This window comes from Numida meleagris, chromosome 5 (assembly GCF_002078875.1).
Source record: "Numida meleagris isolate 19003 breed g44 Domestic line chromosome 5, NumMel1.0, whole genome shotgun sequence".
Lineage (NCBI taxonomy): Eukaryota > Metazoa > Chordata > Aves > Galliformes > Numididae > Numida > Numida meleagris.
The window spans coordinates 16,996,820-17,065,067 of record NC_034413.1 but is presented as its reverse complement, the minus strand read 5'-3'; the positions used below and the strand labels follow the sequence as shown (position 1 = coordinate 17,065,067).

The 68,248-nt window shown below is 43.9% G+C and overlaps 3 protein-coding genes across 3 annotated transcripts in view; 1 reads left to right on the top strand and 2 right to left on the bottom strand.

The window, feature by feature from the left end:
• C5H10orf71 (chromosome 5 C10orf71 homolog) overlaps positions 1-16,456 on the top strand; it is a 17,363-nt gene extending 907 nt beyond the window's left edge. The window contains exons 2-3 of the mRNA XM_021400360.1: positions 8,940-9,105; positions 10,808-16,456. Coding sequence (XP_021256035.1) covers positions 10,984-15,567 — 4,584 coding nt within the window. The 5' untranslated portion in view covers positions 8,940-9,105; positions 10,808-10,983 and the 3' untranslated portion in view covers positions 15,568-16,456. The remainder of the gene's footprint in view (positions 1-8,939; positions 9,106-10,807) is intronic.
• DRGX (dorsal root ganglia homeobox) lies at positions 31,168-46,269 on the bottom strand. Its single transcript, XM_021397582.1, has 6 exons — positions 46,236-46,269; positions 44,268-44,365; positions 44,030-44,131; positions 41,725-41,897; positions 41,131-41,243; positions 31,168-31,430 (listed from the first exon to the last, which is right to left on the bottom strand). The coding sequence occupies exons 1-6, from the start codon at positions 46,267-46,269 to the stop codon at positions 31,168-31,170; spliced, it is 783 nt and encodes a 260-aa protein (XP_021253257.1).
• On the bottom strand, positions 59,203-67,185 carry LOC110400626 (bone morphogenetic protein 2-like). Its single transcript, XM_021400661.1, has 5 exons — positions 65,829-67,185; positions 65,613-65,752; positions 64,718-64,834; positions 63,326-63,527; positions 59,203-61,422 (listed from the first exon to the last, which is right to left on the bottom strand). The coding sequence occupies exons 1-5, from the start codon at positions 66,109-66,111 to the stop codon at positions 60,977-60,979; spliced, it is 1,188 nt and encodes a 395-aa protein (XP_021256336.1). The 5' UTR covers positions 66,112-67,185; the 3' UTR covers positions 59,203-60,976.

The window sequence follows — 68,248 nt, the reverse complement described above, 5'->3', positions numbered from 1 at the left end:
TTTTTTTTTTTTTTTTTTGGAACAAATAGGACAAGAACAATTTAAATATTTTATAGGCAGCAATTAGTACACTACAGAGCCTGAAAAAGTAAAATACTTCAAATACCTCAGCAGTGCTAAGAGGCCACTATAAATGACTGTGACTAGGACTTGTATCCACTTTTAATCACTGGAAAATTTCTTAAATGGCATAGGCTTTTCTGAGCCCAGTTGTTGCAGAACTTCTTCATCTGCCATCTGAAGGAACGACATGCTGCTAGCCTAGTGCAGAACTCAGAGCAAAATAAGAAAGGGAATAGCTGAAATGATGATTGGGAACCAAATCACTTGTGCTTTTTTAAATGCCCTGTAAATAGGCAATCCAGTTAGTTCTGAATAGGGAAAAGAATCCTTGTACCAGGCCACAGAGGCTGACTGAGGGTGACTTGATGTCAGCTCTCAGTTAGAGATCCCTTGCTGGTGTCCTGCCATTGCTGGTGGGGGAATGGGAGGGAAGGAGAAGTGAGAAGAGAAGAAATAAGGAGGAGTTCCTTTTCTGGACAGACTCAAAGCTTGTGGTTCTTTCCCTTCAGTTCTTCAGAGAACTGCCCATGTAAAGAGCAAAAACCCTCAGTTAATTGCTGGGAGGATAAGACTTGTGAAAAATACTAAGAAATTTCCAGCATACAGGGATTCCACGACACCCAAATTCCTCCGTCCTTACATGCTTCCAACTGGAACAATATTTGAATTACATGCATTTTTACAGCTTACTTAGCAAAACATTATTAACAAGTGTTCACCTATGAACTGGAAGGGCCCAGACAAGTGAGGGCATGCAGGTGTAACTGCATCCCTGCAGCACAAATCTGCATACAAGGATTTTACTCTGCAGCCTCTTACTCCTGTCTGCTCCTCGGAAATATTTGTCTTGATTGTGCTTGCATTACTTGAGCTGTGCAAAATACAGTATAAATTGCTCCAAGACCAGTAAAAAGCCAGCTGAACGTATGGCCCAACTTGGGAGAAAATACCACTGCACCAGTCTTTAATTTCTTTACTGGAGCTGAGTTTACTCACAGAGAAAGCTGCTGGCAGAGGGGAATTCTGCAAGAGATTGTTAGCAGTAGGCTTGGCTGTGCTGGCTTGTATGCAGCTGGGGGGGGGTGGGGGGAGGGGGGTGGTATGTATGTGGTCAGAGAGACTGCCACGGAGACCCTGTCTCCAGGCAGCTCCCAGGGGAACTGAGGCAGTACTGAAGCCATCAAAGTACAGCCCTTCCCTGGTCTCCCTGTTCCTGGCCAAATGATCCTCTTTAGACAGGCATGGAAAGTAGATATTTAATTACAGTCCTGGGTTTCTTTATTATTCATCTCCTGTGCTTGCAAATAATGATATACACGAAGGCATTAGATAGTAATGATTAATCTAAATCATCCAGTAACAGTCAGACCAACCTTCCTGTGAGCTAAGCAGGTCAAACAGTGATGTATCTTTATTTAGTCTCTCACCTAGCTGCATCACAACAGTTTCAGAGTTGCTTTCCCTGTTGCTTAGAAAATACATCTGAAGCTGATTTGGCAACAGAGCCCTGAAGGCCACCCAACTCATACCTTCCACTTGAAAAAGATAGATGAAAATCCCTGAAATTTGGGGGGAAAATCTCTAAAAGGGATACATGTGGTTAACATTTGGTTACACCTTTACATGCAGTCAGCAAACAGCAGTACCTGGCAGTTTACAGCCACTGCAGACCCTCAGTCTCAGGTATGCCTCTGCCAACGTACAGCTGGATCAGACATAAGCTATCATGCCTTCATGTCAGCTTGATTTGTCTGTCAGCTTCACTGCTGACACTGTTGTACAATTCTGCACACTTCTGATGACTTCTGCTCTGTTGAGGTGTATTTCAGGTGTGATGATAGCATTGCTGAAGTTGCTGAGTGATGCTACTGAGGGGCTACCCTGGGCTATTCTCGATCAAGCCAGTCGCTGGCCTCTCAGGGAACAAGGGTAGATTCTGCTTAAAACTCTTGATTTTTTTCTTGTTCTCTCTCTCTTTTTTTTCTTTAAATAACCTTTACAGGATAATCTCAAGAAATGTCTTAGCATATGCATTAACTGTAAAAGAATGAAGAAGGGCCTTAGAGAAACACCTTTAAATCATGGCAATGAATTAATGCCTGAATAGGAAAAAGGAGTCTTCGTCTCCCAGGAAAAAGAATGAACCCATTTCACACTGAAGTGGGAATTGGAAGGGCTTTCATTTTGTTCAGGAGGAGCCCACTAGCTGGCTTTTTCTCCTCTAAAGGAAAAAAATAGTGCAGCCTCCAGAGATTACAACCTCGAGCACAGATGGGTGGGCTTCCCTCACCCTCTCAAAGTCCTCCAGTGGGTGGGCAGCTGTCAGACTGACTTCCAGGTAGCAGGCAAGAGTTGTGTCTTTTGTCCTTCAGCTGGAATAGCTCTGCTATCATCACAAATGGTTGAGGTGCAGTTTGTCATTGCAGGAAAGATGTTAAGCAAGTGGATGGTTCTGTGCTCAAGTCATATGCTCTGGCATGTATAGAAGTGTTATTTCCCTGCCTGCCACACCGTTTGCTCAAGAACTAAACTCTCTTGACTGCGCATGAGTGCTGTAGCAAGGAGTGAGTAAGAAATGTCTCTATTTCTGCAGCCCAAACCAGAAAACCTTGAAGACCAAGGCCTTCACCTTTTCTTCTGCTCTGGTGCACATCCCTATCTCTTGGTCTGAACTGTTCACCATCTGAGCTCTTGGGGTCTGATTCTGACTGCAGGAGTGTTACTAGGGCAGAGCTCTCTTTCTCCAAATTTGTTCTGCACGATGCTGGATACTGTTAACAGATCGTACTAATGAGCCTTGGCCCTGCCTTAATTTTCTGTAAATCCAGCAGAGGTTGACTGGAGCTGATGAATTCATTCTGGTGCAAATCTGGAGTGAAGAAAATTAAACTGGGGCTTGATTTTAGTGTGGTTAGACAGTTCACAGGGTATGAACATCATCATTTGTTGCTCAGGTGTGTGAAGGTGAACTAAGACTGGGTACGTGAATTCCTGTCATCCATTAATGGACCGTTTCCTCACTGATTGCACCCTGGCATTCAGAGGGATTGCCTTAGCTGCAAGTCAAGGGAGACTGTCCATGGATAGCAAGGCTCAGAGTGCAACTGGCAAGCACTGTGCCTGTCACAGGTTGCCACATGCTGATATTCACCTCAATTCAGCTTTGTGTCCTCTCTGCTCTTCTGTTGTATGTTTGTGTGTCTTCCATGTGTTTCTCAGGGATACTACTAGTTGCACTGGATTCTGAGGACAATGTGTTGCATACAGTTTTGGGTTAACTCTCAAAATGCAATCTCGATGTCCATTTTGGATTAGAATTTTTGTTTTGTGAAAGTCTGTGAACATCTGTGTCTCACAAGGCCTTTGGGAAGTTCTGCGTGTTTCCAAAGTCAAGACTGATGTATTTGGAAGATTTCTTTAGTAGAGTAGTACAGATACTTCAAGTTACATGTCCTCTGGAATTCACTGTGTCATAAAACTACTTAGAACGTGAACCCTAGCACCTACAAATGCCTTGAATTATTTTATTTAATAGAAAATAAATAGATTATGCTAAATCCCTGTCCAAACCCTGGAAATATCCAGAAGATATAAAGGAAAGGAGCAGGTGAGACTACTTGTAAAAGAGCAATACTCGTTTTTTGCGAGCCTGTCATTTCCTGAGACTGTATCCTGTGTGTGTGGGTGTGGGTCAGACTCTCCTTGTCTAGAGGCTTAAATGGTCTAAGTGTAAACTTGACGGTGCAGTTGGTATGGGTGAGCTGGGGCTGAGGAGAGGGCCAGAGACAATGGGGTTTGGTTTCAGGTTCCCTAGCCTGGAGAGCATTCTGGATGCTAGCTGCACGTTTCCTTGTGTAGGTCACAGAGGAGAATACATCTGGTTTCCTCTTGTGTCTGGCATACTTGCAGCTGTAATTACAGTTTTCCCCTGACTAGTGTTGGGACTGTCCAGCACACTCCTTTACAAGGTAACCAGGTCATTAAATTTCTTCTCTTATCCATGTTTTTCCTCTTCCCTCATCTCTAGCCGTTGCAACGCTGCAGTACTCTACAACTTTGCTGTTGGAAAATCTCCTTTCCTACACTCAGAAAGCAACAACTCAGCTTTCACCCTCTAAGATTTACTTGAGACTAAATGAAAGGAGGTGAATAACTGTCTAATTAGCCAAAATCCTGTCAGTGCTCTGTGAAAGAGCTGTACCAATACAGTGTCAGTCATCACTTCGAACTGGTGAGGAGGGCTGGAGTTTTCACAATCTCAAAAAGAGATACGGGTGTCAGGAACCTGAGGAGGAGCTGGGGGCTTTGCAGTAAGACAGTCACCTGCAAATCTGCCTGATTTTCACTATATAATGTAATGCTAAACTACATCACCATACTGAGTTGAAGGGTTTTATAGCATAAAGCTTCTTCTTTGCTCTTGCAGCAGCTTGTGATAAACTACCATGCTTTAGGAAGAGCAGTAGGAAGATGCTGTTTTTGCCTTAACAGCCAAAGGTTAGGCTCCTCTTGTGGGATTCAGAAAATGCAGATTAGGTTCCTTGCCCTGGCACAGATGTTTTGATTGATCTTGGGAAAATTAGTTGGTTGAAGCTGAGTGTTTGCTACTGAAGTGTAAATGAGATAGAAATCCTTCTTGTAGCAGGAGAGTTTCTATGGATAACCATGAGGTGTACACATACCATATTACTGGGGAGCTGTATAAATATCTCAGAGTATAATGACTGACCTAGTTGCAGACAGTGTCCTTTTTCAGTCAGACATTTAATGCCAAGAAACTTACTGTTTGGGTTCAGTTGCTTAAATGTCACTTGTTTGTGCTGGAAGTCATGGAAGGAACATCATGCTTTTGCCTTGTGATTCTTACAGAGTGTACTGTTTGTCAAGTGCAGCACCTGCCCTTTGCCTATGTCAGTTATGTGCTTTGCACCTTTGCCTTCCTCCATCCGTTCTGTGTGTTACTGACTCTTCAAAGGCAGGGGACAGGGCTCAGGTAGTGGAATAAGTGAGCAGGAGTTGCAAAAAACCTCAGTTCAAATGCAACCCTGACTGAGACATCTCTTTCTTCCAGACTTGACAAGCCTGTTGACAGGATGGGGCATTTAGAGGACACTGGCAGCCGAGAGAGCAGCTGGAAATAACCATTGGGTCTTTGCCATGGAACCAAAAAGAGAAGGGTAGAGAGGTTTGCCATGATTCTCCATAGGTATTGCAAGGAGTCTCTGTTACTTCCATTTTTCTTCATGTCTTGGTGCTTGAGGATTTGCAGTCTGAACAGAAGAGATAAGCATTCCAGCTGAGGCCTGGAAGAGGTTCTCTCTGGGGGGAGAACACAGAGCAGGATACATAACACATGGTCATCAGCTATGTATATACCTTCCTTGCATTCATGCTTCTACTGGGTTGCAGCAATCTTCTTTGAACTGCAGGTCTGATGAGTCCCCAGTTCCAGATAACAGAAACACCAGTGTCAGTAGAACTCACAGAGACAAAAAGGCTTCAGCTGTATTTTCTTCAGAGAAAAAAAAAACAAAAAACAAAAAACTGTTTTGATTAAACAAAGGAAATAACAGTCATATTTATTTTAACATTATTTCCTCTAGAAAAATAGTCATAGTAGGTTTTTATGATCCTTTGGAATATTTACTTAGGGAAACTTCAAAACAAGATCACACTCCCTATTACGGCACCATCAGAGTATTGTTTGATGCAGGAAATAAAATGAACGTTTTTAATTCATGCAAACTTGCCCTCTCTGAGTTAAGGACAGTAATAATAGACAACTTTAACTATTCAGATATGTATTACGTGCTACTTCTCGTGGCCTGTAATGTCACAGGGTGGTAATTGCCAACTAACTCTGCTAACCCAGTCTGGGATTGCACCATGTCTACCACACCACTCTCAGATCTAGATACTATGGTTATAACTGCAGAAAATATCAAAATTACCACAAATAGGTTGCTATTGCCAGAATTGTCTAGAGGAGATGATCGGTAGCATAGCAATGCACTGTAAGTTCTAAATCCTATTCCTTCACATATTAGTCTGAATGCCGCATGGGGGTGACGTTTGGCTCTGGAGAGATGTTGGATTTCTCTTTACTATGGCTACAGTTACTTAGGTATCCTTCTAGATAATGCACCAGTGTCGGCTTAGGAAGTAGACATATTTTGGGTCACCTATTCTGTTCTCAGTTATTCTACTGACGTCAGTAACATGACTCTAGACTTGTATGAGTGTAACTGAGAACAGAAGTTGGCCCGAAGTCAAGAACAGTGTCTCCTCTTCTCTGGCCCAGGACAAGCTTTTTGAGACACAATTGCTAGGCTAAAGACTCAAGGGGAATGGACCCCAGTCTGCACTGATTGATCTTTGCAATGATCAGATGCTAGAATAGTTGAAGTCACCTTGTTCTATGCTATTAATTTCTGTCAAAGGGAGCACTTAGCTCTGATGCAGCCCAGGATGACCAACCCACGCACTCTTGGCAGCCCAAGTATCCAACAGTCATAGATCTATGGGCTTGGGGATGGACACCATACAGAAAACACTACATAAAGAAAACAGATCCCAAAGATTAAGAAAAGCAGTAAGCTTTCCCTTCCCATGCTCATGGGGATGCAGTGCTGCTGCCTTCAGGCTGCTATGTAACTCACAAGGGTGCTGCCAAAATGCCACTGAGATGGCAAAACATTTCAGCCAAATAGCAGCCCAGGGGGTGTGGAGGAACAAACCATGCCTTCATGTATTGCAGCAGCAGTGATGTCACACTCTACAGCCAAGTTTGCTGGTTCACCCAGCTCCTGCCTAGTGAAAACAGTTGACATTCAGTCTGTGCCAGGCCAGGAATAGTCTCTGTAACTTAATCTCCTCGTCACAACTTGCTAGGCACTTAAAAAGGAGGCTTTTTCAGTGGCTCTTTTAAAACGGAGGAGAGGTTAGTTTCTAATTAAGCTCCTTGAACTCTGTACGTTTGTGCAAGGTTTTTCAGTAGCTCACATCAGATGGTACCTACTGCAAACACCTGACATGTTCCTCAGCATTTCTCAAGCAGTTTCGAATGTTTAGCTTTGCTTTTCACTGTATGGAAAATAAATTGACTAAATTCACATATCTGAAATTTTAGAAGTGGGTAAATCCTGAGCTAAGCTCAAACGCTGCACCTTGCTTGCAGACTGCTATGTTTGTCCAATAAACTAGAGAAATATGATTTTACCAGTTACCAAACAAACTGTGAATAGCTTCTTTGCTCAGCACTTCAGAAACTGCCATCATACTTTTGCAAGTGATAGCCAGACCGGTACAATGCTGCTGGTTCAATCCAGTCCTTGTAGCGATCTGCATCTTGAATGCTTGATGTGGATATATTTCCCACTTTAAACACTACACTGCCCAAGTACTAATATTATGGCCAGCCAAGACAAGGATCTTCACAAAGGTTTCAGAGACAGGGACAGTCACTATTCTACTTTAATCAGTGGCACTGAGTTGTTTTTATAACAGTGACTCCATCTAGGAAAATAATTGCTGGGATTGCTTCATGATCCCTGTGTTTATTGTTACCCTACTCACTTTTCAGCAAATGTTCTCAGTTTACTAGGGACAAGACGTCTCTTCAGACCTCTGTCCATGAGATCTGAAAGCCAAGCTTCTTACTAGTTCAGGCATCACCAGCAATAAATAGTGATAAGCATTGTGCCATTGGACTATAGTCAACAGCTCTGTTGATGAGTGAGCCAGAATGTAATCATACGCTCCCACGGCTGTGTTGGCTTTGCACAGTTAAGAGTACCACAGAAGCAGTAAAATTATAATTTAACCTCAGAGCAAAGATATAACTGATCACATATCTCTGTGGTGAGGATGTTCCTCTACATCTGGCTGCAACCAAATGTGGCATTTTTCTGTTTATTTGCTTTTACATATATGTATTTTAATATGTATTTTAAGTCATGTATTTAGAAATCTTAAAAAAGACCATGAAAAGTTCTGATGGGTACAGGCTTGTCCTTAAGCTAACAATAACAACCATCCTTCCTCAGACAGGGTGTAGGTGACCATCGCAGTGAGCAAGCTCTTGCTCCTTTCTCCAGTTTGTTTTGACTGCTGCAGGTTTACACTGAAGTTTCCTTAGAGGGGGCTCTTATTTCAGGAAAATCTACTGTACCTACTCCTGTGTCCTATTTGCCTTACTTTAGTGCCAGGCAGTTCTCTCTGTGGGAAATAAATATTATCTAGCAAAGGTTAGACAAGCTAGCCTGAAATCCGTAGGGCTCTCCACAGCTAAAGGGAAGCAGCAGTGTGTGTCCACCATAGCTGAGCTTTTCCTCTGAATTGTGTGTGGAAGCACAAAGATTCTTTGTTTACTACCCCTCACCATCCCATCTCCCTACGTTTCCTCTCCTTTACAACAGAGGCAGAAAAAAAGGATGGGCTTTCAGGACTCAGCTTCTTTAGTTCCCAGTCCAGCAGATGGACATCTGTCTATCCTCATTGGCAGCAGAAAGTCAGATGCAGCTGGAGTGGAAATAGACATTTTCCTCTGTAGTCCCTCTTGAAGGGTTGCACAGCTGGGAAGCAGAAAGCAGCAGGGAAGGAGTCAGCTGGCACAACCCCTGTTGGTCTCTGCTGGGGCTACCAGGGTGTTGGAGGTTGTGCCAGTTGTTTGCTAGGAGCCTGATTGCACTCCACAAGCTACCAAACCCCCAGGCTATCAGTTTACTATCTCTGCGTCTCCTTTGGTAAAAAAAAATCTTCTAAGTCACTCCTGAAATGGTTGTAAAATGTGAATGAACAAATGAATGAATGAGTAAAGCATGTGAGAAAATCTTCATCCCATGCAAACAAATGTCTTCAATGTTTTCAAATTGCAGAATTCACTTAAGATCAAAAATGCTGGAGGTTGGAAACATCCCAGTAAACTACTTCTGTCGAATCTACATCATTGGATTATTTTTACCTCCTCACTAAAGATGGTCGGAGATGAAGCCAAATACAAGCATGAGAGGAAGTTCTAGAGATGAGAAGCAAAATTGGCGGGTATGCACCTGTATTTCCCTCTCACATAACAGTGAATCATCTCAACAAAGAGCAGGATGGCCTTTTTACTCTTTTTTTTCTTGCTGTGTTGTTCACAAAAATTATGTGGGGTAATGGAAGCAAAACTCAGTTTTGAAAAATCTTTGTACAAGGTAAAAGAGAAAAGCTCGTTTTATTTCTGGTTTAAATCTATTGTGGTCCTACCTAAGTCATTGAGATTTTATGATTGGGAGGATAGAATCAAGATTCGCTATGATAATTTGAGTTAATAAATAGGTTGGCTGAATTTTTTAAATAAGAAAGGAAGGTAAGGAGTGTTTTCATTTGAAGAACTGTGTCTGAGTAACTCAGCTGAATAACCCCAGTTCCTCTGATTTTTTACACTTGCTACCACTGAGTCATCATGGGGAAAGATGTGCCCTTTCCAAGAGTCTTACAGATCTGAGCCGAAGTGGAGTCATGGATCTGGACAGCTGGAGGGGCTGAATTCCATATTTCATTGCTCAGTTCTACGGTGGATCCAAGCTGTAGGTGGGGATAGCCTCCTCCTGTATAGAAGATTGATGCTACTCTAGATGGGATCTCTGGTGTTTCAGCTCATTACAAGTTAATGATGTGATTCCACTGGGAAATGGAAATACAGATCATACTTTCTTTAAGGAGTGGGTTTTAGCTGTCTCTTGAATATGCTTCTAAACTTATTCTCACTGCAGTTAGTCAATAGCCTGCTCAAGCCCTTGAGTGTGAGAATACTTATCTAAAGAGTTTAGAAAGTAAACTATGAAGGGTTTTAGGGTTTCAAGCATAGCTGAATGTCTTTTGCATACATTCGTTCCACCCAAGGAGTCCCCCACTCTGTCTGTAGACTGATGTAAAGGTGGACCTTGATGTGGGCACTGCCTTCACACTGTAGTCAGAGATTAATGGAAGACTGTGATATTTTATAATTGTATTGAATGGGTTACCATTTGTTGTCATCAAATCTGGAAGTGAAATCAAACGTTCCCTGCGCTCCTTTACTGGGACTGATAGAGTCCCCTAGGCACTCCTGCCTTCTGCTGGCTAAACTGATATTAGCAGCCTCTTCAGTTTCAATTTATCAACCCAACCATATCTAAATATGGGTGGCTACAGTGGATTCCCTCAGCAGTATTTTCTTGGAGCATGCTAATCCACAGCCAGCTATTTTTTATTATTTTTTCATGCTTTGCTTGCTGTGCCATTCTTTTTTCTCACTCTCAGGGTAATTGTCAAAGCAAAGCTCAACTGATACAGAGAGGTTCACCTCTGTAGACATAGTGTGCATTGATGTGCATTCACATTCTTTTTTGAAATAAGTTTTCTCACTTTTCAGTGCTAATTCTTCTTGGCCAAAAAACGGCCAACCTCCACAGCACTTGGAAGTGCTGGAGGTATACAAAGGGAAGTACTTGAAATTTGGCTTTTAAGTCTTTGTTTAAGAACTTAAGAGTAAGGAATCTGATGTAAAATCATTTTTAATGGCATTTTCTAGTACGGAAACTATCTGCTGTAAGCTACCCAAATTGACTGAAGAAATTTTGGGTTTTTGTACTGTGTTCCTAGCATTTTTTTTTTAATTACACGTAGCTGCAAATTAGTCAGTGACCGATATGTCTAGAAAATACTTTGTCTAAAATTGTTACTATATACAAATTATAATTCATAATTTTTGTTTTTGCAGAGGAGAAAACTTTCTTCACCTGTTCCATAAGAGGAATCAATATGCAGCAGCACTGACTGGAGGAATTGCTTCATGTTTGTAAATTGCAAACAGCTGGAACTATCCAACACAGTCATCTGCCTGTTTGACACCTGGCATTAATCCTTTGGATAATTCATTCATGACTCCCATGAACAATGCAGGGAAATAAGAAACATACAGAAGGACAGAGTGACTCCTCAAGTATTGGGAGTCTCCTGGATGACACAGACCGAGAGGTGAGCAGCCTTACAGACCGGGCTTTCAAAAGTCTGTGTGTGGCAGAGCTTGAAGACTCTTACAATGAACCAGATCTTGCCATTTCACCTGACTTCACCCGCCAGTTCTCTGCTAAATTTCATCCAGGGGCGTTAAACCATGCCATCAAGCTAACAGCAAGCTGTAACAAGCTAGCAGCAAGAAACAATGAACATGCAATTTGGGCTTCAACATTCCAGCAATTACCAAACTGTGCTCTAGAAGAGAAAAAGAGTGCTAAGAATAACACCCTTGGTGCAGAAAGGAAAAAGCTGAATTTGCCAGTCCCTGGTCCAAGGAACAATAGACATGTTTCAAAAGTGTCTTCACTGATTAAGACATTTGATAAGACTGCAAATCAAGGGTCAGGAGATTCCCTGATAGCTAGTAAGCAGCCCATTAAAAATAGCTTGCAAAGATGTAAATTAAATCATGGAAATGATATGGCTTGCTGGGATAACACAGCCATTTTAAACATCCACAAGGAACTGTCTGAATTTTCAGAGGATAGACAAGATAGCCGCCATGTCAGTGGCAAACACGAGCCACAGAGAAGACCTAATAAAATAGATCTCAGTTACTGTGGTTCTGATGGTTGTTATCCTGTGCTGATTGAGATGTCAAAAGTAGCCAAGTCAAATTTTTCCCGTTCATCTAAAAATGCTTTCAGAAACAGAAATTTGAAAGTTAATGAGCCAGCAAAAAAAGGCAATTTTCTTCACAGTGAGAATAGTGCTTTTGAATCGTGGAATGTCCATCATAAAAAATTGTCTGAAAAAGAGGAATTTGTTGATCCAGTAACAAAGAAGGAAAGTCTTACATACCTTGAAGAAGCACCATTTATTAAAGGATCCCATGCAAGTGAACTTAAATTGCCACCTGTCAAGGCCACTGTTACTAAGAAGCAGAAGAAAGATTTTCAAATGGAACCAACTCCACCAGAAACTGCTTTCAGCATCCCCCTCCCAACTGTATTTGTACCTCAGGGTCCCCTTCCTTCAGGAACTGATTTTCCTGCTGCTCTTCCTCCTGTACCCCCACCTAGGATCCATGTACAACAGGATCCTCCTCAGCCACCTCCAGTCCCTCAGCCACTTCCTCTCCCAGCTGCAACCCAGCAGGGCCATCCCCCAACACCCCCCATCCGTGAAGCCCCTCCTGTACCACCCCTGCCACTGCCAGCTCAACTTTCCCCTCCTGCCATGTCCCAGACCTCCATTTCACCCCAGTCTGTGTCCTACAGGATGGTTTCCCCCTCACCTCCATCCCAGGCACCTGTCCCACCTCCACGAGGGCTCCCAGCCACCTTAACCAAAGAGGAAGCCATCAGTCCACCCTGGAGGAGACTCAGGGCTACAAAAGGGACATTGGAGAGGAGGCAGACTTCAGAGGAGTTCCCAGCCAGCGATGAAACATGTTTATTGTCTGAAAAAGCATCTGGAGCTAAACCTGATCAGGATGTGACTCTGCTGACTAAACAGGCAAACTCCCCTGGATCAATCAGTCCCGTTTTTAACATCACCAAACTCTTAACGCCCGTTATACCACCAAAACAGGAGATGGACCCTCTGGAAAGCGAGCTGATCCCACTCACACCTCCTCCCACTGAGAGTGTGTCAGAGAGAGACGATGAGGGGAGTGTGTTTAGTGACTACAGGTCTCGGGACAGTTACAAATCAAAAGCATCAAGTCTGTTATTCAACTTGAAGGATGTGCGTAAACGTGTTAAAAGCATTTATGCCCCTTCTCCTCTGTTAAGAGTCTTGGAGAATAGAAATAAGACTAGGGAAAGTATACAGGAGAATTTGCAAGAAAAAAATAACATGAAAATGGCAGAGAAAGATGAATTGAGTGATATAACTTCTGTATTGTCTGAGAGTGTTCATGAGAAGGACAATAAAACTGATTTAGCTGGACACTTCACAGACAATTACCTGACTTTGAGTTCACCCCAGACAACAGCAGACTTTTTATTTCACCAGACTGGAGACAATTTGCAGCAAGATCATTCAATGCATGAAGATCTGATTAAAAATACAAGGAGTAATGAAAACCACCCCTTGCTAGGGCATCAGTGCGAAGAGCCCAACTTAAGAAAAAGTTTACCTTATCCACCAATGAAACTGTACAGTAGAGACAATGCAGATACAACAGCTGGGCAGCCCTTGCAAAATTCCACTTTCCAAGCTGAGGAAAAGGAGAGACATGCTGGTAAACAGAATGAAAGTGCTGCTTTCAAAACACTCCCAAGCCAACTCTCACCAGCAGAGGATGTATCTTACAGTGACATCCAGACCAACATGGTAGTCACTGGCCATGAAGCAGAAGGTAAAAGAAGCCCTAGTTCTTCTGAGCAATCTTTCATCTCTACAGTAGAGCAACCATTTCAGGAGCAGCCACTTCCATCAGAGCCCCTGATGCAGAAGGAAAGCCTTCAAGAAAGCCAGAGAACTAAGGCTGAAATGAGTGCAGAAAGTAAGAAAAGCCATGAGGAGAGAGGGGAAGCAGCTGGGGAAGATGAATTGCAATATTATGCTTGTGTCAGCTCTGGTACTGGTGCAGTAGAGAGAAGGGAGGGTACGATTACTGAGAATGAACAAAGAAGCATAATGAAAGAAAAGCTAAGGCAAGAGAAAAAGGAAGAGGCCAATGGCATGGATTCTGCTTCTGACAGCATAAAAGATGCATCCACTCCAAGGTCTGAAGAGCCACAAACTCGACCATCTTCAAGTTCAGCCAAACCCTGTCTGTTTATGATCAAAGATAACACGTTCAGGTCCCCTCAGGTAATAAAAGCTGTCAAGCTGCCTCTGTTCAGATCCTTTTCCCTAGATGATACAGTGAGCAGCAGTTATAAGGAAATGGAAGGTAGATTTGCACCCCCAGCAGCACACAGCAAGCAACCCCGGGATGCGCTGCATGCCCCAGAGCAAGGCTGGTTGGCATCGACACGCAGAGGGCATCAGGATGTGAGGGAAGAAGCAACTGACAGAGGGAGAGATGCCAGTGAGTCTGGACCTACTTCAGCAACACTGGACCCCAATCTTCTGGAAGGTACAGAGAGCTTTTTGTTAGGGAAGCTGATGGAAGAAGAAGAGACTTGCGCTTTGTTAAATGAAGTTGGGAAAATGAATGAAGAAAGTATGTGCAGAGATAAAGAGAAACCCCAGATTAGGAAGGCAAGACACAGCTTAACACAGCCAAATTTAGGTCTGGAAAATGACCAAGCACAAAATAGCCCCAGCTATCCCACAGAAAGAAAGGCAAATTACTTTAAGAACCATCATTTATTTAATCGCAGAGGTGGTTCTTGTGCAAAAAAAATAATAACTACAGAGACAATTTCCCCTGTGACTGAATCCATATCAGAGGACCATGCATATTCTTCTGTATCCCACGAAGCTTTAGAGGACATGCTAGATGTGGAAGGTACACAAGTTTTGTTAGACAGTCTTGAAAGCTCTGCTGTTACAAGCCCCAGGTCAGGAAGCACAATGCACTCTCTTGCTGTCAGTTTACCATCAGAGAAAACGACAGTTTCTAGCCTTGGAGAGACAGAGGGTGCTATAAACCCTGCCTTACTGAACATGGCATTGAAGAGTCGGGCTGATACATCTGCAGAAGAAATACTCAATTCAACACAGAGGCATCTTCTACTTGATTCTGCAGGGGAAACTGAGAGACTGGGACCTGGGGGGAGAGGAGCAGGCAAGCCTCCCGCTGTGCCACCAAAAACAGAAAAGGCTCTGCGACGGGCCAAAAAGCTGGCAAGCAGGAGAAAGAAAACAGAAGAGCAACAGAAAAAACATCAGACAGAGCATACAGATGCCGTAGCGAAAAAAGTTTCTCATTCTGGACACACACTAACATCTCCCTCACCACTGGGGTATCCTATCCATCCTGCTCCTCACTCAACTTTTACTCCTACAGAATCCAGTACAAGACGACTAAGTGGTGCATCTGCAATAAGCCCTTCACCTTTGACCCAGCGTAAACTTCTCCAAGACCCTGATTCTGGCCAATACTATGTAGTTGATTTACCAGCTGAAGTTAACTTAAAGACATTTTATGACCCAGAAACTGGCAAGTATGTTCAAGTCTCAGTCCCTTCCTCAGAAGGAAATGTATACCAGCCCTCATCTTCAGAAATTAGGAATTCTCCTTATGCCTCTTACCCTAGAGCACTGCCTTTACCAGCTTCATCTGTGGCAGTGCTGAGATCACCTTCTCAGCTCTCCGAATCTACCTGGTTAACGCCAGCCATACAAGGAGTGCCAGCGGAACTACCAAAAGATGGCCCACAGGACTACAGATATGCTGGAGCTGTGGATACCCAGCCCTATATTGAACCGGCCTCTTACTCCTGCAGCCAAGATACTGAAGAAACTCACGTTTGCTTAGGAAAGGACATAAGCCCAACCCCAAATACAGCCCCAGCGTCTCTCACTAATTTAGATGATTTTTCTGCTGAAGGAGTATCTTGAAAAATGAAGTAACAAAACGTGGATCTTAAAAACATCACCTGGCATTTGGACAGACACATGCACACACGAGCACACAGAGATTTGATGTTTGTACAACACTTTATGTCTGAATCTCATTGTGGTTTGGGTGGGAAGGAAAATGAAGGATGAACATGTTGAAAGATAAGAGGAGATGATCACTCTGAAGAAGTGTAAGATTGAGTAAGCCCCAAACCATCAGTGAGATAAAGGGGCAATGTCAGCTAAACAAATAAATTCAACAGTATGAAGCTGCTGCTTGTTGCTGCTGCTGCTTTGCCATTATGGTGGCTGGGATTGCCAAAGCAAGTGTCCTTTTGCCCAGATGCATTGCATGATACATGACAGAAAGTAAAACCTATGAGACCATCCTGTCCACCCTGAGACCTAAGAGAGATGGTGAATCTCTTGAACTTTCCTCACTCAGTGCCTTTGAACTGTATTGACAGGTGGAAAGCTACAAACACACCACAAACCTGAGATTCATTTTTTTGCGCACACTGATTAACCAGATGTTGTTGACAAGAAGATTGTATACTGGATGCATGATACAACAGCCGTACCAAAGAAACACTTAAATAACCAGAAAACAGTTGCAGCTGCTCTTGACTTCTTATATACTTTGCAGTGTCCACTAACATGCTGCTGAATTCTTTCTATTTGTTGATAATTTCCAAATATGCTCCTCTAGCATCAGGGGTTATTTATAATGCAACTTTAAATTTCTACTTATCTCAATATTTGGCCCAAAATGTTTTGGTAAGGAGCAAGGTTGAATGAAATCCTGTAACAGTATTTAATTTCTTGTTAGGATGAAAAGACCTCTGCTTGATATAATTGAAATGCTTTTTGTTTTGGTTTGGTGTTAGGCTCCCACTGAAATACAGTGCTAACTTTTAAAATCTGAAAAATGTTGTTCCTAATTTTGTTTTCATGCATTCTGTGATTTAAAAAAAAAAAATTACAACAAACATCCAAAGTATTAATTACTGAAAAAGTGCTTTTTGGATTATCACTATTCTTTGAAAGCTCTGTATCAAACTATAAGTCATTCTTGTTAAGCAAGATCTTTTTTTTATCATCACAGAGAATAAGAGAACCTTGGTGAAAAGATGGAAAAAACTGAATGTAATGTGTCTGCTTATAAAAATATATATATTTGGAGTATTGGTTTCCCTTTTTTTCCCTGTCTCATTTCATCTTTCCTTCATCAAAATTGAAGTACAGGGCATTTCATTGTCTTCAGACATGAAAATTTTTAAATGAACTTTGACCTGGAACTCAGAAAATCTATTCTCCCCTAGGACAGGGCTCAATTTGGAAGAAATAAAAAAAAAGAATTTGAAATTCAAGAGTATTTCAGGAACAAGAATCACTTACCAAGTTGTTGAATTAAGATAAATGGCTCCTGTTATATTTTTCCTTTATTTTGGTCATAAATATCTTACCAAACTGACACAGTGCCATTTACATTGTACTGCTCTGTTTCTCTGCTTTCACTGTATACAACATAATGCCTATCCACCATAGAGCAGGATGTCATCTACACATCAAAGTATCAATAAATAGACTTATTAACGTTTTCCAATGTACATTTAGAAAGAACCTATGTGATCTGAAAGCCTAGAAGAGTTTACAAACCTTTTGTTTTGCTGCTGGATCTCACAAATGTAAATACCCTTAAGAGCCAGAAGTCAAGAGGTGAGCTGGCTCTCAGAAAACAGGATAACAGCATGCTTTCCAAGGGGAGACTGTAGATATGAAAAATCTGTGCACATTTAAAAAATGGTAATTTGATTAGCAAAACGTAGAACTGCATTAAAACAAACAAACCCTTTGTTTAACTTTTGTTTGTTTTGTGGATGTGCACATTTTTCCTTCCACACTCCATCTTTTTTAGATTCTTCTCTCCCTATGGAGAATTGTATCCTCCAGTATACAACTACTAGGTACGTAAGGAAAGCAGGGTAAGTTTTTCAATTCCTGTGAAGGCAAAGTGAAGCCTGGCTGTCTGAAGAGGAGCCAGTACTAACTTGAATACCAAACACCTTCAGCAAATCCTTTCTATTAGCTAATGGGATCTATGCTCACAGCAGACTGAATCTCTAAACTTGGGCATGTGTAATGCTGTAATGCTATAATGCAATGGAAAGTACAGTGATAATAGCAGGGTGGCGCAATCTGAGGCTGCAGCAAATGAGAACGAGCCCAAACACAGCAGCCGTGGACACAGAAACAAAGCAAATTTACTTACCTTTGGAAGGTGTTAGGTAGGCAGGGATCTCCATCAAGATACTCTCACCTTCACTGCCAACCCTGAAATGTTGTCTGGGAAGGGGTGGATCCTGGATCCTGGCTCTACCCCTTCCGGTCACTCAGGTGCAATGCATGCACCTGAGCTCCACTGGGTTGGCCCTGCCTTCCCACCAGGTGCTCAATCACTGGTTCAAGCTGTGACTTAGCATTTCCGAAGTGAGAGAATTTTGGCCGAGAGAATTTGTAGCTAAGTGAAAGAAACTCAGAGCTGGAAGTCTTTGCAAGTAAGTCTGAAAATGATTATCATCAAGTATTCAGACCTGTCCCCAGAACGCACTGCCACAGGAAGTGAATGCTGTTATACAAGTGTTGCTTCAGGTCCCAGACAGAATATTTCTATATATGCATATAGAAAAAAATTCTACATTCTTGTTAAATGTACATGTATTTTATGTACCTATAAAATTGCTGTTTGCATGTCAGTATAAGACAGCAGTAAAGTCTATGATGGTGAACACAAAATGGTTGCATGTTAAAAGATGGCAAAACAACAACTTTTCAAATAACAAATATTTTCCTCTCCATGCACACTTCCATTCTGTTTGGTTTCTTTTTCCATTGCTGCAGTGGGAAATCTAGGTTTGCCGGACAAGATGACAGCTGTTAATTCACCTCTTTTGGAGAGGAAGCTATGGGAAATGTACAATAATAACTAAACCATTTATTAAAAAAGCACTGTTTTGTGATGCCAATGAACATGACGTTAAACAGTAAAGAGATGCGTATGCAAACAGAGCTGACTTTGGCCTTGCAGCAGCCAGAGAAGTACAGCAGGCTGAGGGGGGCTGGGCCATTGCTTTTACTGCTCCCTTCCCTTGCAGTTTCTCTTTCCCCACACTGCATTTCTGGGTACCCCAGGCTTGGTTGCAGTGATGGATCTTCCTTGATAAGTGCAACAGGGACAAACACAGGCCCAGAGAGGGGCCTAGGTGTCCCACAGCTATGCCTTGGCACCAGAACCTCCTCACTTTGAGCCTTTCTCCTTCTGGGACAGCCCCAACGCCTTTCATTGTCACTGTCACACAACAGATGGGGTCCGCCATCCTGCTGCCATGACTCAGTTCCAGGAACTCAGCTTTCCTCATGCAAAATGCTACATTTGTTTCAGAGAGTGCAGCTGAGTTGAAACATCCCCTCCTTGGGGGTTCAGGGCCTTCATAACCATCTCTCCAGGAACGTGTGTGTCATCAGCACACTCTGTATTTGCAAATAAGTAATTATTAATTAGCAAATAAAATAAATGGGACTTGTTTTACAATACTGGGATGACTTCTAGCCAGCTTTTTCATTACAGTTACATCTCACTGTAGCTTTATCTCCAGTTACGCCCACAAAACTGTTGATGCTAGCAAAGAATGTGTGGGGCACGAAGTCATAGGTCTGGGAGCTGCCTTGAGCAGGACACCCTCTTGCTTTCTACCCCTCCTACAGAGAGGAGAGCAGGCCAGGCAGGCACACCCCAACCCAGCACCTCAGCCATCTTCCCCCCACCCCGCCATGAGGGTTGCAGTCTGGACAGAGGCCCTGCAGGGGAGGTGAGGTACCAGCCACTAGTCCAGCAGTTTCTCCTTGGTTTCTCTCATTGTCTGTTACATTATAAAGTACAGTTGAGACTCTTCTGAAAGACATTTCAGCTCTGTTTTTGTACAGACCAGCATTTTCATTCACATTCTCCTGGCTTTGAACCCTGACTAGCCAAGCAGTCCTTGGTGACCATGAAAATGTTACTGCATTTTGAATAGGACAGAACACAAGCAGAAAAATTTTACTAGGTGTCATTTACCAGAAACGTTTTTGATAGATTTGCATCTCTGTATTTGGGGGATATACTCTGTTTTCTTCCAGTGAAAATTAAGACCTCTATGTCTGATCCTGTCTCACTCAAAAGCAGCATCAGGAGCTGGCGATACTGTACGTGATGGGTTACATTGGCTCTAGTGAATACACTCAAGTGCGTAATTTGGAGCAAATCATTTACATCAGTCATTTTTATTAAGAAAACTCTGTTTCAGAGCCTTATAGAAGATAGAAAGAACAAGGAACACTTGAGTAAATTGAACATTAATGTGATTTTTGTGTGTGTGAAAGCCCATTTTAACAATAGAGGTCAATGATTAATTCATTTTGTCTTTAGGATCATTATTTCAGTCTTACAATGATCTTACTTACACTGTCCCCTGATATTAAAGATAATAATGTAATTATAGGGTTTAAGTGGATAGGGAATGGCTGAAAATGACCTGTGGTCTTCCCTTGCTTCTTTTTTATATACTCAAAGTTTTCATGATGTTGATTTTTTACATTAGGTAGTCAGGTCTTCGGTACTCTATGTGCAATTAGAGACTTGTTTCTAATATGTTACTGAACATACTTAGAAAGCAACATTTCAATAGTGCAGAAGAGAAATCATTTATGTCCCAGTTGCTTAAAGCTCTGTGTTTTTATTAAAGCAGATTTAACTCAGTCCTTTGGGGAAGCAGTTTTCCACGCTCAAAACCCAGCACCTTCCCATGTTTAAGTCCACTAGCAAAGACGAATAAATTGACACCTGAGGTACTTTGAAAGGAGGTGGGGAAGATGCTGTAAGAAGTAGGGATGGTCTTTGAAATTTTTCTGGCAATGGAAAGAAGCTGAACCCCAGCAAAAAGTCATAAACATTTGACCCTAGGGAATGCTTTGAAAAGCCAGGGCTTGTCTAAGTCAGCCTTCCCCTGCACAGCCCTTACTCTCCCTTATGCTTACTTGGCCAACCTTTCTCTGGAGTTCTCAGTGCATGCCCACTCCCATCCATTCAGTGTCAGACCCTTATCTTGTCTCAGCTGCCCCTGCAGTTTCTTAAAACTGGCACAGGGAGTGGTAGCATTCAAAGCATGAAAAAAAAATGGGCACCCTGCTTTTTCACTATAGCAGTAACAGCCCCAAGAGTCACCAAGAACATGAAGCATTTCAGGTAAGCTCAGGTGACCTTCACCAGGGTCTTCTTTACATTGACAGGCCACAGATGGCACGGACAGACTAGGACAAACAGGTATCCTTCCTTTTATTCCAAGTGCTGATAAGCTGCAGAATGGATCTGGCCCAAGTGAAACCCTTTCTTTGACCACACTGAGATTTCTTTGACCATGCTGAAAGTCCATTGGCATAATCGGTTTCTGCTGGTGAGCACTGCCTGGATCAAGCCTCCTGGGACTGCATCCCTTCCCAAGCAAGGTGATGGAAACGTTTCAGAGGTATCCATTGCCAAAATTGGCTGTGGTTTTTTGTTTCTTTTTTTTTTTTCCAGTGAGAAGAGTCAGAAAGAAAATGCAATATAAGAATGTTAATTTTTATAATACATCAATACATGGATGTAGGCCTATATACCAGTGTATCTGGGTATGTCTACATGTCTATTTATATAGTTATAAATATGGTATTTATGTTATAATGAAATGTCTGGACATGACCTAAACAGTGCCCTTAAAGCGCCCTTTGCTTCTCCCCTCTGCTGGTCTGCATGTCCTATTACTTGCAGTGTCTGTCCCACAGGAGCTCTACTTTCCCCTGGGCTTCCCATGCATTCCAGGCACATTCTTCTGCCCAGGGAAGATATTTGCCTCTTCCTGTATTTTTGTCCAGGAGGGAGAGGTGTACCTGGGATGCCCCCATTCCTCCTTCTGTCTTCCCAGAAGAGTGAGCAGCTGGGCTTTCCGTTCATGAAATCCCTGCATTATCAGCCTGGGACAACATCCACTTCTGCTGGCAACAAGGTCAGCCATAGCACTGCTCCAACCAGCAGTAAACTTCTCCCTTTAGCAACCAGCTGAGCCTTCAAATACACCAAGCAAGGTCAAATACCAGCTGGAGTACTGGCACCAAGACCTACTGACACGCACTGGCTTCAACAGTTTCCTAAGAAACACATACCACCCTGTTTAACTAGTTACCTAGGTACCTGCCCTGCAGGCAGCGACACTCAGCCTCCTGCTCACGTTTGGGTTTTTCAGCTGCCTCCTTGTGAGACGAGACATTTCCTGAAAAATGTTTGAGTAGTTCTCACTTGGTGTTCACATGCAGACATGCGGCTGCCACCGCTGAGCTCCCTCTGGTGCTGAGCTGCCCGCACCTCTGCCTACAGCTGCCGTGAGACCAGCTCTGTGCAGGCAGTCTTGTTATCAGCGCTGGGGGCTGCTCCTGCTGCTAACCAAATGCATTTTCAAATGCGAGAGGAACCCGGTTGTGGTTTTATATCCTTCTGGGCATCCACGACATGCTTAATGGTGTGCAGTATCTGTATCCCCAGAGGATAGTAAGTGAGGTTATCTGATCATACTCAGCAGGACACTAATCATGTGGTTTAGACTTGTCAGGTTTTAAGCTTCTCATCTGAAAAGCCCAAACAACAGCCTGGTCTTTGAAAAGCTTCTGGCTGCATCCGCGCTGTAAGAGTAGCACTGATGTAAAGGTACATTCACACTGGGCTTGGAGCATGCCTTCAGGCAGCAGGACTTTGTCAGCAAAACTCAGTTTTGTGCCATGGCAGTAAGCCCGTCCTCTAAATAAATCTCACCCAAGTGAGAAAACAAACATTTTGTATGTGTGCCTGCATCCATACTGTGGGTACTGCTGGACCACATAGGGCAGGGCCAAGTAGCCCTGATGAGGAAGGAGGAAGCCTGTGATATTCAGAGACCACAGGCAGAGCTATGCTGATACTGGAGTGCATTTTTTATTCCAGCCAATCCTAAATCCAGCCCAAATCAAAGTAAACACTCACTCTTAATTCCACCCCCCTCACCCCCAGTCCCTCCCACTGATGGGAATGCAAGGAACTAATCTGGGGAAGAAATGGTCACAGACAGAGTGGAGGAAGGAAGGAGGCACAGGAGAGTGGTTAACAGATGTCTTCATTAAAAAAAAAAAAATCCAAACATCTGACACATGCAGCTCTCCTCTGTAGCAGGTTTCTCATGAGCTTTGAGAAGCCATAACCCAGATATACCCACCCTGATGTGCAAAGCCTATTTTGGCTGAGTATATACAAGTTTGAGAAACAGACTGTGAAGCCAAGGCCAAGTCACATGCCCACGCAGGGGGAACGGGAGCAAGGCAACTCCAGACCTTGGCTCCTCTTTCCTAGCTCATTAATGAGACTCTAAAATCTAATTAATACTGATGACTCCTGTTTGCTTATTCCTTTCCTGTTTTCAAAATTTCTAAAGTTTCTAGCTGTAAGGGGGGACCTTATCGCTCTCTCTAACTACCTGAAGGGAGGTTGTAGTGAGCTGGGGCTCAGCCTCTTCTCTCTTGTAACTAATGACAGGATGAGAGGGAAGGGCCTCAAGTTGCACCAGGGGAGATTTAGGCTGGACATTAGGAAACACTACTTTTCTGAAAGAGTGGTCAGGCGCTGGAATGGGCTGCCCAGGGGGGTGGTTGAGTCACCATCCCTGGAAGTGTTCAAGAAGCATTTAGATATAGCATTGAGAGACATGGTCTAGTGGGGTTATTGGTGGTAGGTGGATGGTTGGACTGGATGATCTTGTAGGTCTTTTCCAACCTACCTAATTCTATGATTCTATAATATGATGGAAAGTACAGCAATAAAAGAAGGGTGGCAAAGTCCACAGTTACAGCAAACAAGGATAAGCCCAAACACAGCAGCCATAGATGCAGAAACAAAAGAAGAAAATTTGCTTACCCTTGGAAGGCCTCAGGTATGCAGGGATCTCCAGTAAGATACCCTCACCTCCACTGCCAACCCTTAAATGAGGTCTGGGAAGGGGTGAATCCTGGCTCTACCCCTTCTGATCACTCAGGTGCATTGCGTGCACCTGAGCTCCCCTGGGTTGGCCCCTGCCTACCCTTTCTACCAGGTGCTCAATCGCTGGTTCAGGCCATGACTCATCATTTCTGCTACACTGGCAAACAATATACTGCAGGACAGAAAAGAACTGGTGTCACTAAAGGTATTTTAATATGAAGCCCTGATTCATAGTGCTAGTGCAAAAGCATGGCTCTTAACTCACTGGATTATTTTTCAGAAAGCTTGATTTGATCTGAGCTGAATAGAAATTGGAAGTTTTCCAGAGTTTCCCATAAACAAGAGGCTTCCCAGCCTCGGCAGCTCTCTAGACACTCAATATTTGTGCACAGAAGCAGAGCTGAAGCATTTTAACAAAACGTAATGAATCTGACCACCACTAACTCAAAAAATAAATAAATAAATAAATAAAAAATCCGCGCTGATCTCTCTCGTGTCTGTATAGCAAACATCTTCTGTATCTTCAGATGTGCTGCTCCTCTCTCCTGATGACAACACAGTGCAGCCAGGGTAGTATGGCATGGAGCAGCAAGTGGCTTGTGAGCCCTCGTGAGGGAGCGTCACAGGCAACGGAGTCTGGGACAGTTATTAAAGCAGACCCCGTAGCAGGAGGTGCTTCCAATTGGCTTGTCTGCACAGGAAAAAAAGGAATTACGTGCTGTGAAAGAACAGACCCTCCTTTCCTTCCTTGCAGCCTGGACCTAGGCCACGAGGTCTGGCCCACAGAGCAGAGTGGGGATAAACACTGTGCAGGGTGCATGGAGCTGGCGTGGAGCTGGCTCTCCCAAGTGCAGGTCCTGAGGTCTCTGGAGGGAAAACCCATCAAAAAGGATGAAGCTGGGTTTGCTAACACCCCCACACGTATGCATACACACTGAGGAATGCCTGGTTGTTTGTTCTCACTGGCATTTGTCCGAACAAACTGCAGCACAAATCTGGATGACTTCTGGGTTCAGCCCTGCAGAAGTACTTAGGTATTTGGCTCCCTCAGTGATATTTGGAAGCTTTCTTTCCTGATTCCCATTAAACTGTGACTGTGAAATCGTCCCTGGAGAACCCCTGTCTCAGATCCAATTAGATCTTGCTCTGATCGGGAGTAATATTTCAGAGGGGAGATAGGATCAACTTCATCCTCCTGTAGATCTTCCTTCCCTGCTGGCTGCCAGTTTCTTACACACTGCTACAGGAAAAAAAAAATCTAATAAAAACAAACAACTCCCAGGGATGCTCCTTTGCCTCAGTCTGCCAAGGACTGGTGATCACATCAGCATCTTGGTTCTCAGGCATCTGCCAAAACCCAATGGCTTCAGCCAGTACGGCGGAACAGGGGTGAGCCAGCTGTGATATAACGGGCAGAACTCTGGTTCCTGGGGAGTCTTCTCTGCAGAGATGGGCTTCTTCATTTAATGGGCCTTGGATCTTATTTAACACATCGGCTCATGTACCGTGCGGGTGTAAAGAAGCTGTGTGTATACAATAAAAAACCTCAGCCTATTCAATAGCTAAGGGAGGCCTAATAAATTTGCCACTACAGCAAGTGTTAGTCTCTAGGGCCAATACTGAATGCTGGAGTTTAATAAACAAAAATTCTGAAGCAGAAGAACTAAAAGGTAAACCAGTTCAGCTGACAAAGCAAAAGCAGTGTAATTAGAAACGAATGATTTCTTCTGGCCTTGACCAGTCCCCAGGACCAGCATCTCAGGCTGGCTGTGTCAAGGCTGCCTTTTGATGTCCCTCCTAAGGCTGCTCTCGGGACATACCTGGTGATCACACCATGGTCCCAGCCTGGGCCTAAGGGCATGGCCCGGAGCATGCAGGAGCTGGTGTAACTGAATAGACTTTGCCAGCTAATGAGCTGTTTTTGGCCAAGCCCAGGTGAAAGACCTTGTGCTTGGATTTGTTGAACTTCATGAGGTTGCCCTGTGCCCACTGCTCAAGCCTATCCAAGTCTCTCTGAATGACATCTCGTTCCCTCTGTGTTTCAGTTGTTGCAGTAATACTGCAAAATCACTGACTATGTAAGAAACCATCAGGGTTAAATACTGAAAAAGCTATGCAGAACAATATATTAAATTCTGATGAGCTGTAACTGTTTCTTGTTTACCAAAGGAGACCTGCCAAAAAATGGTGCCCAGATGTCTGAGGAAGTAGAGCAGCACCTGCTTCTCTCGTGGCAGAGAGCTCAAGGCAGCAACAAGGGCACTGTGGTTGGATCATTAAAACGTTGACGCATCACCCTCCATAAGGCTGGACATGCTATATGCCAAAGAAATTTTTGTTCTCACAGGCCAGATCTGTGTAAAACCTTCATTAGTGGGTATCAGAAAAATATGTTTTTTTTTTTTTTGTGGTAATATGGTCACCAAGTCAATATTTCACTGCAGTGAAAAGGAAGTTTTTAACTGGAAAGAGTAAAGCATTATTTACTCCACTCTGCGGAGGCTGCTCTTTTACTTATGGCAGGGGTGTCAGACTCCTCAGTGGACAGGGCTGAATTATGTGCTGAGAGCTCAGGTATACATTCAGGGCTTCTCACTTCCCCCTGTTCACACGCTGCTTCCACCACACAGACAACAACACAACAGGATCCTTATTGAACAGCAGCTCCTTGAGAGGCAGAGCGTGCCACAGAAGCACACCACAAGCATTTCATCTCCATCCTCTGCTCCCTCGTGGTCCAATCCACAGCAAATGACTTCCTCCCACACTGCCCTGCCTGGTTCTGCTGCAGGGAGGCTGGAGAAGGAGATGTGGTCTGAGGCTTTGATTTTCTCTCTGAAGTTTGGGAGAGCAGCTGCCCTGCCTACATGTGAGGGCCTGACAGCATTCAGCAACAGCTCTCCTGTCTTCAGATCCACATGAGCACTCTGTTGCAGAAGCATCTTGGGGTTTTTAGGGCTGTATGGAGGCTCCCCTTGGGTCTCGCAGGGAGGGGAGTTACATGCATGGCCCTGGTGAATGCCGCCTTTAATAAGCAAGTACAGACTTCCCAAATAAGTGGGTGAGGGAGACCCAGGAGCTGGGAGGAGGCCATCCCTGGCCTGCTGGGGGCAGAAGTCTGTGGGAACACAGAAGCGAGGGCACTGATGACAAGAGGAAAGAGTTTGATTGTCCTTTTCTGCATGCACGTGGCCTGCAGCATCATTGTAAATAATACTCTTAATAAAGAGCCAATTAGCCTAACAATCTCATTACTATCCAGCATGCAGCGAGGAAAGCACTAGCCGACGGCATAGCAGAGTGAAGGTGCATTCTCTGCTCCTCATTTCCTGCTATACTGTAGGTAGGCAGAAGGAGGCCTAAACAGAGCTGCAAGACAGAAAATACACAGAGGGCTGAGAGGAAGCCACGCAGACTTATAGGAGGTCCCATGGTGTGTGTTGCACTGAGCCCATTAACAAACCCCGAACGACATGCTGCAAGGACCTGGCAGCAAGCCGTGAGCTGTGTGCGGGACAGAGTGGGGACAGCTCAGGCAGAGGCAGCAGAGATGGCCCATGCAGAGGATGTCTGGGCATTGCAGATGTCTGTGACCATATGAAGAAAATGCCCAGGACTGGAGATGTTTTGCCAAAGTCATGCAAGTGACACTTGCATAGAGGCCATTCGCAGTATGCCTGGCTCATGATAGCCTGAAAATACACAGAGAATAACTGCATGGGATCTAGTGATAAATGCAGTGATCATCAAGCAAAAAAATCTTTGTCTTCCATCTGTCCCTCAAACCTTGGGCTTACATTTTCCATCACAGAGCTGAAAAAAGGCTGATGTTGGAATAGGCTGCATGTTAATCATCCCCCTGGGCTGGAGCCTTGCACACTGGGGTTCAGCCTGAGTGGCTTTTTATAGCTGAGTTATAAACTTTTAAATGCCAGACTTAATCAAAGCTACTGAGATGGCCATTTCAGAAGAGATAGCCCTGATATATGACAGCACAGGAGGAGGGCAGGTTGCTCCTTCACAGTGTGTCTGGAAGGGAGCAGGGTCTGGTGGCTGGAGGAGGGCATGACAGGGACACATCTCTTGGGTTTTCTCTTGCCCTAGTGCTACTGCCCTGGAACCTCCAGCAAGTTCCCTTGGGCTGCACTACGCTGTCTCAGACCAAAACTCAGGAGGAAAGTGTGGCTTAGCATCCCCTGGTTTCCCAAACATGCTAACAAGAATGCGTATATATATCTACATCCGCTAGGCAGGCTGCAAGGCAGGCAGGTGAACGGGCTGAGTGTTTAACACAGCGCTGTGCAGATTCAAAACGTACAGAATCCAAGTGCTTCATTTATGGCTGACAAAGCAACCACCCACAAAATCCTGCTGAACAATAATAGTAATAGCAATATCAGACCTTGCAGAATCTAAAAGTCTTTGAGCTCAGGCTTCTGGAGTGGCTAAAGCAGCTTTGCTGCTACCAAGAGGTTCTGCAAAACTTTGAGCCCCCGAATTTTGCAGGTTGCGAAACACTCAGGTTCCAGCTGCGAATCTGAGAGCTTCCCCACTCTGCAACATCGTTGTGGTCTAAGCAGAATGGGATAGCCACCACTGCAAAGATGGGATGGAGGAATTGATCTGAATGAAAACAGGACAGGAACTTTCCAGGGTGTTCTTTCTAATTTTATTCATGTATTAAACAAACAGAAACTACAGCATGCATCGGATACTTTTCTTTATTGTACAACAAAACTATGGACTTGTTTGTAATTGCAGCATTTCCAGCAACATCAGGCAGACTTGTCGATGTTATCCAGTTTTGCACAGTCACTAGAGTGTCGCATCATGAATTATTAAATCAGTGCTTCGTGGTAATACATAATTTCTTATCAATTATTCATGCTAATGTGCGTGTAGTTTACTTAATTGTGTTATTGACGATCAAAAGTAATTTCCTGAAAATCCTCAAGGACAGAAAATTTAATCAGCATAACTACTTTTCAGATGCAATACTGTTAAGTATTCTTAATTTGCTCAACAATTCACTTATTTATGTACCTTTCTGGAGGAAATACGAGTTTAATCAAACAATTAGATTGAAGAGTTAGTGTACAGAAGGGCTGAAGTTCAACTGAATGCAAGGTAATTATGTTGAGATGAAGTTGGGCCTGCCTCTTTGGAGTGGAAATAATTTTTTTTAATCTTTTTTTGGAGGCCATGGAAATCTCAAAAACAAATTATGATTGGGAAGATCACTAAGAAACCAGTGATTCTCTCTTCTCCAACTGCCCCCTACAACAAAGCACAATCGCGATCTACTTTATTTTGGTGGGAGAAGAAGGTTGTTGCTGTTGTTCAAACTAAGCCATAATTTGCAGTCAGGGAAATGCTCTCCTTTTACAGTTCAGCAGAGCAGCTCCTGAAGTTGGAGCGCACTGAAGGAGAACAGATTGCTGCATGTTCACCCCCACAATTAAGACAGTTCAGGACAGCCAGAAAAAAAGAAAAAAACAGTGTGGTAAATGTAAAGCAACACAACTCCATTGGAGGGATGTGGACCCTGTCAGGCATTTCTTTGTACTTAGGCCCAAGGACAGAGCTAGCATCTCCCTCCGTGATGGCTCATCAACAGAGGAAATGGATCCCACCCTGGAGATATTCCCAGCTCCCTGCGTTCCCAGCACAAAGAAGGTACTTGGTGCTGTCAATCCATCCACTAAACAGCAGGACTTCCTCCCTTTGTGTGGGTCCTGACACCAAACCCTGCCTTGGAGAAAGCATCACAGGAGGCTCCTGTGAGACCCAGAGAAATCCCAGGTTCTTTGACATTTGTGGGCTGAGATCACTTGTGTAGGGAGCAGAAATTTTTGCTGCCAACCTTACATGGGGCTGCCTTTCCAAGCATATCCTCAAGCCACAGGGTCAGCAATGAATGTAGCAGAAAACCTGGACAGCTAAATGGGAACCTGAGGGCTCTGCTAGGTGAAGTTCTGTGCCAAAATTAGCCCCTGTGTTAAACACCAGCACTCTGAGGGCTGTAATGGGCTCCTGTTAGCAGCAGGACAGACCTGAGCACCATTCTCATGAAGGACCTGCTCAGAAGACCTTTGGAGCTGACAGTAATCTTTCCACTGGCTTCCACATCACTTGATTCAGTCTTGGAGTAGTGTTTTCATTGAATTCACTGGGGGCATCTGTGGACGATTCTAAGGAATCTGCAAAAGACAACTGAGAAAAGCGAGTCCATATCATTAAGCTTAAACATGCTTCTGCATTGTCCATGAAAAAAATATGCTAGAGCATCTGGTCTTATTCTGCTTTGCTCTGCAGTGTTATGGGTCAGGGATAAGAGTGTCTTTACTGAGGCATCAATTTCTTCTCTGCACTGTGCCCACTGTGTAATAATTAAGACATTTTCATGTCCAGTTATTCCAACCAGCCTTCAGTGAACAGAAGAGTCTCATTTTGGACGGCATGAAGGAATATCCTTCCAAGTTTTATTTCCTATTTATTAAAAACTCATCATGCAGGGATATATTTGCAAGTGTTGCAATGCAGGATGATTTTGTTTTCCAGTCTTTCTTTCCAAGAGAATGATGCTAAAATCCCCCCTGCTTTCTGCATGTAGACATAACTGCACTCTCCATTAAAATACCAGCATTACCATTTGAAACAAAGAATGCTGCTCTGGTGTTGTGTGTCTTTTATGTCTAACCTTGGAAATGGCAAGACTAATGTTGACATAGAAGCCAGTGCAAGGATTTTATTTACGGATAAGCTGATCTCAGCAATTCCCCAGTAATCTACTCCATTGAAAATTTGGCTTTAGGGGAAAGGAAGGAAGAAGGAAAAATTACAGAGAGTTTTGTTGTATTTTTTTGCTTCTCTGACACCTGGCCTGCCTGGGATAGACTTTGTTAAGAAGTCAAATGCCATCAGAAAACATCAGGGCAGGCTGGTGTAAAACATGCACTTTCATGTGCCTGTGCACAATGTGGGGTAAATGAAGCCTGGAGGCCTCTCCTGGCCCAGACCCCATACCTGACAGCCATGCCTTGTTCATGCAGGATGAAGGACTGTTGGTGGTGGCGATCCCCAAGGAGTAGCCCTGCTCCCCGCGCTGTGACACTTGTTCTTGGGAAGGTCAGAACCAGGTGGAGGTGATTCAAGTCCCAGAGACAGCTGGGGTTGTCCTTGCTGCTGAGAAATGCAGCCTTGGGGAGCACAGCTGAGGTGTGCAAGAGCAAGCCAGTGTCCTGGGCATTTTGGCATCTCTGGGATGTGGAAGGGGAGCTAAAAACAGTTTCACAAATGTTTCCAAACACAGATAGTGCCAATAAATCAGGGGAATGAACCTACAGCGGTGCAAAAGAAGCAAGGGTGTGTGAAAGGCAGCTAGAGCGGCCGCTCAGACTTGCCGGGTCCCTGGTGGCCCTGTGATGTCCTGCTGGGGCACGGCCACTCTGCAGTTCCATCGTTGGCAAAGCCCCGGTGGCTGGTCCTGGCTCCAAGGCTGTGGGGCCAGCGATGATCTGGCCTCATACACTCTTCTCCCCTTCCATGTGCTCCTTGGCTGGAGAGGGCTGCTTGTCCTGGCTGCTCTCTGGGCTGGGTTTGGCAGGAGGAGTGGGGCTGCCAGCAGTGGGCAGGAGGTTGGCAGACTGCAGCACGGCCTCCGAGTGCTCCCTAGCCTTCATGCGCAGTGCAGCCACACTGGCAGTGCGGTTGCTTTGGCAGCCGTAGGTGGGCAGGAAGGAGAGGCCCATGGGGTCTGGAACGCAGCATGAGCACAGTGGGCTCCCTGGGAAAGAAGAAGATAAGGCAGCATCACTGCTGAGTAGGGGATACTCCCAGTGGCAGGACATCCTCATGGGGATGGTCCTCTGACTTGGTCAGCATGACCCACACCTGCAGGTGCCACACCATGCAGTATCTTTCCCTCAACAGTCAACCTGGAGAAGGCAGAGATGGGGGTGTGGTCTCAAGCGGCATAAGCCCCCTCTTCACTTGACCTTTAGTAGGTACATAGATGCTTTCAAGATGTAGATTATTTCTAGAAAAGCTAGATTCTGCTCTGCTGAGGCCCACAGAGAAAGGTATAATCATAGAATCATAGAACCATTAAGACTGGAAAGGCCAATAAGATAATTCAGTCCAACCATCAGCCCATGCCTGTGTCTGCTCTAGATCATGTCACTCAGTGCAACATCTACACTTTTCTTGAATGCCTCCAAGGACAATGACACCACCACTTCCCTGGGCAGCTTGTTCCAATGCATCACCACTCTTTCTGAGAAGGAACTTATTCCACTATCCAACCTGAACCTCCCCTGGCGTGACTTAAGACCAGTGACTCTTGTCCCATCACTAGTTACCTGGGAAAAGAAGCCAACGCCCATCTTGCTACAAGGTCCTTTCAGGTAGCTGCAGAGAGTTTGTGTATTGCGAGACATCCAGGTGACATATGGAGCAAGTGAAGGCAAGCAGAGTCAGAAGTGAGCAGCAAAGCTTACATCATGCAGGAGATTTCCCCACAATCGAGGCTGAACTTGTCTCCAGTTCCTATTCCAAGCTACTGCTCTGTACCTACCCTCAGCTCCATGCTGGAGGTGTCCCCTGCCCTCCACCCACACACTGAAGTCTGGTCAGTCTGGACAGCAGCATTTGTTGGGAGAGCGTGGGGCTTCCATCCCCGCATCTGAAAGGTTACTGCAGAGGTAAAAAGCTGAAAGTGTCCTAGTTATTACGCAGGAACTAATGACTTCTCCTATCGCATTGTAAGACAAGAAAGGATTTTTCTTGGCCCCGCCCTGCCAGCTACCGGAATCAAGTCTTCTTGCATGAGTCTGTTTTACCTTCAAGAGACAAACTCTGTGTTGCTTAGGTGTGATGACTCAAAAAGAAGGGCCTCCAGAAGTGAACCAAAGCCTCCTAAAGTTGCTGCTGTTAAGATGGCTTAGAGTCCCATCAGGAGGAGTGGACCAGAGTATCTCCACCCCAACAATCTGAGATACACAGGCTGTCTCAAGCAGGCAATACAGTACTGCAGAGGGAGTGAAATGGCTGAGCTACCACTTTGATTTTCTCTCCCGTGAGAGACATTGCAGGACATTGTTCTGCCGCAGGATCTCAGTGGCCACACAAAATCCATATCCTCCTCTAAGCCCCTGGCAGAAGCCCATCCTTTGCTGATACACAAAGCAGGCAACAGCTGGGCTGCACACAACCTGACACAACACAGTGTCTTCCTCTGATCTTTCCAAGCCAAGGACTTGCTTTAATTTCTGCAGTTAATATTTGAGTTAAATGGCTCATGACTAACTGATGGAACTAATAATCTGCAGGGAGCAGGTAGTTTTTCTCTTACACTGCTGCTCTCGGTAGCCAAGGGTCAGCACCCATTTGTGAGGGATGAAGGCAGACAGTTGTTTGTTTTTAGGATGTTGGCAAGACTTCTCCACAATTGTCAGAAATGAGCAACTTGCAGGTAAGGTTCTGGATAAAAGAAGTAAAAAAATTTTACAAGGGACAAATGATTTAGTCCCTTTTAATGTAGTCCCTTTTACTCTCACAGTACTCCCTGATCGAGCATCTGATCAGCAGAACAACATTTACATGGGTTTAGGCATTCAAATGAATTACACCAGCATATATTACTACTTGACAAATATCCTCCATTTTTGCTTTTTGCACTAGGAAAGTCAATCTTTAACTTTGTGATTGTTTTGAACACAACAAAAGTTTGTAGCAAAATCCGATCAGTAACACAACTTACAGTTTTTGCCACCACTAACCATGCTCATAAAGTCATGTTTTGCCCCACTGAGACGCAGCCACTTCAGGGGTTCTGGATGGCAACTGCTTTCACAAGAGGGAGGAGAGAAGGATTGGTGACTTAAAGTCCCTGCAGTCTGCAGGTCTTTCAGCTGTGGAAAGTCTGTTTTTTTCACTACTAGTAAGTCTCACTAACTTAAGGTTGGTTTCCAAAATGGAGCGTGTCAAAATCTCTCTGTGCATCAGCTGTCTTTGCGCTGCTGCTCTCTCACACACTATGTTCCAGCAGAAATGAACACACTGCCAAGCAGGAGGAGGGGAGAAGTGGGGAAGAGTCCGTCCCTTTCAGAAGAGCAGAAACCAGCTCCAGCTCCTAAGAATAATTTTCATTCCATTGTTAGAGAGGGATAAAATATTTAACAGCCTTCGGTACCAACCTAAGCTCTTTGCTTAATAATTAGACCTGATATTACCCATGGCTCTGCAACCTGAGGGTGCAGAGTTACCTGCAGTGGGAACTGGGATATCTAGCAATAATTCACCCATAAATCACTCCTTCCATTTTCACTTAAAACTTCCAGGTTAAAACACTTGCAAACAACAGCTCCCACCTGAAAAAATACAGAGCAGTTAGTGTCACTTGCTCCAGGATCCTGCTAGAGAACAGGACTTAACCCGATTTCTGTTTAATGTAAAAGGAAGATTGAATCTACCTTGCAATTGCCTGTGTCTGCAAGCAGCAAATCCAATGAAATCCATTGGACTTTGCCGGCATAAAAGCCAGGACAAACAATATGAGAATCAGCAGCCTGAAGTCTCCACCAGCCCATTCAGTCAGCCCATGATGGACGGGGATGTGACCCAAGAAAGATGCATCCACATATAGCAGACATCGGTATTTTCTTACATCGTATTGGAGTAGACCTGAGCTTACAGTGGGGGAGGAAGGAACTGTTCCTACTTAACATATTCTGAGGAGTTTAGCACCTAACTACTCCCATCAAAAGCAGTGAGGGTTAGACCTTTAGCCTTAGAACTGGATCCAGCTTTTGCTAACATCTCTTGCAGTCTGATGTCGCTTTAATGGGATTTGGAGCAGGTTACTACAATACAGACAGAGAACCGTTTTCTTTCCTTCAGGAACTTATTGCCTCTTGTACACAAAATTAAAATGCACAATTAGATTTCCATTAACTTAGAGCAAATTCTGCTGAATTGATCTGAACCTCCACGTATTACTATATGAGATCATACTTTAAATGCTCAGCCTGAACATAAATACTTAATGTCATAAATACAGTCTGAAATATTTGATCCACTTGGCAGTTTAATTGATCTACTACAGAGACTGACAGGAAAAATTAAATTAGTTCTGTCTTGTCTCTGCCAACATTACATTTCAATTGTAATGATATTTGATCTACAATTTTGGTTGTGGACATTTCTGTGCAATTCCCAGGTTCAGTTTCAGCTTTGAGTGAGGTGGGAGTGGGGCTCACAGTGATAACACAAGTATTTAAAATACATATTTTCTATTTCAACTCAACAGTTTAAAGAATTTAACAGGCAGTCTTTCCAAAATGCAAAACCTCAGTTCACTGCCTCTTGCAGTATTTGTGCATGTCAGCATTTGATGTGAACAGCTGAACAGCAAGCTAAATAGGGAGGGAAGTGAAGAAAAAAATCATTTTTAAAATCCTCACCTGTCACTGTATTCTGTTTACTTTGCAGTGAAAACATTACACTCATATTAAACATACTTTTTTTATAGTCACGTTGATTTGCTTGAATTCGAAGTCCCCAGAAACTCTTGAGTCATTTTCAAAAGGGCTGGAAGGTCAATAACAACCTTGAGTTCACAATGTCATTTACCAGTGAGAGCTGATTCCAAAGGAAGCCCCCCTCTTGCTCTTCATATATGTTGCCAGCACTGTGTCTATTAAAGCCTGTAAAATATAGGTGGCTTTATCCAAACATTTTAGAGCTGTGAAACAAGAGATTCAGAAGAATGTGAGAGGTATGGACTTAAATGCTGAAATGGGGAGGCGCCAGATGCTTCCAGTGTAATTTAGAGTAGCCTGCTGAAGTAGTGCTGGATGGTTCCTCCTTCTCGTCCCAAAGCTAGTTAAGAGTGGAAGGCATTCTTTGCTGCCCAGAGGCTGGGGAGCGCAGCAGAGCTGGCAGCAGAATCCAAATATTAGAGTTTTGCAACTCATTGGCTTGTGAACACTCTGTAACCAATGCAAACAACAAGGAGCTGGTCATCTGGCTGAGCTGCTCTAGCAGGATCTTTACAGTGCAAGGAAATAGGGGATTTCATCCTCCTTTATTTTTGCCATTGGTATAGTTAAAAAAAAGAAAATTTGGAAGTTTTAACCTTGCCTGTCTGGATATGAAAGCTGGCCATAGAGCTCACAAGGAGAATGAGTCCTCTGAATATTCTCAGTTCTGCAGTCATTCCCATTCATGTCTACAACCTTTCCCAAACAGATGATCTGACCCTAAATTATGCTTACATGTCACTCCAATAGAGGCCAGTGGGAAGCCCTGGTCAGCTACGGTCTTCACACCTGACCAAGATTTGGCCTTTAGGAACAGGCCAGTACCCATCTCTTTCACATGGCTCCCAGATGCTCCCGGTACCTGCATGTTCTCTTACATTTGTGGTAAAGACAAAAAAAAATCTCCTGTGAGATAGGGCAGTGCCAAAGTTTGGGACTTCTGGTACAGAAATCAAAGCTACTTGCTCAGGGTCTGTGTGTTTGCAGCAAACTAAAATGCTTTATATTTCCTAAGGTCATAGTGGCAGGTAAACTAGGGAAAATGCATTTGCCATACAGAACCCACTTGCTAATTTGCTATTTTACACGAATTTGCCATGGTCACATGCTGAGAAAAGTCAGTACATCTGTAATTGACTACAAATGAATGACAAAGAAAACAGAGGAGCTCCTGAGTTTTGATTCCAGTTCCCCAGTCTCAAGGTAAGCATTGGAGCTTCAATTCAGTAAGCACCAGTTCAGGGGTAAGTCAGGTCCTTGAACACTTCTTTCTCAGCCTACATAGCATGATCATGTTGGGCAAATTCTCTTCATCTTTTCGTGATAGAAATCGAAATGTAATGGATGAACACCTCTAGCTGGGGTTTCTTTGTTTGTATGTTTTGTTTTTTTTCCTGGATACTGCAATTAAGCCTGCCCTAATAGGAACAACAGCAACCATGGCAGCAACAAACCATAAAGGAGCATGATCAATGGTGCCCTGGAATATCCACTTTGGTGGGCATAATGCAGTCTTGCTTTTCTATCAGCGAGTGGTGTGGAGGTGCCATAAAAACCAACTGAGCTATAACTTGCATAGAGCAGAACCGTGAGTGAATTATGAAAGTAATTCCCTGACAAGTGTAATTATTTCTCTCCTCATACACTGCACTTTGAATCACAGGGTCTGGGGAAATTTCAGCGGAATGTAACAGATACACTTTTGGCCTCAGCCACCAGAAATGGTAGAACACTTCCGCTAAAAACCGGAGATTCTTGTTTACACCCATTAATAACATCTTCTGCATTAATGAATTGCATTCATGCTGTCATCCATTAAGAAGGTACTTTGAGGTCTCTCAGTGCACAGAATGCTAGCTTCTTCTGATGACTCTACTGTTATACAGCCCATAAATAAAACAAGTATTTTCCCTTCATATTTGAGGTCTGCAATTAAATCTACTAAATGGACTGCAGATGCATAGTTTACAGTAAGTGATTCATCTTGGAAGACCATGGAAATGTTGAAATCACCGCAGTGAAGTAGCACAGTTGTCAAATAAGGATGATTTCGGAAAGTAACAAACAGCAGAAATTTCATCTGTGAGCTATACTTCTTCCTAACTATGGGCAGCGGTGAAGAACTAAAACCCTGAAGTAGGAAGCAGGGTAATCCACCAACATTATGATCTTTTGCTAACTAATTCAAATGAGAAATTTCACAGGGAGAACAGTTTTCTGCTTAGTTACCTGAGCAGACCCAGTCTCATGTTCCAGCCATATCCACCAGCTGCCCAGAAGCGGCATGCGCGGGACTCAGAGGAGCACTGCCCACTGAAGGGCTGCAGAGCCACACAGAGAGTAAAGCAAGCCTACAGTGCACCACACAGCCTGTCCAAAAGCTGCTGCCCTGTGCTAGGCTGCCCTGAGATTTCTTGTCTTTACTAGACTGACTTCATCTTGGAAACTGTGCTTGTTATATCCTTACGTTATGAATTAGATCCAGCTAGCACGTACCCTAGATACTTGATGCAGCCTTGGAAATCTGGGGCTGGAGCCAAACCATCAAAGTCAGAGAAGGAGAAAGAGAGGTATTAGTTTCTTTATAAAAGACAGTGAATTCTCAGGTGGCAGAATGAAAATGGTCCCTGAGAGATAAAATAATTGTTAATTAGCTACATCACCATCATCACTTGTTATTCACTATATTGATTTTAATTGTCTCGTTCTACAGCATCAGTCAAATATTACTCACTGACACCAACAAAGTGTTGGCTCACAAGTCCAACAAAGCACATCTTGCCTCCTCAAAAGAAAACAACCTAAACTTCCCAGTGGTGTCTGATGTGCTCAGAGTGCCCTTTTGCCTGCAGACAACCTTTACAGTCTTACTGGAGAATGCCAGAATTGTTCTCCCAGCTGGGAGAATACATGCCTATTTACAGGATTCACATAGAGGACCTCTTTATCAGTATTTCATTTGAAATTTGCATAGAAGAAAGCAGGGCTGTGCATCTACTGCTAGTGAAATAGCTTTAACTCTGGAGAAGTTATTTTGCTTTCAAAAGCACAGAGAATTCCTGGTAGTTTCAAATTGTGGTCAGCATGAAGAGAGGTACCGGGAAGAACTCTTGGTTACATGACTTTTCAATAAAATGTGCAAAATCTTGGGAAAAAAATGCAAAATTTTGGAATTTTATGCCCTGTGTTCAATTTGATGGGATATTGTGTTGCTCAAAGTTCTCTGATCTCAGAATCATCATAGTAGAGCTCCGTCAGTATTTCTGTTGCAAAATGAGACTAGATTTTCAAGGGAAATGCTTAGGAGACTTCATTAAGGTTCAGAAGAACACCGAGTAATATCCACCTAAGTGTAGGGTCAGCTCTCCCTTGACAGACCTGAAGTTGTACAAACCAGCTCGTACCTCAAAGGGGGAAATAAGAAGGAGAGTCAAACTAACTGAACTGAGCAAGACAAAGAAGGCCTTGTAAAGGCTTTGTGAATACTGAGTCTCTCTCCGTTCTTTCCTTCCTTCCTACAACTATTCTCTTTCCTTCCAGACCCGTGTGTGAGCTTGGTTGTGTTCTCCATCACATTACTTTAGAAGGACTGTTATTCATTTGTGTTTCTGTACCAGAGTAAAACAGAATGTGAATTGTGCCTGATATCGTTTTGGTCTGCACTGGACCTTTAGAGATAGTCCTGCTTCTGACTGCCAGTTAACTAGAGGTTAATTCACAGGTCTGCTGTGAACAGACCCAATGCCAGTCCAGGTGAATTGCTCTTGGAGAAACACGGAAAGGGGAACTTACAGAGATGAGCCAAGGAAAGAGGAGACATAATTCCACATGTAAATACTACAAGAAAGATGCTACATTTATTCTCTGCTTGTATAAATCAAATCAAATCAAATCAAACTTGCCACCTTACAAGACAGTCAAATCCTTCCCTGTTAACATCAAAGCCAGCATCTGACATCACTGAAACCTTGCTGCAGAAGACAGGAGCACCTCAACCTAACAAACATAACAATATGCCAACAGGCATGCACACTGCCACAGAGCTCCCGGTAGGGTCTGTTACTGGATTTCTTAAAATCACAATATACTACAATTTCCCCATCTCCTCACATGTATCTAGAGACTTCTAGAGTCGCACAGGAGACGTAAACCAAAGCATCTCAGCAAGGAACTGAAGGTATAGCTGAGAACAATCATCATACACGCACCAGATAGCTGTCCATCTCTAGCCAAATTACAAAAAGTCTGTATTTTCATCTGGGAACAGTGTTTCAGGAACATTGTCTCTTAGCCTGAGCAACTGACTGCCTAATGATTGTATCTGCCTGAGATTCAGGAATAGGATTCTTGCTGCCCCTAGGTTGTAAAACCGCTATCAAGCAAAAAGGAGCAGATTATTAGTTTTGTAATTTAGTGACTGATTTGTAAAATCACAGAGAAGAATATCCATAAGTCTTCCAAATATATAAAACTTTAAGAACCCTCATGACAAATTTTTCATTTCTCCATTTTATTTCATTTTGCTGAACTTTCCATTTATTTTCCTTAAAATTTAGCTAAATTTAAGCACAAAACGTGAGAAGGAGGTATTGATGCATTTAATTTCAAAAACACTTAACTGTAAATTTTAAGGAAAAAAGCAGCCACTTCCACCTGAAATTATTTACTGAACACAGTAATTCCTATTTTCACACCCAGGACGACATTTGTCAGCAAATAATTTTTTGCCCCCCAAAACATCACTTGTATCTACTCCAGCGAGGCTGTTCCTGCCCAGTGGAGAAGCTCATGGTCACAGGGCAGAGGTGGAGGGGACTGTACAGTCCAACAGCCACTGTCTGTGACAGGGTTTAGGTTGACTGTCATCCTCTGAGCTCTAGGGCTTAGGTCACATCTCTGTGGCCTTCCTCGATTCAAAATCACCTGCCAAAATGGCACTTGCTGTGTATTCTGCTTTTTTTTGGAAAGACATAGGGAAAGAGGGAAGAGAGGACAGGACACTGGACGTAATGTAAAACTCAGCAATTCAAAGCTTTTTCTTCAGGAATACACCTCAACTGTACTGATTCAAGTGGAAATACTCATGAGGAGCATGAGGTATGCCAGGGAGCATAGTGAGAGACTGTAGAGGACTTTCATTTTCAGAGCAGAAGGTCCTCAACAGGGAAATTTTCCTCAGAAAATATTGCAACACATTGGAGCATAGAGCAAAGCTACATGCCACTTTTTTGCTTGGCAATGCTATGAGACGGTACATCCTATAAATCTATACATTGAATTCATCCTGCTTACACCCTTAGTCTTAGAAATTACTAGACTAGGAACAGCTAATGGATCAGCTGGCGATTTATTTTTAAAAGATGCATACTGCTGCTTTTTTGCAGACCAAAGGGATATGGACACTGGATGTAAGCTTCCCAGTTCCTGGGTCCCACGTAATGCAGAATTACTTTGCATAGTGTTCTGTCCCCACACACTCACTGTGTTCAAGTTCTCAGGGGGACACACTGGTCAAGAGGAGAAAAGTGTTACAGTTGCAGAGAAATACTGCAGAGGAAACTGCATGCAAAGAGCAGATGAGGTATTGGTAACGGTGCCAGGCAATGTATAATGCAAAAGGATGTCTATAATTAATTTATTAGTATAAATTTGATTCTTAAAAAAAAAACATGCAAAGAAAACTTTAAAGGACCAAACCATACCTGCCTCGTGACAAACCCTGACCTCACTTAAAGTTACTGAGCAAAATGATGGAACTTGTCCACAAACCACGCTACCAGAGGAAATCCACTCCTGTGCCCACAGCATCAGTCAGTGCAACTACCATCAGCTGCAACAGAAAGTATCTACCATTTCCCAACGACTTGTCACTGGCAGAGGTGGGAGCATCCACCAAACATGAAGAAGCTGCTCTTTAAGCTGCTATCTGAAGTTAAAGTCGCTTACCTTTTAGAGAGGCAACATGGGATAAAGCTTGTGCATAGGTGGCCGTGTTGAGAAGAGTCCCTGGCAGGCAGGAGGGGAAGAAGGGTCCTGTGGGACCGACTGCTCGACTCAGGCTGAGGGAGAGGAGAAAGCAGAACTAGAACAGCTGACTCCAAAAACAGCGTATGCGCATGCACACCAACATGCTCCCCAGGGCAGTGGTCAAGGCACTGAGCTCGATGAAGTTTGAGAAGTGTCTGGACAGCACTCTCAGATATATGGTCTAATTTTTGGGGGGCCTGGTGTGGAGCCAGGAGTTGGACTCAATGATCCTTGTGGGTCCCTTCCAGTTCGGGATATTCTGTGATTCTATGATTCTGTACTGGTGTCTCAAGAACCAACTGGAGGGGACTAAGCCTGGGTAACATCAGCCTCCCACAGCCACCAGCTCCTCACACCAGAAGGGAGGTGATGGTGGTTCATCTTCTAATTGTTTAGGCCATACTTGGAATTAATACTGTCCACATCCAGGCCCAGCATCTGGCAACGTATGTATGTATGTACATAAAACAAAATGCATGCTTGTCCCGAAGAGAGGCAGTTGATTACTCTTACCTCTGCTGGATCTCCAGACTCTCTTTTTTATTCCTGGTTTGATCAGCTGGAGAAGGGGAATTTAAGTTCCTGACGGGAGGTGCCACCTCAGCCATTGCTTCCTTAGAGCCCTCTTGGTCGGAAGCCCCCCTCTCTGTTTTCCTCCATTTAGCTCTTCGATTCTGGAACCACACCTGGAGCAGGAGATCAAGCCAGGCTGAATGCCGCCTTTAGCCAAATGTAAAGCAAGTCAACGTGCTGAATTTTTACTCTGGTGAGACTGGATTTTGGATAAAAATTCCTCTTACTTGTGTCCATATTGTCATCCTAGATGAGTCTTAATATTACATTTCTATCTTGAATATTTATCTCTATGGAAAACAAGCCGAAAACAAGTTCAAAAGTTTTGAGGGTTTTTTTAGTTACCTTGGGGCAGATGCTCTGAAAGCACCGTGTTCAAGGTAGAAAATGCCAAACCTCCCTTGAGGTCAAGGAACCCACATTTTAATACATGACTTCAAGTATAGGCAAGATTGTTATTATTCTCCTCCTCCAACTCCATTTTAGTTAGCTGCCTTTTAATTGCATATATCAGCAAACGTTGAATAATGATTTTATCTATATTCTAAATTTAGAGCAGTTAAATGCAAAGCAAAATGCAGACACTTTCTTGCGTCTTAATTGAATGAAGGTCACAGCTATAACAACATTTAATTGAGCTATTTTTCATTATCATATTTTAATGACTTTGCACTGACAGTTCGCCTGCTTCTGAGGAAAGAGCATGATGAAGTCGTTTATTTCCCTATTTAGTTATTGTTTGACAACATCATCTTCGATTAAGACTCTGCTTTATAGCACATTAATCATATTTGAATGAGCAAGGGGTATAAATGTAAACATATCTCCCATCCTCTGTGTTTCCCCATGTCCCTGCATGAAAGCAGGCTAAACAAATGCTTGCATCTATTGTCTGTTTGCATAATAGCCAACAACAAGGCTAAACACCCGTCCTCAGCAATCCAATTGTCACCACCCCTATCTCACCCTTGCACCTTTCAGGAAGAAGTTATGATCTTCCACTTCTGAATGCTCAATAATTGTCCCATTTATCTCAATTTGCAGTTCAGTCTTTAGACACCAATAGCCAAAATGGCATTTTTTATTATTTTTTTTTAAGCCAGTACCTACAATGCACTGGCAAAAGGAGATTTTCATTTCCAAATAATAATCAGTTTAATTTGCCCGCATATGACCAATGATTCATGTTCAGATTTAATAATCAGGATCGCATAATCTGATTATAGGAGAAATAATTTGTTTACAATCCCCAATTTACTGCGGTGAATTCCATTATCTCTCTTCAGCCATTGGGTTTTAAGAGATACTAACATGACCCTAGGGAACAAAAGGCAAGCTATTATATTTCCTACAATTAGATCTTTGCATAGTCTTAACCCCGAGCACCTAAACAAAAAAAAAAGATACAGAAACAGCATGCAGAAAAGCTCCATAAATAAAATGAATACATAATCAGGTTCAAAAAATTACTTGTAAGTCAACGTGGATGCCTGCAGAGTTGTATGGATCCATCTCTTACGACTGCAGGAGTGTTGCTCTTAGTAGAGCTTGTAGACACTTAGGCAAAGTGAATCTCTGAGTATGGGGAAAAAAAACCACAAACGTGGGCCAAAAAATAAAAAAGAAGAAGAAAAAGGAAAAAAAAGGGCAGATGGGGGGAAGGCAAGGAAAACTAAGGAAGGAAGGAAAGAAGGAAAGCGTGGAAAAAAGAGAGGAGGAAAGAGAGCGATCATGGCCAATGGCAATCATTGGATCTTCTTAAAGGCATGGGAATTGTTCTACAGGCTCTTTAGCCATCAGAATCAAGTGTTTGGAAAGTAGAGGAAAGGGAGAAAAGTTGAAGAGGTGGGAAGGCTCCTGTTGGCTGCCAGGCTCCCCCAGCTGCCCTAGCCACGGCCCGCCAGCCGTCCAAGTGGCCGCGAGAACCGCATCTCAGCTCTTTTCTCCACGCATACCCCCTCCAAAAGCAAGGAAATGGATGTGCATTGATGTAATTTAGTACCTTGGAGACGCGGACAAATTAGTGTAGAACATTATCACTAGTTAATTATGAATGACCGATTAATCAACCTAATCTAATATTCCACATTATGTTGATGTTATTAAAGTGCATCATGAAAATGACAGATCGTCTTCATTTGCGTTCTTTGGCCAAATGTGCACTCTGCAGTCATGATGTCAAAAAAAAAAAAAAAAGTTTGCTGGTTTGAATCCCCGAGAGTTCAATCATCCCCAGGATGTTTACCTGCACCCGAGCCTCCGTCAGGTTGATTTTCATCGCCAGTTCTTCCCGAGTGAACACATCAGGGTAGTGGGTTTGAGCAAAAACCGCTTCCAGTGCTTCAAGCTGGTGGGGGGGAGGAGAGCGGAGATGTCAGGGGCAGCAGTGGGAGCGAGGGGATCTCCTGCTCGTCGGGGCAGAGGGGATTCCGCAAGGGACCGGGGAAAGCGAGGGTGGGGCGCACAGGGGGCCGAGCTCCTACCTGCTGCAGGGTGAAGGTGGTGCGGTTGCGACGCTGCTTCCTTCGCAGGAACCCGTCGTCGAAGTCGCCGGCGGAGTGCGCTCCGAAGGGGGCTGCGCCTGCGGGCGGAGAGCCGCGGTGAGGCCACGGGGCGGACGGAGGGGCGATCCCAGCCTGCCGGCCCCAGCACATCTTCCCCAGGGGTGAGGGGCAGCCTGCTCCCGGGAAAGGCTAGATTTTGGGTCACTTGGGTTTCAAAACAGCGGAAGGTGTGCGTGAGGAGGGGTGAACCCTCATGGCTGGGGGGCTTCAGGGGGCCCGGGAGGCTGATGGAGCACGAGCTTGTCCCTGGGGGAAGGCCGGGAGAGGGAAGGCAGCTCTCTGGGGTGCTCTGCTTAAAAATCGCTCCCCTTCCGTTCCCAGACAACGCAGAGTAAAGCAGAACCGAACGAACAACCAAACTAACATCAACAAGTCCCCAAGCCCCGGGTCCCCAGGCCTCAACAGCACCACTGAGGGTCTCCGAGACCCCCCCGCAGAGCCGCCCGCCGGTGTCCCACTGCCCCGCTCCCACTCGGGCCATCGGACCGGGCACTGTGCCCAGCCCGTGGCACCGCTGTGGAACGGTCCTCGCCCCCTCCTCGCTGCAGCCCAGGGCCGTGCTCCTCACAGAAACAAACGCTGTCCCGGCGACCCCGGAGCCTGGTCGCTTACGTCCGGGCGCTTGAAAAGGCAGCCCCAGAAAGGGCTTTTCTGTTGCCGCTTCTCGAGTTAGTTTGGTTTTGGGGGTGTAAGGAAGTGCTGTTACTATTCTCACTTGGGATGCCCTACGCCGGGCGCAGTCACCCCGCACGGGGCAGCCGGGCCACCCCCGCCCCGCCCCGCATCTGCCTCCCGCAGCCCGCGGGGGCCGTTCCCCGGCTCGGACCGCCAAAACCACACATCGATAACAAAAGAATAAAAATTAAAATCAACTCCCCTCCCCGCCAAACAGACAAAAGCGTGTTCAATGCTCTCTGCCCAAAAGTAACGAACAAAGCCGCCCAGGCGCTCGGTGACACTCGGCACGGCTCGAGACAACTTCGCGGAGAGCACTTTCCAGCCGCCCCACGCGCGTTCGTCGCGGGGGGAGACTCTGCCCGGAGCGGGGTAGCAGCGCCGGGCCGGCTCCTGCAGCACTGCACTGGGGCAAGGAGAGGGGCAGAGAGGGTTGGGGGCCGGGGCCGAGGCAGGGAGCTGGAGCCCGCCCCGAGCTGAAGGCATATGCGGGGCGACACGGGGAAATCCCGAAGGTTGTCTTTTTTTTTTTTTTTTTTTTAGGAAAAGGAAAGAAACAAACGAAAAATTCAACAACTCCCCCTATCAAAAGCACCCTCTCAAATGACGCGCACAAAAAAAGAACCCTCTCAAATGTGTTTTTTTCCTCTATTTTTTTTTGTGTGTGTGTATGTTTGATTTTTTTTTTTCCAGTCGTGCACTGTGTTTCCCCATCCTCCCGCAGAATGTTTGGAAAATAACATGAAAGATTTATGCGGTCCCTTTGGCTGGAGGGAGGAGGCGTGACCACGTCCTGAAAGTGTCCCGATTACAGCCATGACACCAACATCTGTGCTGGGAGGGGAGAAAAGCATCTTGTTCGTAGCCTGAGGCTCAACTGCGGGAGCGCTATCCGCAGAGGGGAGGCAGGTGGCAAAACGAGGGCGGGAGGGGGGGGGGTGTAAAACAAGGCCTTTCCAAAAGGAATCAAATTAAAAAAAAAAAAAAAAAAAAAAAAACATGCCATCTTTCTTTCCACCTTGTGGCAAGAGGGAGGCGGGCACAGGATTGTGTTTGCTCTTGGAAAAAGACGAGGCTCTTTTAGATGGGGCTGTTTCTATAGATCCGCATCTCACCTCGGCACGCTCCCTGTACGAGGACAGCCTGAGCGCTCCCCCCCTCCACCCCAGCACACACGAACCCTCAGCCCCGGTCCCACACGGCTCCACTCACCCTCGAGCTGCGGGGGGCAGTGGAAGTAGAACATGGCCCCGCGGCCGGGCCGCCGCCCGCTGCCCCCCGCGCCGGCACCGCGTCCCCCGCCGGGCACCGCCGAGGGCTCTGCTGCCGACCTGGGGACAGAGAGGGAAAGAGCAGAGCAGGTGAACAGCCAGAAGAAAACACCCAGAAACTCCCTGGTGAGCCCAGAGCCAGCCCAGAGGAGGCAGAGAAAGTCCTATCTAGCGCTGTGTACAGCGAGCTGAAAAGCGAAGGGCAGAAAACTGCTTGGTAGGTGCACAGTAATCAGTACCAGTAAAAGTTTGTTGCTGCTTCTTTTTCTCTTCTTTTCCTTTTCTTTGCTTCCTTTTTCTCTTCAAATGGATGATTATCTGCCTTTCATTCTGCTGTCTATGCATCTATCCTTGCATCTGTCAATCCATTTGTTTATCTCTTCCATCTATCTATCCATCCATCTATCCATCCATCCATGCATCTATGCATCTATCTATCCACCTATTTATCCATCTATCTGTATGTCTAATTACTTCAAAGATTTCCTTCAGGAGTAAATAATAATACGAAGAAAAACGCTTAGTGATAAGAACAAGCTGTTTAACAAACAAATCAGATGGAACTATTTTACCTAAATGAAACCAGCAATAAAACCTAAAGGCTGTCTTCTTTCTAAAGCATCCAGCACGCTGGGAGCTGTGATCAGGTTGGAAACCAATGTCCTCAGCAAGAAAAAAAAAGTTCAAATTTACATGCAGTCATATAAAAAAAATCCAGAAGGCAAATAAGAATAGTAATCCATACCTAAACCGAACTGAAGTAAAAATCACCAGTTAGGTTTGGGGTATTTTGCACTGGAATAAGGCGCTGTGAGTTGTTGGCTGCAGAGACAGAAGGGCTCTGTGGAGTTCTGGAAGTGGCCAGATGTCTTTATATCTGTCTACAGCATGCTCTGCCTCTCAGCACTTGCCTTTATAATCTCACGCATAATTGGCCTTAATCTGATTATTTCCAGCGCTGTCTACAGTGAGTAACTTGGATAGGTCTATTGGGCCCTACAAATGGCCCACGTGGTGTGTAGAGGAGGGAAAAAAAAAAAAAAAAAAAAAAAAAAAAAAAAAAAAAAAAATCCCGTCATTTCTCAGCAAACATCAGGAATGTGAGCAGCAACAACAAAATCCCATTATTTTCCGAGCGTTCGCGCTCCGGGGCTCGGCGGCCCCCGGCGGCGGCCCGCGAACATCGGGGTGCTCCGGGCTGCGGGGCCGGGGGGCTGTGCCGAGCCGTGCTGTGTCGAGCCGTGCGGTGCCGAGCTGTGCCGAGCCGAGCCGAGCCCGCCGCCTGGACCCGGCGCTGACAAAGCGGCTGCTAATTGCCGCCGGCTGGGTTTTGGGGGGCCGCTCTGCACACGCCTCGCCTTTCCAAGCGATCGTACCGCAGCAAAGTTTGATTTTGTTCACAGCGAGGGGTCTCTGGATTTATGTTCGCTTCCCGTCTGCAAATGATATGCGGCGGGACCCTTTGCAATTACTTTTAAAATGCATCCGAGACACAGGCTCAGCGGAGAGAGATGGCCCTTGCCTCAGCCCGGGTGAAAATTAGACTTTAAAGTACCCAGATGAAATTTTCAAGTCAGGGACGCGGGATTGGATCAAATCACATAAACTGCAAAAAAAGCAAGTATAATGGCGCATAATTGGTTCTGTAATAGCATTACACAAGGATAATAGCCTGTTATGGCCCCCTGCACATTAAGTGCTTCCCTGGCGTAAAGCCTTTATGATATTAAAGGGGGAATATAATGATATTTTGGTTATTAAATGCGTGTAATTAATTTATGCACCACTGAAAATAAAGTTGGTATTATGACCCACTCAAGATGCATCAGAAGATGTAAGTCAGACAACTGTTGATAAGTTCTGGTGTCTATGTTTCGTCTAGACTGCTGATTTTATTTTGGAACAATTGCTTCTCCGGCAGACTACACAAATTTAATATTTCATAAACATTATAATGTTCTGTGCAGGAAGGGCGAGCAAATCTACACAGGCTCTCTTAGATCTGATGGGAGTTTAAAGATGTAGCACGTTCATACCAGAGCAAAGAAGATACAGATGATACAGGTGCAGAAGCAGAAAGAGATTTTAAAGAGACGATGTCTTTGGAAAGTTATTCTGCATACATGATCTCATTAAATAAATACTAATAAGCCTTAGAAATATCACCTGCTCTATCTGCCTTTCACACTAGGCATAGCTGTAGAAATTCCCCTAATGTATATTTGAGCAGGAATTATGTTTCAGAATTGTATTATTTTAGCAGAACAAGGCAAAATCAGAGATCCAAACAAATCCGATCTTATCTTATCCATTCACCTAGAATTTTAGCATACTAGTGAAAGATTTAGAAAGCTACAGACATGCATGTTTATCTATAAATATGTTTATATGTATACACATACATAGAGGCTTTTAAGGAAATTGCCATTTGACAGCAAACATTATTGACTTACCATCCAGGCAAGTCTCCGAACAGCAACGTACACCGTGAATCGAGCTGGCTTTTACAGCACCATGCAAGAACAACGTTCTGAATCCGAATGCACTCCTTAAAATAGCCGCACACACTTTAGGTCAATTAACCTTAAAAAGAAGAACATAACCCAGAGGTACTGTCTGCATCTTCCCTGCCAGCCTCTGCATCCTGAATTTTAAAATCCACGCAGGGCCAGTACCATGGGATCCCTTTGCATGGAGACAGATGTGCCTTATCCTTTCTTCTCTCTGACGTCGGAGAGAGAGTGAAAGTGAGTGTTTTACCTTAAGAACCCTTAATAAAATAATAATAACTTCATTATGGCACTCTAAGGCCTCACTCTAGTCAGGGGTCTGCATGACTCTTTTGGCTCCAAGACTCGCTTTCTCCAGCAGTTTGAAGCCTGCAAGTTCAGTGTATTGCGGGAGGCATAGAGGGTGAAATGGAACACGGGGAAATGCTCCAAGTCGCTGCTTTTTGAATAGAACCAGTACAACTCCAAGCTGGTTGGCTCAACTTTCTCCTGAGGAGTAGCAGCTGCAAAACAAGGAGATAACTAAGCAACATGTAATCCCCCACCCCTCGCCAGTTCGGTGCCTGTTTAATTTTAACGCACGAGACGTGGGGTTGACATAATTAAAAGTTAGATCTTCGGAGTCTTGGGTGCCGTCCTCCAGTGGCCGGAGCCCAGGGATGCGCTTCAGCACCACGGAGAGCTCCGCACGCTGCCCGGCGTTGCCCGGCCCTGCCCGGCACGGCTCTGTCCGGCACGTCCCACCGGGAGAAGCGCGGGGTCACTTCACTCCTCTCCCCGTAAGCAGGACTGCTGTCAGCGCTGTTTCTACGTCTCTCCGTGCCCTCCTTTTATAGATGCTTGCCTGCGAAGCTGGGACTCCCGGAAAATGATGAGGAAATTGCGGCGGGTCACGAGGTGGTTTTTTCTCTTATAGCTCCTCTTGTCTATCTACCAAAGACCAGCATTAAAAACAATCCGAAGCATGAAATTACATACAGAGGTGAGCTATTTCAGCTAAAAATCCCTTTCTGTGAGAAGTCGTTAAAGTCTGTCACACGCGTTCACACTTACCATCACCATCATCATCATCATTCTTACGGTCAGTATCATTTAACAAGCCTGCAAATAAAAGTCCAAGTAAATACAATTCAGAACAGACATTTTGCTGATTTCATCTGTCTTAAAGCAAGACTGTTCCTATATGCTGCACATACAAACACATCTCTTCTAATTTTTCTACCGTGACAGTAAAACCCTGGACTGAACTGATGAGTAAAGTAACTGAATTGACATCTACCTTGAGAGCCCTCAGCTTTGAGGGGATCATTTGTAAAACTCAAGAAAGTCTGACTGGCTCAGGTTTGATGAAGTGGCTTTCTTGTCTTCTCATGTCCAAACACCTCCTTTCCCATGGTTCTCAATACCTGACCACAAAAAAAAAAAAAAAAAAAAAAAAAAAAAAAAAAAAAAAAAAAAAAAAAAAAAAAAAGACTAGCAGCTAAAAGGTTATTTTACCCTAATTCATGTGCAGTAAAATGTATTTTCCAATTAACCAAATTTGCCGATTTGTCCCGCTTGGACACTCTTATAATTTATAATGTAAAAGTGTTCTTTCTTTATCTAAAGACCAAGGTGACTGCTTTTAATTTTCTGTAACCTCTTTACACTTGATGTTCACCAGACTCATAATGTTAATTGGCTTCATATACGGATCATCAGTTTAATGAAGGAATAAATCCTATGTTGCTTTATGTCCCTCTGTTTTAACAATGATTGCTTTAATGAAGAATGTGACATGTTTGAAATCAAAGCTGCAGGAGTCATTAGAGGGTTTTTTGTTGTTATTTTTTTTTAAATTATGACTGAAATGCCAATTTAAAGTTAAAACCGTGTGATTTCTGAGTTTCAAATGGTTTTATTTAAATCATTTACCACGGAAAATACTGACACATTCTTCAGCAAAGAACTTTTTCTTTCTAATTATGACTACAGACCAAGTAACACAATTTTGCAATATAAACATCCCAATTAGGTTATTAAAATATCTCTGAGCTGATTTTATATCACTGCAGTTTTCATTCAGAGTTTAAGTAAAACTCCTACTGAGTTCAAAAGGAGTTGTTTGCCTAAATAAGGAGCTTTCGTATATAACAAATACTTCCCTTCATCAACCTACGGTGTTTTCATTGTTCCTATGTAGATGAAGAAAAGTACAGGGGAGAAAGAATTGTCAGTTCACGCACAAAAGCTCTGGATTGCTGTAATCTATTTCTCCCCATGGGGATTTTAGGATTTTGGGAGCAAGGGAAAAACGTAATGAAACATGGGCTCATAGAGGTAGGTGACTGCAAATCAGAGCATCAATTAGGCCAAGCTGGAAAGCAGCAATTACACCAAACTGCATGTGCCGGCTATACTAGCTACAGCAGGTTTAAAACACAAAGCAAATGCATTTTAGTAATTGAACTTATATGTTCCTGGACCCACTTACAATGAAAGCAAGCTTTTCTTCTTCTTCTTTTTTCTCTAATGAGAAGTGTATATGATGTATTTATTTTTTCTTATTCGGAAGCTGCTGCCTGTACTGAAATTACATGATCCTTATATATGAGAACCTGCAGTATAGAAGAGGAAATTCTCTAATCAAAGCCTGTGCAATGGCTAAGCAATCAGTGGACTTGGACAGAAATTTCAGGACATAGCAGAGGAAGTGGATGGGAGGGGAAGAATATTGGCTAAAATTCCATACCACTGAGAAGTCATTCAAGTGTGCCAGGTCAGATACCACAGCGTTTTTGGTCTCCACAGGTACCACACTCATTCAACACAGATCATAACATCATAACAACTTTAACACACCTTCTCTCAACTCTGCCTCTTCCATACTGTGACTGTGTCCAAGAGAACTTTGTACTGCTTCTCAAAGATGCACAGAATGGTAACCCATGGCCATGTATGAGCATGCAGAAGACAGCCCATAAACCATACTTTGCCTTCCTATTCCATGGAGAACAAGAAGATAGTCTGTGGCACCCCTAGAGGCACAGGACCGTTGTCTGCCAGGAGGATATTTCAAGAGCAACACTTCTCTATGTGGGGCTGAGATTTCACTGAACCTGTGCTTGGTCCCAGCACTTGTTAGCATTTGAAATGCCTCAGTTCAGGCCAGAACTATGCCAGGATTTGATGACGCAAAACAACGCTGCTTTTCAGAGGGATTGTATGCTGTGTTTTGGGTTTTGTTGGTTTTATTTTTTATTTTTTTTTTAAGTGAAGATGTCAGTGCTCTTTCCCACTAAAATGAGTCATCTAATGAAGATTTGTGAGAAGAGACTTCCAAAGGAGTAGTTATGAGTGAGAAAAAGTAGTAGCGTTACTTGGAGGTAGGAAAATCAGGCACAGAAAAGCTGACAATTTCCTCAAGGTGTTCCTAATGAACAACTACTGCAGAAGAGAGCAGTGGACGTAGGGTAGATAAAACGATATCTTAATCATTTGACCTTGCCTTCAGAGATATTTTGTTTTCTTTTTCCTAGAAGTTGCTGCTCTAGTTTGCCAGAATCTAACATTTTTGAAAATCCAACAGATTTTACATAAATATGGATGACACAATTATTGATACTACTTACGTTGGTCAAAGGCAGAAAAATGATTTCCTATTGCCCATAAAGTACACAGAATGAATAGAAGATTGAAAGCTGTGAAAGCTGCAGAGGTCAAAGTTAAAAACTGAAAGACACATCATATCTCAGATTTAGGTTTTTACTTGTGTGGTTTTTACTTTGTGTGGTCCTTATTTTACCATGGACTTGACAGTTTATTCAGAGTTTTCCAGAAGCTTGGAAGGAACTGGCCCTTGAAATATACACCACTTGTACAATAGTTTAACCCTGCTTTGTTTTAAAGGAGCATATTTAGGAACAAAAATATAATATTCCCAAGTACAGCTACCCAAGTTTAGGCTCCTGATCCACATAGAGCCCATAAAAGAATGACATGCTTTTCAAAGATGCTGACTATTGTCAAGAAATTATGTGTGACTTCAGAAGCCCTGAAAATAGCTCGGTGTTTCCAGAGATGTGAGGTCTCTACTTCTACATCACACCTTGTGTGAACAAGACAGGGTAATCTGATTATTGACAGAATAACCAGGCCTTAGATCTCCAGCTGAGTATGGAGATGGTCTAACACTATGTTAATGATGCTTAGATAGGTATTTTGATGCTGTCATGGGCTTGTTCTTCACCAGACAGGATAAAGCCAAAACTTTTTCTCAATGCCAACAAGATAAACCCTTTGGCTTATTCAGAAAAAGCACAAAGACAGGATTAAATTTTCTTTTCTCCCTTTTTCTTCTTCTTGTGATGTGTAACAGTTTATATGTAGCACCTCCTCAGTCTTTCTGCCTACACTTCTAACCATTCTTAAGTTCAAGTCAATTTCATTCCTGCTCTATCTTTTGGTATTTGATTTGATGGGACCTGGGACTATGCTTTTCTCTATTCAAATCCCTCTGGAGATATTTCCAAGATCTGGATGCTCTGCACTAGAGTATTTCTAATGAAAGGCATTGCTGAAACAACACTGATAATGGTGTTCACTGATGTTCAGAGATTTGTTGATTTAGAGAATGAGATAGAACAATTTAAATAAGCTGAATATTACATGAATGAAGGAAAGGAGGAAATCATAATTCATTCTTTGAGCTAAAGGATAAAGCAGTGCAGGGCCATGCAAAATTTAGAGGCAGATTCGCAGAGCGTTCTAAAAGAAGTTCAATTTGAGAAACTATTCATGCTGCTTTTCAACTCTAGTTTCATTAATCTTATCTTTCTCTTAAACCATGACCACCAAATCCTCCCTCCACAACTTCCTGTGCCTTCTGTTCCAGCTTCTTACCTTAAAATTCAGGTCCTATCATTGTTTCAGGCACCTTGTAGAATTTGGTCTACAAAAGAAATAAGTCTGAAAGGTTTCAGATAGGGCTTTGAACAGGAACAGGTTATCACATGTCTTGGCATTTGCAAGGTCACTTACCTAACAATGAAAGATGCATAAACTAATTTCTAGGATTATTTATGGTGAGCTAGCACAAAGAAGTTACCAAAACATGCTGATCTCATGACACTGTGTGATGAAGAAGGAAAGGCTGAATAGCCTTGAGGAGCACAGAGCTCTGAAACACCGATGGACTTCTTGAACCTAAGGTTGGCCTTGCTCAAGAAACAAGAGGTAATTGCATGAGCTGTCATCAGAGAAACAACAGAAGAAATGGAATGGCCATAGTTCTGCTGTGAGTTAATTTACACTGCCTGGCTGGGTAGGAGCAAAGAACCTTGCTGGCATCCTCTAGAATTTATTTAGGGTTTACGATGTCCGAAGACATCACTTATTTCTTTATTTTAAATTAGGGTTTTTTTCTCAGTCTGCCCTTGGGCAAATATTTATGTTTGCAAACTTCAGATTTACATTGCATTTCAGTTGCAATCTCAAATCCCAGAATGCATATTTCTTGCAACCCAGAATGAGAAGAAACTTGGTCAGAACATTTTAATTTTTTTTTTCTATAAATATTAAATGGTGAGCTGTGAACAATGAAGCTGTTCATGGGGAAAAAAAAACAAAAAAAACAACAAAAAAAAAACTGTGCTCTTTTGACATTTTGTTCAAAAAATAATAAAACTTTTGAAAATATCCCCTAATTGGAACTAGAGGGGAATTTTGGCGGCTGTGGACCATGCGCAAAGCATCAGTGGCTGCAGCATCATCCAGAATCATAGAATCATAGAATCACCAAGGTTGGAAAAGACCTACAAGATCATCCAGTCCAACCATCCACCTACCACCAATAACCCCACTAAACCATGTCTCTCAACACTATATCTAAACGTTTCTTGAACACCTCCAGGGATGGTGACTCAACCACCTCCCTGGGCAGCCCATTCCAGCGCCTGACCACTCTTTCAGAAAAGTAGTATTTTCTAACATCCAGTCTGAATTTCCCCTGGTGCAACTTTAGGCCATTCCCCCTCGTCCTGTCACTAGTTATAAGAGAGAAGAGGCCGACCTCTACCCTTCAGGTAGTTATAGGGAGCGATAAAGTCACCTCTGAGCCTCCTCTTCTCCATGCTGAACAATCCCAGCTCCCTCAGCCGCTCCTCATAAGGCCTGTCCTCCAGGGGAGGGAGCTGGTGGGCAACTGAAAATGGCAACTGCGTGAAGCATGTAACTTCTGTCCACACATCAAATTAGGGCTCCCGAGACTCTCAGGACAGTTTGGAAACATCACTTGGTGACTGCAAGGGTGGGATCAGTTGGGAGTTAGACTCTAACTCGGCTCTAAGACTATCAGATTGCAAAACTAGGGCTGAAAATGCAGCACCTTTCAAAAGGTACCCTTGCAAGTTAGAAAAACTTACTGCAATAATAACTGTTAAATGATATTTGGAAACAAGAGATTATTGTATTCTGGATGAAAGAACCCTAGAAGTCCTCAAGACATCTCAGAAGTGATAAGTATGTGTTAGTTATTTGCTGACCCATTTTCCATCAGAAAGCTAGAAAGCAATATGTTGCATAATTGAACAACACTGTATGAAAATAAATCAACCACTTTGATTTCACAATCCAGGCAATTATCAAGTGAACCTATGTGAAATTCCTACAGGAATATATAAATGTAAATAGGTGTACTCTGGAACAGTGGTTTTCTAGAGAGTCTGGAGAATTCAAGAAAGATTCTGCATTGCCACAGCCTTCAAATAAATGTGAGAGCAGAAAAGCTCTCTCAAAACCCAGTGCTAATACTAAATACCACGTTTAGGAAATGTAAAGTTATTCAGGATGGTAAAATACCAGTACCACGTGGAGTTCAACAAATGCAAAGTCTTGTCTTGAGAGAGAACAACTGATTCCTTTCAAGCCAACTGGATGACACAAAACAGAACCTGTGCCGACCTGCAACCACTGACACTGGCTTTATGCTGCCTGATAATTCTGTCTAACCTGATCGCTCAATGTTAACTAAGCAAGATTTTTGAGAGCAGATCGGAACCAGTATACTGGGACTTATGCCACAGCACAGCTTTCTGTCATGAGGTCTGGATGCTGTAGCATCACCAAACAATGGTTTCAGTTAAAGGTCAATTGTTTCTCAGAAACAGGTCATTTTCCCACTTACAGGCAAAACTCACAGTTTTTGTTTACCAGGATGAAAACAGGCTGTAATCTAGCTCTGAATTAGGGCAGTTAGTATCTGCACGAATCTATAACTGCACATATCCATGCGACAACAAGAAGTTAGCAGTCCCTCTTATTCTCTGAATGGCTTCTAGCAATGAACCCATTAGGAAGAAAGAAAACATGCAATTAGCTGCTGTAAGGCACAATTGTCTCATTCACCACAGGTCAGTTCACACCTACTAACTACTCTCCTTGAAGGTGAGCTACACTCAGCACCAGAAGGGAAAAGTGGCCTAGGTGTGACATATTTGTGTACGAGGTCATTGAAATGCATGCCTTGGATGTGGCAATGTTCACAGGTTAGCCTGAGGAACCCCACCTCAGTTACAGATAAGTAGCACCGTCCTTTGGGAATCAGCTTGGGAGGAAGCAGAAGGAAGGCAAACAAGAATGCATATGCTCGTGGTTGTGTGCAAGAGTCCATATGTAAAACATTCATGTATCTTTGCAAACGGAAGTAGATGTGATCTTAAAGGATGGGAGGCAAGCTGGAAGGTCAAAGCCCAGGAACCCAGCTTCTCTCCTTACAGGAGTAAAGCTCCAGGGCTATGAACCAAACGCTATCTTCTGCAAATCTTTTCAGTAAAGCACAAAAATGCCATTCTTCCTACAAGGAGAATGGCCCCATAGTGCACCCAAAGGCAAATCAAAGACGAATCAGAGCATTCCTAACAGGGTACAAAGCAGCAGCCTTCCAAGTGCTTATAGCTCTGCTGTGCTCCAGCTTCCTTGGGCCATGCACATTTCAGTTATCGCAGAATCACAGTAACATTAAGTTGGAAAAGACCACTAAGATAATCTAGCCAAACATCAGCACATCCCCACCATGGCCCTCAGTGCCACATCTCCACATTTCTTCAACATCTCCAGGGACAGTGACTCCACCACCACCACTTCCCTGGGCAGCCTATGCCAATGCATCACCACTCTTTCTGAGAAGAAATTTTTCCTAATATCCAACCTAAACCTCCCTTGGTACAACCTATGGCCGTTACCTCTCATCCTATCGTTGTTACCTGACCCCCACCTTACTACAACCTCCTTCTCCCCCAAAGGGAATCATCCCCAACGTGTTCCCTCAGGCCAATCTGTTCAGCATCACCAGCCACCAGAAATCCCCAGCTCACTTCTCGTTTCAGTGCCAAGAAGCAACCTCTACATTTCAGGACAGAAGCACCTCAGTAACCCCTTTTAAGACAAATGGTTCTAGAAATGGGAGACCACAGAACCTGATCTCTCATGGGTCTGTGCTCTCCCTGCAGCATACCCAGAGCCCACTAGCATCCTGCTGCAGAGGTGACTGGGCCAGGCTTGATGCTCTCCCACCACACAATTACCAACATGATGTGACTGCGTGCACCTCACTTACCTGAGCCTCTTCAGTTCCAAATCCAGATCATCCTCTGAGGCATCTTCAGTGTTTATCACAGGGTGTTTTGCTGCCAGTCTTGCTCTCTCTTAGTGTTGTTGCAGTGTAACACAAAATAACAACTCCACCATATGCCATCAGATCTTTTCTAGACTATCCATTCTGAAAACTGTCTATATCCCCTTCAAAACCATAGCTGTTGCTTTTTGGCATTCCACCTAAATGTGCCATGTTCAGCTAAAACCAAGGTTCCAAACTATAGCATTCCTTGTTCTGGAATTCTTATTTATTTCAATTAACTAATAGCAAGAAAATGCACCTTTATTAAATATATATATATTAAAAAAAAAAAAACAAAAAGCAAGAGCATACTTATGCATAATTGTTATTCTAATTACAAGTTCTGGTGCAGCGTAAATTTTTTCCCTTGGCATTATTATGAACCTCATTTCCTTACAAAGTCCAGGATAAACAATTCCAATATATTTTGTTTTAATTATCAGGGTTTAATGGGGCATAATGAGACTATGTTGAGTGGCGCAGAAAAAAATAATAATTTAATGTGTGCAAAACTACTGAGTGCTCCTAGCTTGACTATGCACATTTCACCTATTGTAGTGCAGCACTGTGTTTACTAATATTCAGTATTAGTTATTAATTTTCCCTGGTTTTCAATGGAAAAAAAATCTTTTTTTTTTTTCCTGGCATCTTAAATAAGATAGCTAAAAAAAAACAAATGGGATGATTCTCTGAATTGAGCAGTGAAAGATGCAGCTGATACACAGCTGATGGTTCCAGAACCATTCGTCATGTTATGGACAGAAGACTGGAGCATGTTGTGTGCAGAAGCTGCCTCCACCAGTCTGTTCCAAAGGCAGTTCTTCTCCCAGCATTAGTCAGCAGTGAAAACTGCTGTCTTCAGTTTTTAGCATCCCTACTAACACAAGCATAGATAACATCAGCTGAAGTCACCTCTCTGAACTCTCACTAACCATGGTGTAGTTCCTACGGACTTAAAATGCCACGGATATTTGTATGGTGGAAGGGAAATAATGCAAAACAGCAAACCAGGCAACAAACAAGTAAAGTGATATTATGACACTCCTCTCCTTCCAAGGTCCTTTTGCTGGCAGTACTGAATCCAGCGGCTGCGAGTGGTGAATGCAGCAGTTAGCACCAGCCTGCCACCGCTCTTTCATTCCACCTTACCAGGCTGACTATAAACCTTTTTCTCTTTTTTTTTTTTTTTTTTTTCCACCCTACTCAGAAATCTTACCTAGGAAGATTTTGGACATTTGTATAGGAATTCTGAATGTGCAGAGGTATGAGCTGCATGGCAATCAGGGGTTGTTCTGTAGAAAGGATAAACATTTGTTCTGTCACACTGGGCAGATACTGCAGGTCTGAAACTTGAAGATGTGCTGGACTCCCTGTACCTGTACTGAGCAACTCACACATACACAGTTCACCGTGTGAGGAACCTCATCACAGCCTGTTTCCCCCAGCTTGGAGGATTCGAGCCTCAGCATCTATTCTGCTTATCCGTTATACTCAGACATAGAGTCAGAGGCCTTGATTCATTGTCCACTGAAGCCACTGTGAATGTCCTCTCTTTTGGCAATGTATTTGATTCGTGACTTTGGGAAGGCAGCACAAATACAGCACAGAAAGAAAACAGTAATGTTACATTACATACATTTATTTCAAAAGTAATATTTTGTATTACAGATTAAGTTAATATACTTGAAGTGTTTGAGTTTTAAATAAAATACATTTCTTAATTACAGACATTGGTATTTACAGGAAAAAAAACATTTACAATTTTTTATTTTTTTTTTTACATCTCACTGGAGTAAAACTTCTTCATGAAGTTTCCACTGATGGGAAATGTCAAGTTCCGTGACGTGTCAGCCTCCTTCAAGGATTAATGGAGACAAGAAACCTAAATAGGCTTAAGTTACAACTCAATGAGTTGATCAGGGAACTGCAATGGGATGGTTGCCTCCATTACGTTGTAGCAAGACTCCAAGACCTCAGGGGCCCCCCTCCAAGTCTGTATCCTATGGTTCAAGGAAGAATGAAGGGGAACCATCGAGTACCTTCCATCAAACTTGCCTTAGCTACAGGACCAGAGCAGCATCCAGCATGTGTTCTAACAGACCTCCAAAGTTTGGACTTCTTTTTTTTCTTTCTGCCTAAATTATGGGAGCTGCAACCTGAGCTTATTGAACAGTCACTGTACAATAAATACTCAAGGGCACTCTGCTGCCACACAGCCTATAAGCTACAGCAGGCCATGGTGGATGAAAATGGTTTTTACAAAACCCTTCATCATAGAGGTACAGCACTGAGCCAGAAGCCAAGTTTGCTGATGCCCAGATATATACCGTCCTGATTCCATCAGATTGCCTAGTAAGTCCCAGAGGGACTTATAAGGTGGTCTCTGTGTTTGGTAAAACTGCAGACAGAACAGGGGAAGAAGTGCATTACCACCTGCAGTTTATGCATTACACAGAAGAGAGCTCCGAGGTCAGCTCTGGGCAAACACTTATCCTCAAAGCTCTGCTTTGGAATTTACATCCCCATTGAATCATGTGCAGTCAAAGCTGAATGAGGTAGTATACTGAGACCAGCACTCCCTTGTTGGATTGAGGCAGGATCCTAGGGTACATACCCTAGGGTACAACAAGCACGGCGTTGCTAGTTGGTTGAGGGGAGTGACTGTCCTGCTCTACACTGCACTGATGCAGCTTCACCTTGAGTACTGTGTGCAGTTTTGATCATCACAGTACAAAAAGGACACAGAACTATTAAAGAGTGTTCAAAGGAGGACTACAAAGATGGTGAAGGGTCTAGAGGGGAAGACATTTGAAGAACAAATAAAATCCTTAGGTTCTTTCAGCCCAGAGAAGAGACTGAGAGGAGACCTTATTGTGGCCTATAGCTTCCTCATGCGGGTGTGCTGAGGAGCAGTGCCGAGACCCCTCTCAGCGACAGGACCCAAAGGAATGGCACAAAGCCGTGACAGGCAATGGTCAGGCTGGATATCAAGAAAAGGTTATTCACTAAGAGGGTGGTCAGGCACTGGATCAGGCTCCTCAGGAAAGCAACCACGGCACCGAGCTGCCAGAGTTCATGAAAGGTCCAGACAATGCTCTCAGATGTAAGGTCTGATTTTTGGGTGGTCCTGTGTGGAGCCAGAGGTTGGACTCGATGATCCTAATGAGTCCCTTCCATATCCTATGGGATAGTGTGCCTCTTACTCCTTAGGATATTCAGAGTTTCAACATACGAAACAGGACCTTAGTTTGAATGCACACAGTGTGTTTGGGCTCTTTCACATAATTCCTGTTCCTAATGGTTTCCTCTGTTTTATGGGCACAGAGTTTTCCATAGCCATTACAAACCCATGGCTCTTCAAACAGCTTCCTTAAACTCCTTCCCACACAGCCATGGTGAGAGGATTTCAAACATAGGTGAACTTCTGGTTCTCTTGACCCATAATCTGAAATCATTTTCAATGGCAAATAGGAAACTGAATCCAAGCATACGCCAAATGTGTACAAAAAAAATGTCCTGCTAATGGCAACCACACCTTGTTGCCACCATGTCTCTGTAATTCTTAAGAACCACATTCTCTTTGTCATCAAAGTAGAGGAGATTGAGGGACTTCAATTCATCTGGAACACAGCAGGGCGTGCTGACATCCTGAGACAGTTTAAGTGTATGGACTATAGACTGAACTGTGGCATGGTTTGTTGCATTTTGACTTTCCCCCAGTGGAAAAAGACAGGAGCCTCTGCAGTAAAATGCATTGTATCCACTTGGGTAAATAATCCACCCTGACCAGCCAATAGCATGGAAGTCAACATAGAGTTCTCTTCGATGACACGCTGTTACCTGGCTTTTGGAAGAAAGTACTGAAGCAGACCGATGTCTCCTGCTCTTTCTTCCATTGCTGTTTTTGATTATCAGAGTTTCACGGGGCACACGTAACAAAGCATCATTTTTGGCAGGGTTCAGCTCTGGATCAGAAAGGAAGATATGTGTTAATCTTTCTCAAGGTCATTTTTTATTTAAGTACAACATTCTGCAAGAAAATCTGTTCCAAAAATGTAAATCAAAGACTTCAAAGAACATTTTAAAATGACATGAACTATGAAAGTACTGGGAGAAGTGTGTACTCCATTGTCATTTCAGCTACTTTTCAAGATCTGCCAGGTCTATGTTTCCCCACTGGATTAAAAGGCCCCAGTTCAGCAAAAACATAAAAGCTTTACATTCTGCAAACTCCATGGGCCCTTTTCAGGGCTAACTATGGTCAGAATGGTTTTAATGACCTCTGTATGGCTACTCCTACATCAGACTTGCTGTGAAGTGCTAACAGAGGGTGGAGACCACAGCCTTTTCTTCTCTCCAGTACTCTCCTCCCAGTAACTCTACCCATACACTTGCAAAATGGAGTGCTTTCCTGGAAAGTAGTAATCTTTAAAATCTTTTTTATTTTTTCCAATTTTGGATATGAAAATATTACAACTAGGTTTAAGGAAATCTGCTAGAGAATGAAGATCACTGACAATCCCTTTACTTTCTCAATGTATATTCTGAGAACTCCTGATAAATATTAATTTTCTTCACACAGAGGGTGGTGTTTTTGACACAGAGGGTGGTGATGCACTGGAACAGGTTGTCCAGGGAGGTTGTGAATGTCCCGTCCTTGGAGGTATTCAAAGCCAGGCTGGACGTGGCTCTGGGCAGCCTGGTCTAGTGGTTGGCGACTCTGCACACAGCAGGGGGGTTGAAACTCGATGATCTTTGAGGTCCTTTTCAACCCAGGCCATTCCATGATTCGATGAAGATTAATTACGACCTCGGGATCCATGAACACAGGGTGAAAGCCACAGGTATACAGGCTGCTAGAAGAACAATTTCTGCAGATTGTTCTTCCGGCCACAAGCAACAGACAGTTCTCAGAAATAGCAATCAGTTCTGCAATTCTGGCATAGTATCACATACAAAGGTTGATATCGATTAAATTGGGATGTAGGATTTCATTACAGTAATTTTCTGTTTAAAACTAAAAACGAACAGGCCAGTTTCTCTGTTTAGTTTTTTTTTTTTTTTTAATTGTTGTTTGTTTTTTCATTTGTATCAGTTTTATCACCTGGTTCTTAATTATTCCTTTCTAAGGTACAAATGCAACGATTTACCAAAAGACCCTCCAAGCCCAAACCATTACCTTTCCTCCTCCTTCCAGCTTTTGCTCTTTGCATTTATCTCAGGCTCTTAAAATCCAGCCTTAGCTGATTTTACTGAAGGACCGGTGGGAGAGGTAAGGCACTATTGTTTTGTAACTTAAGGGATAAGGGCGTTGTCTTTGATGAAATAAAAAGCCATTAGTAACAATGCTAATTAGTCACTGAAGTTAAATAGGTGTTTAAAAAACAAGCCAAGGACAAAGAAGTTAAAATTGCTTATCTAACAGCTTCTTCCACTCTTGAAAACTGCACTTAATAACTACTTTCATTTGCTTTACCAGCATTTTCACAGTTTTCCAGGTCACTGAGTTTTTTCAGCCTAAGCTGAAAATTATAATTTCCATGCAAACATCACCACAAAGATAAAGTAAATAATAATATTTTTTTTAAAATAGAAAACATCCAAATGCCTCTATAAAATCAAAATAAACAAAGCTTCCCTTAGGCTTCATGAATACTTTCTGCACACAGAAATTCCTTGAGTAGAGGTGGCTCTAGATGCTGGGTAAACTACAGCCAAGAGCTATCAAGCAAACCCTGGCCAGTGACAAAGCAGAACTGCACCAGGCTCAACACTGCACTTAAATACCAAGATGAAGCATATCTGAGGCAGTAGAAAGTAACACATTTTTTCATAATCTAAAATAGAGTTACTATTGTGTGAACTTACTTGTAGAAGAGGGTCCAAAGCTGGAAGACCTCCGTTTATTACTGTTGGTGAAGAGGACAAGGAGAGCATTTCTACTCTCCTGCAAACTGCCCTGTCCCTTTGCAAATGTAACCAGGTTGTGTTCAATTCTATTGCTGAGTAAGTGTGTTGCAGTTATCAAAAAGCCATGGTTGGAGTTACTGCTTCCGACCCACTTGGAAACCTGGTAATGAAAATGAAACGAGAAAATATTGTTTCAATAATCTTTCTACTGCATTGTGATTAAGCATAATTTATATTAGGAAAACGGAAAAGGCAACCAATATAGGAGTATAAATACATATATAATCACAGAAGTGAGGTAACTGTATAAACCGAATTGAGTTAAATATTTAAACCAACAATTCAACATTTAAAAATACCACATATGTTCCCCAAAGTTACATTTACACAAAGATAATTAATTTTTGGAGAATTTACTTGTGAATGGATGAGTCTAAGAGTTAACATTAGCAATAAAATAAATCATCCCTGACTTTAGACAGAACCTTATTTTTCCTAGTAATCTTAATAACAGAATAATAAGAACTCTCCAGACTTTCCATACCATTAAAACTCACTTAAATCTAACACAAACGTGGCATTTGAAGAAATTAGCTTATTTGAAGAAAGCAGGCAAATTTACTTTCTCTAATTGTTCTAATTATAGTCTACTAAATAAGGTCAGGCCATTCTCAAGGAAGGCTATTATGGCTCACAGTGCAACTCAACCAATCATCCAAGCCTATTGTTCAATCTGATTATAAAGCTCAAGCAGCTAAAAACACTGCCAGTGCAGATTTAAGCCTCAGAAACTATTTCAAACCTCATTTGTATTTTTTGCTAAGGAAAGGCATTCTGATACTGACATAATTTAAGGATATCTACAAAGCATATCTTCCAACTAGCAAATATAGAATTCTACATACAAAGTTAAGATGAAAAACATTCTAACCGTTATAAATTCTGGAAACACAACATTGAAGTACACTGCACATCTCATCTACAAAAACTTGACTAGAGTAAACAAAAGAGGAATTAAAAAGTACTTGTACCTCATAATCAGTGATTTCTTTTTTGACAGTCTGAGTGTGCCTTAATCACACTGCCATATTTGGCCTGACATCCCTCCTACTGTCCAGGTTTGGGTTACTTAGTTCTCATCAGGTCTGTGCTGCTAGCAGCATATAAACACTTCTTTAATTCAGGCAGCACCATGTGTACTTTTGAGTGTGCTGAGAAGGGTTCTCCCCCTGCTCTGTCCTTCAGTTTGAATCGACCACAGAACCCATCAATAAGGACAAGTTATCAGCTAAGCACTGCCATAACAGAAAATTATGAACTAAAAATGTAAGCCAAGGGTTCTCTGCTTACCGTCTGTGTGACGTTGAATACTTCCCAGCCTTCTGTGTGCAGAGACAACAATCTTGATGCAATGAGATTTCTTTTTTGTGGATTACTTCCACCCTCCAGGAGCTCATACACTTCCACCTTGAGGAGAGCAACACAACAGAACAGTGAGAAATGACAGCCATCGTTCTTCCAGCAAAATGGGGAGGATCAAGATTATATGCATTTTTGCCAAATCTTAACTGGAAAACTGTTCCAACTGATGTAAAAAGCTGTTTATTGTTGGTTCAACAGCAAAACGAGTATTTGTAGGTGTGCTTGAGATGCTCATTGCAGACGAGCTGGACTAGATGACCCTTAAGGGTCTCTTCCAACTCAAATGATTCTACAAGTTAGAAGTACAAGGCAGGAGCGTGCTATGATTGGAATGACTGACACCATAGAAGAATATCCTGAGCATCTCTTTCAAACCTTTGATACTGTCAAAGTCCTCCAGTATGCTGTATCTTTGCCCTCAGGTTTACAAAACGTCCGACCCTGCCTTTGCTACAGGTACACACGCAGTCGGTGTCAGGGAACGATCCCCATATTGCCATCATTATGTTAAGAGCAAATCAAACACTCAAATTCGCATCTGAATTTCAAAACATCTCTAAAAGCAGAGAGGTCCGGTGTGGTTTGAGACGGGCCTGGAGGGAAGGGTACCTTTAGGGATAGCGTCCCACCAGCCAGAGCCCTGCACCCCTTCTCTGCATGCTGGAGGCAAAGTGCCACTCCGCACCGAGGACGATCATCAAACACAAGTAAAGCAGGTTTACGTGCTAAGGGGCTGCACTCTCCATTCCCCTCTCATTTTCTTTCAGGATTATTAGCAATGCAACAAGGAAGCACATTAACTGGCGCTTTATTTCCCACTTACTTTGCAGAAGTGCTGCGGATCGGCTCTCCTGGCCACGCGCCTCCTCCTCAGCTTGAACACCCTCAGCTCGGCCTTCAGCACCTGCTCGCCTCTCTCCATGGCGCTGACGTCGAAGAAGAAGCGGTCCTGCTCCACGGGAGCTGCGGGAGAGCGGCCTTTAGCCGCCGTGCCCACGCCGCCCCGCCGCAGCGCTGCCCCCCGCCGCCCCCGGCTCACCTCGGTCCTCGAAGCTGCGCACCACGTCGCCTTCCAGCAGCCCCGGCGCGCGGGTGATGCCGTTGGCGTCGGCCACCTTGTTGAAGAGATCCACCATGAACTGCGGCGGCTTTTTGCGGGGCAGCACGTCGGGAGGCAGCTCCTCGATGTCGAACACCTCCCGCAGCCGCTGCAGCGCCGCCGCCTGCACCTCGTCCCGCGGCCCGGCGGCCAGGGGCAGGGCGCCGAGCTCCGCCAGCCCTAGCAGCCAGGCCAACCACAGCCACAGCCGCCCGCCCGTCATGGCCGGAGCGCCGCTGCCTGGCCCTCACACACCGCCCGGCCTCAGGGCCCCGCGGCTCTGCGCGCCGCTCAGCTCCGACGGCCGCTGTTCCCCGGGGCTGTGTCGCCGCGCCCCGCGCCTCACCCGGGCCATTAAAGCCCCGTCAGGGCTCAATAGGGCTCACTAACATCTGAACGCTCCGCGGGGAGCGCGGCCTCTCCCCCTCCGCGCTCGGCCCGGACTGCCACCCACGCTTCGAAGTGAGGGTGAGCCTCATTTTTTCCTCCGGCCTCCAGCCCACAGCCCTGGGTCCAGCGGAGGGCTCAGCAGAGCTGCAGAGACGCGTGTGTGGGTCTAGGCCCTGCGCTGGTTGGGGATGTGGCTTCTGCGCTCATAAAGCAGCAAGAGGAGTTACACTCAATGATCCTTGTGGGTCCCTTCCAACACGGGATATTCTGTGATTCTCAAAGCAGCCAGGCTTCAGCGTAATTAGGCATGGAGGGATATATGCATAATAATACCCAAACTAAACCCAGCTTTCAATAATTTTCTTTCCACCCCCCAACATAAACCAGCCAACCATGACATCTTGAGGCATCATGCCCACTAGTCCTTTTGAAAGCAGTCTGTCGCCTTAAAAGGAGCAATTTTATATTGCTGAGGGTTTACGCTGCGCTGCCTGTTCTGCTTGTGCTCCATGGGCCATTGCCTCACCAGGCAGAAAAGGGAAGTGGGTTATGGGGTAGGTAGACATACCCCTTCACTCCTGCGTAGGCACACTATCTGGGACAGGAGTACTTGCATGTGGGCCATAGGAGAAAGGTGATGACAGAGGCGCTGTAGCTGTGTTAATTATGCTCTTCAGCCACTCCTAAATTAGCCATTTAATGGAAAAAAATGGAACCGGGGTCATTCAAGCCACTCCTCTACACTCACCTTTTACTGCTCTCAAGCTGAAATATAGAATCAGAGAATCATTAAGGCTGGAAAAGACCTCTATGTCCAACTGTTCACCTATCACCAATATTGCCCATAAAACCATGCCCGTCAATACCACATCTGCATGTTTCTTGAACACCTCCAGGGATAGTGACTCAACCACCTCCCTGGGCAGCCTGTTCCAGTGCCCAGCCACACTTTCAGAGAATTTTTTCCTAACATCCAACCTGAACCTCCCCTGGTGCTACTTGAGACCATCACCTCTCATCCTAATTGCTGTTACCTGGGAGAAGAGGCTGACCCCTGCCTCACTACAACCTCCTTTCAGGCAGTTGTGGAGAGCAATAAGGTCTCCCTTGAGCCTTCTCTTCTGCAGACTGAACAATCCCAGTTCCCTCAGCTGCTCCCTGTAAGACCTGTGCTCCAGCCCCTTCACAGCTCTGTTGCCCTTCTCTGTATGTGTCCCAGGGCCTCGGGCTATTAAGGCTCATAGCAGCGTGGCTCTTCAGCACTGTCACTCCTTCCAGCCTTCAGCTGTTGCTGTAGCCAAAAGTTTGGAGGAAAAACAAATACAGTTATTATTGCTATTTTGCTGATCTAGCCCACCACATGAGGTGCAGAGAACTGATGTGGGAAAAGGAGAAGCAGTGATGGGTTAATCAGACCAGTCTGAAGAGCACTGTTGCTGCACATACAGCTGCAGCCAACTTTAATCCTCAAAATTCTCCAGTTGTCTTCAAAGAGCTGTAGGTATTTCAGCTCATGGCTAACAGCAGTGGTTGCTGGTTGAAGTAATACTCATTGCAACTACCTGCCTGAGAGCATGGAAAAAGACTAGTAAGATGTGAGAAATCATCACAGGACTGTTTTTCAGTCATCCTAACAGCTCAGTTTCCACTCTACTGCTTCTTTACATGCTCATCCTCACAAACCCTACTCTGCCCTTGGGCCTCTTCATTTACTCCTAGTATCCTCCCTAGGCATATACCTCCATTTCTGCTCCCCTGGTGCTGCTTCCAGACATTAATGTCTGGAAATGCATAGCTAGGGTTCCCAAACAACCTTAACTCTGCCCTAGAGGCAAAGATTTATGAAAAAATCCTCTCTGTTTAATATAAGCTGGGACCACAAACAATGAAATGCCTCAATCATAGTAGTGCAACTGCAGAAATTCTAGCCTACTGTTAGCCAAACATAACCCACTGAGTGCTGTGTTCTT

Excerpts from the sequence above, each read along its gene's own strand:
- LOC110400626 (XM_021400661.1), bottom strand. The coding sequence starts at position 66,111 with ATGACGGGCGGGCGGCTGTGGCTGTGGTTGGCCTGGCTGCTAGGGCTG. Across the intron at positions 65,753-65,828 it reads GCGCAGCTTCGAGGACCGAG|CTCCCGTGGAGCAGGACCGC; the intron begins GTGAGCCGGGGG and ends GCTCTCCCGCAG. Across the intron at positions 64,835-65,612 it reads ATCCGCAGCACTTCTGCAAA|GTGGAAGTGTATGAGCTCCT; the intron begins GTAAGTGGGAAA and ends GCTCTCCTCAAG.
- DRGX (XM_021397582.1), bottom strand. The coding sequence starts at position 46,269 with ATGTTCTACTTCCACTGCCCCCCGCAGCTCGAGG. Across the intron at positions 44,366-46,235 it reads CTGCCCCCCGCAGCTCGAGG|GCGCAGCCCCCTTCGGAGCG; the intron begins GTGAGTGGAGCC and ends CTCCGCCCGCAG. Across the intron at positions 31,431-41,130 it reads CCATGTTGCCTCTCTAAAAG|GGAGCCCACTGTGCTCATGC; the intron begins GTAAGCGACTTT and ends CTTCTTTCCCAG.